This window comes from Symsagittifera roscoffensis, chromosome 4, assembly GCF_963678635.1.
Source record: "Symsagittifera roscoffensis chromosome 4, txSymRosc1.1, whole genome shotgun sequence".
NCBI lineage: Eukaryota > Metazoa > Xenacoelomorpha > Acoela > Convolutidae > Symsagittifera > Symsagittifera roscoffensis.
The window spans coordinates 71,322,438-71,390,476 of NC_087065.1; the positions used below are offsets into that span (position 1 = coordinate 71,322,438).

Here is a 68,039-nt window from a genome sequence, read left to right on the forward strand (position 1 = left end):
GTTGGGCGTTACGACACAGCTATCAGTTCAAGCTCATCTACGGCGTTGTCCACTACAGTGCCCTCATCATCAGAGGTATACCTGTCTCTGTGTGGGTCCTGATGCATTTCGCGGTCCAGCCCGCGCTGTTTGCATTTCACCAGAAAGGAATGAATCGCAATCTCTGAAACGTCAGAATTGGAAATAGTCTCCGATGTGTTCTCCCAGGACTGGGGCCTCGAGTCATCACTCGAGCCGATGGATTCCACATCATTATGTTCCGATCTGTCTGTGATGTTTCTCGACTCCCCGGACAAAACTTTGTCCCTTGATCGCCTTGAATCCGGCTCCCCGGACAACATTCTGTCCTTTGGCTTTCCCAACGTTGTCTCCCCGGACAATTCGTCCATTACGGGCTCAAAAGCGCCTGACTCCCCGGACATTGTCTCGTCCCCGGATGAACCATTCAAACTCGGTTCGTACTCTTCCTTTGCTTCCGTAAATTCTACTTTCCTCGTGAACCTGGATTTCGACTTCACCCTGACTTCTTCCGTGGATTGGACCTGGGTCGATGTCCCACGTTCTGTGAACGAAGTCCTCAACAAGACATCCTTCGGAATTGAGGTCACCAGCTGGTTCACTATCGACCGGCAATCCCGTTCCACATCGCTACTGCGAATGGTCACTTGTCTCTTCACTGTTCTTTCAGTGACAGTCAACCGCTGAACGGTCTCCATCCATTCACGATCATCTCTGTCGACTTCTTTACCCAGCAAGTCACGAAGCTTCCCCATGACGTCCCGCGCCACGTTCACTGTCCTATTTAGCAGGGCTATGCTGTTTTTATCCAGCCTGGTAAGCTCTTGCTGCACCACATTGGATCGGACTAGCAGATCCAATGGGACGGGATCACCTCTGGCCAACACCTTTATTTGAGCTGCCGTCTCCACCGGAAGTTCAGGATGTCCTGGTATGGGGTGCCCTGACTTGTCCAACCACCTGGTGAGTGGTAGTATATCGTAGGTTTCCTTATCTAGAAATGAAAATCCGTCTTTAATTTCTGCGTGATTGCACTGCTTCTCTTCTAAGCGCTCATAGAATTCCGTCTTTTTACTGAGGCTATCAGCATTCTGGTGCTTCTCACGGGTACGGTGCTCTATGATCATGTGGTATCCATCCAGGCGCCCGATTCAACGACCAATATTAATTTGGTCCATCGAGCAGGTTTTCAGCCAGGCAAGGGCATGATTATCCACACGCAACTTGAAGGGAGCATTCCCCAAGTAGGCCCTGTATTTTTCCACGAAAGTGATCACCGCGAACATTTCCGCCTTTGGTGCGCTATACTTCATCTCAGTATCGCTCAAGACCTTACTTCCATAGGCTATTGGACGGACAACCGTTATCCCATTCCACTCTTGCCCCTGGTGAAGTATGCCTGATATCGCAACTACTGATGCATCCGTGTCTAACACGAACATCCCCTTCTCCGTTGGCATGCCGAGGACCGGTGTCTCGCAAAGTTCACATTTAATGATTTCGAATGAAACTTGTGCTTCATCAGTCCAAATGAATTGTTTATCTTTATTTCTCATCAACTGTTGCATGGGGCATATCTTATGCCACGGGGACTTCGACGGCTCGATCATGTCGTTCTCCGTTAACATCTCGATCTCTTTCCTGCACGCTTCCGACTTGTGTGGGGTCATTCTCCTCGCCCCTTTCCTATGAGATACCTAGCCCTCTTCTATCTCAATCTCGTGTTCTTCAAAATTGCAGCAACCTATGTCGGTCTTATGCTTTGAAAAAACGTCTGCGTTCCGAGTTAGCACCGCCCTAAGAGAATCTAGTTCTCGGTCTAATATTTTACCCTTCAGATGTTCTATCTCGGGCAGGACAGGTTTATTTGCTGCTAACTCTGTTTCTGTCGGTCTCTCAGGAAAATTCGAACAACTAGACAACCCATCATCTGTCTCCGACTTCATTGAAAACAATTTCATAGAAGGTTTCAATTCATTTATTTTTTTCAGTATGCATTCCTGGTTCGCGTGCAAGGGACATTTAGTTACATCAAACTTTTTCAAGTTCTCCACACTCTGAATTTCTGCAAGTCTGTGTTTAGAGGCAATGCGTAGCCAAGTTTCTTTCCTCTCTGTATTGTCACTGTGGTTGCTTCTGTGTTCAACAACACACTCACACACGGTCCGCTCTGAGTGTGTGAGAAACTTCTTCCGAAAACAGCCGAGCTCTTACTGTTTGGATTTGGTACCAGACACACCTGCCTGTCATTACTGAGTTCATTTAGATTCCTCATCCGAAACTTCGCTTCCACGGCTGGGTTTGGTTTCAAGCTAACTTTTCGATCCAGAAAAATCGGCACCTTAGCCTGGTTAATTAAGATCTTATTAAGAGGTTTCTTTTCATCCTTCCTCTCAGGATCTTTGATCCTAATCAACCCGTCGTTGAGGTCGATCGTGACATCAAAGTTGCATACGAAGTCCCTTTACAGGATGAATTGATCGGATTTGTCCAAATTTTCTGTCCTGATTGGCAGCTGCCAGTCTGATTCTTGTCGGTATCAGATCCGACCTGTCAAAGCCCACATCAGTCCAGGTGCTGACTGGGATGACGGTGACCACTGCACCCGTGTCTAAGAGTCCTTTTACTGAAAGTTGTCTGCTCTGTACATCTAGCACATGTGCTGCCAGATCGGCTTTGCAACCTATGTGGACAGCATCCTGTTCAAGCATGGCATTGTGTCCGATTCGTCGCACCTTCAGCTCTTCTTGGCCAATATATATCCGGCCTACCTGATCACTCGCATCAGTCACGTAAGCCTTCGTGTAGATGCCAATGCCATCCACATTCATCAGAATTGGATATGGGCCCTGGACTTTGATGTAATGTCCATACACTCTCGTTAGCCTCGGACCTCCTGTCGTGAGCAGCGCTCGCACTGCCCTGGAGTCCAACTTGGGATCTTTCTCCCTCAGGTAGTCCGCTGTGTACCAGCGTAATCTCGGACGGTTCACTCAAGTTCTTGACCACCTGGTGTCCTGCGACCGAGATAATTGACATGATCTTTGTTCCTTCTTTCGTCATGCCAAAGGTTCTACCCGATATAACATTTAGCTTCAGTCCAGGTTTTCTGGGTCCCTACTTATCTTCTTCTTCGTTGTTTTCCCCAGGATGTCAAACTTTTCCGGAAGATCTCTGCTTTCCAGTTCCGACCTCACCCATTGCTCAACTTCTTTCGTGGATAGCTCCTGTTGAACATTCTTTAAGCTGTCCTCGCCGCTAAGCCATAATCCACCCTGAGCGGTCCGGCCGACTTTGCCTCCAGGCTCGAGGCTACCACCCCATTAGGCAAGGTTTCCACCTTCTTAAACTTAAATGTGCTTGGTGTCGTTTCTTTTCTCCGAGACTCAGCCTCGTTCATCAGACGTGCTCGACTGGCTTTGACGCCTGAAAGCGCCTCCTCATGACGGGGATGTTTCGCATCCGCCACTGCATCCTAAAATTAAGTGCAGTCCTACTTGAAATGTCCCTCTAAATTGCAGAAGAAGCACCTAGGTCCATACTTCATTATGATTCCTCTGACGTACTATTCGTGGTCCTCGTCGGTCGCATCAACGCCATCGAGAAAGTAGCCTATCGCTTTGATATTCTGTTTGTAAGCAGAACAGGCGGAAACATGGTGGTCCATCGAGCCAAAATTCGCACATGACCTCCTCTTATCATGTCGTCACGAGGTCTGTACCAACTGGAGTTCGCGCCAGTGTATGTTCCGCTGTAGTTCCCATAATTGCTGTAACGGTTTTGCGCCCTCGGCTTTATGAGCAAGTACTTACGAGACTTCATACGCAAATCATCGGGCGTGGGTACTTGGTCTAGCGAAAGGGTGAAGATTGTGGCTAGCATGGTTTTCAGCTCGTCACTCTTTACTCCATCCATGAACTTCGAGGCAATCGCTAAGTTCCGCTCCGATATTCTCTCATCGGATTGCTTCTCCTTCGGAGTAATTCAAGGTCGTCTAAAAACTTGTCTATGGATTCGTCATCTCTTTGACGCCTCTTCTCGAACTTCACCATAGCCTGGTGCCCTTGTACTCCAGAGCCAAAACGGTTCAGCAAGATATCGAATATCTTGCGAGCGCTGTCTCGTTCATTGGCACTTTTCGTCATCACACAATTTAGGGCGGTACTCTCCAGGTTATTTGTCAGCGCGCTGCATTCCTGTTTCTTTGAGAGATTCTCTTCTTCAAAGTGCAACGTCATCACCTCTATCTAAGTATTGATGCAACCGTCTGACTCGTCTTTGTATGATTTTGGCTTTTTGAGTGTCCTTCTTGACCTCTCTCCTCTCTCGGTTGACTTCGAGAGCTTGGTGATGAATGTTTCGAGCGATCTATTCAGAGGCGCAAATATCGAAGCATACTTCGTTGTGTGCTGTGAGACCGTAGTCAGGACTGGCACTGATCTGACTTGAGGCACAGTGGGCAATCTTATCTCCGGGGTAGCATCTGCCTCCGGCGGGACCGGGTTTGTCCAACCTGGCCTCGAGGGGGCTGCCTTGGGCCGCTCCTTGTGCTTAGATTTGTAATTTGTTCTCGAACTTTGCTGGGCCCAGGCATAGCTGCGTGCTCCATCTCCATCATTTGCCTGGCGTGAACGCTCTCTTGGGGCGGAACGCTCCTCCCGATTGCTCCCGTTTCAGATTTTGTCAAGCTTCCGCATCATCAGGTCAGATTTGGCATCTAACTTTGTTTCCAGGCTAGTCATCGTGTGAGCAAAGGTATTGTCGTGATCGTTCAAAAAATGCTCGATCTCCCATTGTCATTGTAACTTCTCTTTCTCCTGACTCCTTGTTCGCCTGAGCCAAGCTCTCCGCCAGGCATTGATCGGTGTTGCGAATCAATTGAGCCTGATTGACTCTCGCAAGCGACTTTGTGTGTCAGTTCATCTCGCAATTTCTCTTGACCCTGGTGAGCTCCCTCCTCGACTCTATCTATTCTCTTAGTTATGTCCCGTCGCAGTTCTTCCAGACCTGTCATTACGCCAGCAAACATGTCACTTATATCGCCAGCCGACCCCAAAGCCGGGGTTAGGTCCAGAGAAGATGAGGTCAACTTCCTGCTCATGTCGTTCCTTGGGCACGGCGTGAAATCCACATCCGGATGGGTTATCTCCGGAGGGTCATAACAGGAAGATAGACTTTCAGTTCGTAATGAAGCCATGCGCTCATCGTACAAGGACTTCCAGCTTTTCTTGGCTTTCGATTCCGTTCGTTCTTCACTCGGACTTATACTCGACATCATCGCATTTTTGCTCTTCTTGACCAGAGATGATTGTTCTTTTCTCCGCTTATGAGTCTTAGTCTCCGATTTGGACATTCCTCTGAACAACACTTCTACTCGCGGTTCGACCTCAGAACGCTCCGAGGCCTCTTCCGTCCTTTCCATTTCTTCCCGTTCGAGGTCCTCACCTGGCTCAAAGTCGGGTCGGATGAGCGTTTGTTCCCCTTCGTCCAAGGGGTTGTCCACAAGCGTCTCGCTCACCGGTCCGACCTCGGCACTTCGCCCTTGATTGCCATCGAGGTTCTTCTCGCTGTTTAGTTTCATTCCGTTCACTGAAAGATCAGCTTAACCTTTAGTTGATTCGTTGTCAGCAAAAAAGTCGGAAGCGCTGCTAAACGAAGATTGGCTACGCCTAGATTTAAATTTTTACGTGCTCCCCTGGCTCAGCCTGGGAATCTTGGAAGTCGATCCTAACGAGTCTCTACGCTGCATTTTGTAATAAATAGTAATATTCGTACCAATTAATGGCAATGCACACGTACCGCGAATAAGTTTTAAATAATTTACTTAACGCTGCCTACTCGACTCCTTCAATATCAAGAATGTTCCCTAGAATTCTTGGTGATGATAATAATGACTCAGCTAAGGTAACATAAAGGGCTTGCTTAAGATTAAGATAATGCTAACTCCATCCAGTTGCCTAGTATAACAGTATCACAAAATTTTCACAAGATATATTAAATACACAAAACACAACTGATAATCAGATAAGAATATCCTACAGGTGACAGCCACCTTTCGTCAGTACCAATTTTACCGCCACACTGGTATCAAATCACTGCTTTGTTAAAATCAAACAATCTTTTGTAAAAAAGCAGTGATGATTCAGGAATAGATAAATAAAACTTAGTCTTAAAGAAAAAGACTTCCCTCGATCGGAACACTCCAAAAGAACGAAGCCCAGGACACTGTCTTCTAAAGTGAGTGTGTATTTGCCTAATACACTCACCGAGGTCTGCTTTTAGGTGCCCTGCGATTGCCCGAGCTTTCCTACTAAGTAGCTCAAGGCAACCTCTGATCGAAAATCTCCAAAGTCTAAGAAAAAGCTCCCCCACACCCGGGAAGCCCAAGTGCACGAGAGCAGGGAACAACTTTTCTTCTCAAATGAGTGTGTATTTGTCTAATACACTCACCGAGGTCTTCTTTTATGTGTTCCCGGATTGCCCGAGCTTTCCTATTGAATAGCTCAAGGCAACCACACAACCAAAATAACAATCAAAAAAGAATTTGGTTCGGGAACTTGCGTCAGACCCGCTCTAGAATCCAAAGTTGATCACAAATATCCGGGTCAAATGGGCTCCTGTGATCCTAATATGCACGCCCGTTGGTTGCTGACCTTTTATTCTGACTCTAAATGGATATTTTAGTTGCTCAAATTGTCCCAGAAGGTACCATTAAAGTTTCAATAAGGAGGCTTGTTAAGAGGCTTAAGTCACTCCGGAGGGTTACTTCGGAGGGTTGTTAAGACTCTTAGCTTACCTCGGAGGGTTACTTCGGAGGGTCCCCTTAAACTCACTAAGGCGGGTCAATAAGATGCTTAATACGCTCCGGAGGGTTACTTCGGAGGGTTCCTTCAAAATTTCAAATTTTTTCGAATCTCACTTGGAAGGATCTCCAAGTAGTCTCAGAAGGGGTCAAAACAAGCTTAATTCTCAGTGGGGGAGGGTTGTTTCAACTTCTTCGGTGGGTCTCGTGGAAAATTTCCGTTAAGGAGTGTTGCTAAGGAGCTTAGCTGACTCCGGAGGGTTACTTCGGAGGGTTCCCCAAAAATCAAGAAAAAAGGTTACTCTACTTCGGTGAAGCCCCCAAATGCGGTGTACATCACTTAAAATAGGTTGGTTGACACGGTCAACCCTCCCAGTAGGATAAAAAGGTGATCTTATAAAATTTTCTGCCGCTCAGAGGGTTCCCTAAAATTTGGACCCTCCGAACCAACAAGTTCCAAAAAAATTTTCCTTTCCGAGATTATCAACCCAAAAACGGTTGCGGTCCGGGAAATTGGTCAAAAACGTCGACTTATGGTACCAAAATTATCCCAATCGGTTGGCTAGTCTTTGAGAAATCACCAAAAACGCGTTCGTCAAAATGGCCTTTCTTCTCCACCTATATAGGTTCTGAAAGACTTCTTCCGCAATTCTTAGTGAAAGTGCCTAAAAATAATTGAAACGAACGTAGTAGCCCCGTACGGCACTGGAACAATGCAAAAAACCGGAACAAAATTGGTTTGGAAACAAAAATTTGGCCAATAACTATCAAATTTGGACCCTCCGATTCCTTCCTTTTCCAATCTTTAAGTCGTTAGCTCTATCCACGGAGCTTATCGGAGGGCTACTCAAAAAATTCTCTAGCAACCGAGCACATTATGCTGATACACTCCTAACGCAAGATTTTTTATTGCTCTAACTCTAAAAACTCAAAAACTCGATCCCCAAAACAAATTGACAAAATTCGGAAAATTATCAAAATTTTGATCGAAAAATTCTGTTTTCGCTAACTTCTACTAAGTCTTTTTCCGTGCGGTTTCTTTAGTTAGAGGGATCGAACTACGTAGTAACTCCCTGTGTAAAAGCTTTTTGCTTTTCGGAAAAACTCGGATATCCAAAATTTTGGGGGTCAACGGTTAGGTCGAAAATCGGTAATTTTCGACGAAATTGGGGTGTTTCTCGGGTCTAAATAGGAGATAAGTAACATATAGTAAGGACAACAATCTATCAGTAGTCGTTAATGAATTTTACTATATCCTCCTTTTCACCAAAATACCCGAATTAGACCCTTAACTCGGAAATTCGCGATCGAGGGAGGGTACAATCGGACCGCGCCAATCGTGCTCCCCACCTCTTAAGTTTTAATGAAATAGTACCCGAACGATGATAAAAAAATTTTTCAACGATACCCAACAGTCGTTATGGATGTTGTCCTTGATGCCCCTGTTGAGTTTGGATCACGTCGGTCAGCTTGCCACTCTACCCTCAGTTCACCGGCGAAATCACCATTAACGTGCTTGAATACTCAAATTACACTCAAGGGAGGGTACCCAACCCGTCACCAAAACACACAACCTTTCCATCAGAAATGATATAAATCAATCTGATACAACAACAAATAGGAAGGTCAGATCAAATCTCGTCCGGAAATAAGATATAAACTGTCACTTTATGTTTTTTATTGTTTTTGGTCTTTTTTGTATTTTTTACTGTTTTTTTGTACCTTTTTGTTATCAAATAAATTTGTTTTTGGCTGTTTTTTTGTTATTCTAGTGGCTGTTTTTGGCCGAGCCTCCGCTTCCGTGGTTTTCCTCTAATAACGTCGTTATTACTCCCAATTCGTGGCACGGGAGGGTACTGCTCTCCACTACTTTCCCACTGAAGCCTCCCTTCTCGCTAATTCCTTCCGCTAAGTGTCTTATCGTGCGTGATCGTCACGATAAGAGGCTTCGGTTTTATTTCGTTATCATCCGACTGTCTCTCACTATTTTCGCTGTTGTTCTGATTTTATCACTTTTTCTCGTCAAAATGGCCGTTTTTCGTATTTCTGAGAAATATCCATTCGTCAATCGAAATTTCGAATATTTAAAATTCTCGAATATTCCGACCCTCATTCGCAGTAGTTTTCAACCACTAAGGCCTCTACTTCTTTTTTTTCCGTTGCGTCGGAAGGTTGCGCTGTGCCAGTCTGGCTGAATGGCACAATCATAAAGAATTCTTTCAGCGACCAATAATAGCTTAAAAAGGATACTAACCGGACGATAGCACTCAATACCAGAGTGTTTGCTTGATTTGAAAATGGGAGTGATATAAGATTGTTTCCATCTTAAATTGTGAGTGATATGAGATTGTTTCCATATTAAATTGTTTCACAACCAAATTAAATTTTAATGTCTTATTTTTAATTTCGCTTTTAATCGCCAACATGTTTGACCTCGAAACTTTCCGAAATTTGAACGACGAATTGAATTACGAGCTGTATAAAGACTTGATCGAAAATGTTACTTATTTTAAACGAATTATCGAAAACTTAACTGTATCAACGAAAGATGAAGAAAAAGGAAACAAATTTTTTGATCTAGAAAATTTTAAAAACACGGGCAATTCGAAAATTGGAGAAAACAAATTTGAAAATGAATGGAGCAAGATTGAAACTCGGAGCAGAATACAGAACAAACGAAGCGAAAATAACCAAGAAAGCAAAAATTATCAGAAATATGAATTTTGCAATACACTCTCCGCTCTTCCTTGGTATCTCTTATATCAATGTACAGACGCAAAAAACATGTTCTCAACAATGATTTATTTAATTTCTAGGGCTCTTCAGCAACATGCTCCTATCGAAAAAAAATTTGTTCGTAATTTTAAACCAAAAAACGTGTTGAAAACGGAATGGTTCGATTCAGAATGTCAGCAATTGTTGATTAAGAAACAGAATTCACTCAGATCATATCGCAGTCAAAGCACAAGCGATAATTGGTCAAAGTACCAATTTTTACGTAATCAAATGAGCCGATTGATTAGAAGTAAGCAACTCGATCATTCAAAAAATTGTTTTTCACTTCTAAGCACTATCCAACAAAAATGGAAATATATTAACCAAGTTAGAGGTACATGTTCTGGCAACAATCGAATTACAGTTCTACGAAATTCCTTCAGTGAAATGATAACCCAAGACAAAAAAATTGCCAATCATTTAAATTATATTTTTTCAAACTTAGGCGAATTTTTCGGCGCTAAAAAGTCTCCGAATTACAACAAATCAGCCTCTGAATCTGGGCCTTTCCATTTTCAACACATTACAGTGAAGCAATGCTTTGATATAGTTCAAAAAATCAATGTCAGAAAACCACTCGGAGCTTGTACCGTACGGGTACAGGACTTTATCCTCCACGGTAATTATCCTCCAGGCGATATCCTCCATGGCGGATAAAGTCCTCCGAGTATAAAAGCGCCTTTTTCATTTATTGAGAAGAATGAAACGGAAAAAAAAAACAAAGCAGATAGGAGAAATTAACTGACAATTAAAACTGTGATGAAATTGAAGAACAAAAATTAATAATTTCAATTAAATCGTAATTGAAGTTTTCGATTTCGTTGGTTTTTGTTGAGCATGGCAAATTTCATGGTTTCTCAAGGGAAACGGACTTTATCCTCCAGATGTTCCGAAGTCAACTTGTTCCATATAATTGGGCTGCCCGTACGCGGAATGATCAGGAAGTTCCATTTATTGTCTGAAATGATCATATATTGGATATAATCTAATAATTTGACTGAATTTACTAATTGGAGGAAAACATCCAAATTCATAAAATTGGGGGATAAAAATGGAGGAAAAAGTCCCTGTTTGAGAAATGGAGGATAATGGTGGAGGATATCGCCTGGAGGATAATGACCGTGGAGGATAAAGTCCGTTTCCCGTACCGTACCTGCTTGGGCAATCATTGACGGTCAATCAGTTATAGTTCCACATTTAACTTTTGGCATAAATACTTGCTGAGATGAGAACATTTTCCCGATCGAACTGAAAAAAGCACACGTAACCCCTTTGTTTAAAAAAGATGACCCAAAGGATGCAAAAAATTATCGGCCAATATCAATAACTTGTGCTTTTTCTAAAATTTTTGAAAAAAATTTGCATGCCCAAATAACAGAACATCTTGACAAATTTCAAATAACGACACCATTTCAATTCGGATTTCTCAAAAACATTTCAACACAAGATGCTCTTGTGTATGTGACAGAAATTATTCGAAATCAGATAGATTCAAACAAAATCGTACATGCAGCTTTATTAGATCTGTCCAAGGCTTTTGATTCTATTTCGCATGAAATTTTAATTGAAAAACGGCTTTCTCGGTTTTTCAAATGGAGCAAATGCTTTAATTGCTAGCTTCCTAAACAAACGTATTCAAAGAGTAAACGTCAATGGAATCTTTTCAGACTGGATTGAAATCAAACGAGATGTCCCACAAGGAACGGTACTTGGTCCGTTGTTGTTCAATATATATGTTAATGACATACAAGAGCGATTATATGAAGGTTGTACTTTAGTTCAATATGCTGACGACTGTATGGTTTTTTCCTCTTCTATAATTTCTGAGGATGCTTTGAATCGATTGCTAAAACCACTCAATAATCTAGCGGAATTTTTTTACAGAGAACCAATTGAATCTGAATGCATCTAAATCGGAATTTATAACATTTTGTCAAAAAAATGATAGCAAAAATGTAGATACTGATACAATAGTAATTAATGGGCGTTATGTAGCCAAAAAATCAGAATGCAAATATTTAGGCCTTATTGTTGATTCAAGTTTATCTTTTCATGCTCAAATCAAAACAATTCTCCAAAAAATGGCACAAGGAATTGAAACTATAGATATAATTGGACAACAACTGCCGACATTATTAATAGTTGCCTTGCTTCATTGACTTGTTTTATCACATTTAGATTATTCAGCAAAATTTTTAATACAAATTAATGCTACTTTGATGCTATCTCTAGAGAAACAGTTGAACTGGGTGTTAAAAAGAACATATTTTACATCGAAATTTAAATCTTCTTCCCTTCTTCGCATTAGCAAATCGTTCATTGGAATCGAGAAAAGAATTAGTTAAAGTGTATAATATACCAATATCTTACAAACAAAAAGAAGGCTTTTCAAAATACATTGAGACTACCGACTGCCAATTATAGGCTTAACAAAAGAACGAAACAAATTATTTTTGACAAACATTGTTCAACCGCTTCTCTACAAAAATCATTTTTTCATTTGATTTCTAAAAAATGGAATTCACTGCACATAATTTTGCTCAATTTAGAAAAATCGATAACAGGATTCAAGAAAAAATTGAAAAAATTTTACGTGAGTGAATTGAGAAACAATCCAATATGTACAAATACAAATACGTGGCGTGATTTCCGTTTTTGCTAGTTCTATATGTTTTAATTTAGTTTGATTTTTCATTCATTGTTCGAAAGAGAATCTGTTTACACTCTGTAAATACGCTGTATGTTTGGACTATCTGTAAAATTGTTTGTAAAGTTTTAATACCAGCTCGTTCTTAATTCTTAAAACTGATGTTTTCTTAGTATCCGTAACTTCACATATTTTAATCAACCAATTTCTGAACTGTAACTGAACTTGTTTTGTTTTGTTTTGTTTATTGATTGTTTTCTGATGTTGTGTTTTTGTTTGATGTAACCAATGAATTTTAACCAACTTTAATATTTACACTTTGCTATACTGATGCCTCGGCTTTTATTGTATAGTAATTCAGGTGTTCTTTCTTCTTCTTCTTCTCTGGATAATTAGCACTGCCACGAATGCCTTCAAACAGTTTTTGAACGTGGAAAACAAGATGATCGGCGGGAAAACGCTGAAACGCTCCTGGAATGAGATCGATGCTTGTACCTAGAGAAGCAACACTTAGAGCGTTCTTAACATCGGATAATGTGAAAATAATACTATTCTGGATATTGTCGGAGAAATCGGTGAAATCACCAGTGGTTCTGTTACAGAAGCCCGCGAAATAGTTGTTGAATGCTATCGCGATGCTGAAGCTGCATTTGGAAACAAATGTGTCTTGTTTCATGATTCTTGGAATGATGTCTGATTGGTTTATTGTTTTTAACAGTCTTTAGCACTAGTGTTAAGGGAATCAAACCGCTTCGTAAACAAAACTGTATCAAGTTTTGTTTACAAGTTTTGTTCAATAGAGTCAGAAGACTGTTTTCTTAGGCGATAGACTTTGCCTTGGTTGAACTTCGTCCCATCTTTTTCTAACCGCCGCTCAACAGTGCGCAGTTTGTTGAGCAAATGAATAGTATGTGAAGAATTAAAAAAGAGGAAATTTGACCTCTTTTTTCGAGCAAGCGTGCAATTCGAGTCAAGGACGTGATAAAACTAGTTCAGCCAGTGCTCAACGTAATTGGGGCCAGTGTGCTCAACAGTAACAGAAAAAAGAGAAGTAGAGAAGCTCGATGCCACTTCTGCAAATGAACCAAACTGAAGACGCTTGCAGGGACGACTATGACTGTCGTGTCTCATATCCCAGCTGATTGCGTTAAAGCCTAGCAGAACTCCCATAGGATCAGAAAAATCAACAGAATGATAGTAAAGCTTGAAATCTGTCATGTTAGTAAAAACAATATCGAGGATCATTCCACGGGCATGCGTGGATGAACGAACAAGTTGTTGTAGATCAAGATCCACAATATAATCAACCAGATCCTTTGAGTCAGGGGTTTGAGCTACAAATCAACCCCAATCGATGTGGGGCGTATTGATATCCCTGCAAATGAGAATCTTCATGCCACGATAAGCCTCGAGGAAACCCGCAATGGCTGGGATGAGAAGATTTGAACTTATTCTGGAGGCTGGAGGATTTTATAAACAAAAAACCACATTTTTGAAATTGACAATAAACACACCGGAGATAAAGTCCTTGTCGGTGGAAATACTGATGTAGGAGCAGGTGTCGTTACAAAGGATAAGCGTGCCTCCGTGTTTGAAGATGCCGCAATGTTGTAATTGCTTTTGAGAAAGATATTACTAGTAGGAGTTGCATAGAACAATATTTCAGTGATGCAAACAATGTCGGGCTTCAAAATATCAACTCGCTTGATGAAAAACAAGCAATTTTTGAGAGATAGAAGGCTTTGTCCGTTTTCCTAGTAAAGTTTGATAGAGTGTAATCATTCAGCATCATGAATGACTTCCGTTCCATCTACATAAAGTTTCAAATTTCTAATTTTCAACCTCGATTTATCAACGCCCGACTGATTTTTAGCGCGATCTGTCGGTGATAACTCGCTGAAATGAGAATAGAGTCAGTGTTATAGAAAATCTCGACTGCTTTTGATCTAATGAGCCCTGCATCCCAGATAGAGTTGGAAGTCGCTATATTTGGCCTGTTGCGGTTTTTGCATACTTTCCCGCGCGAAAACAGCACTATTTTATTCTAGTTATTAATTAATCTCTAAATTACCATAACTGGTTATTTAGCTTTGACCTTGATATGCTCATTCTCTCCGGCGGAGAGAATGCTCTGCTCATTTTTTAATGTTTTAACTTTGAGATTATTTCACTTTCAAACACGTTTTTATCTGTACATAAGTAGAATTAGCTATAACAAAGGAACATTTTATCATGGCGCAGTCAAACAGTAACGAATCAAACGTGAGAGGTATACCCTCATTCTGGCAAAACCACACGGTGGACCCACCAATTCCTTCGGGAGGAGTGGAGCGACTTATTCCAACTAGCAATAATTGCAAAGGAAAAGTTTGATATAGATAATCTGCTAAACCCGACAGAACGATATCACCCACACACCCCACTACTGGAAAATCAACCGGAGAGCGAAACAGAACCACAAAAAACATCCTGTTTGGAAAGGAATATTCGCGCACAAAAGAGATACGATGACGAAGAAAAGGCCTGAATAAAGTCAGAAACAAAAAGATTCAACGGCATGAGATTAGAAGAGGTCGACAAAAACTCAAATTTATACTTAATTTAGCCCTTGGAAACGAAGGAGAGATAATTTTCGACCAAAATTTCACGAGAGTTAAAATCCTCTATATCTGTTTTAAAGAGATCTGGGAAAATCTGTCGATAGCATTCGTGAGGAAAACAAATGTAACACTCGAAAGACACAAGTTACTGAATAGAAAACAAAAAGAGAGAGAGACAGAATCGTTGGAATGTTTTTGGGGAGCCCTCGCAGAAATGGCAAAAATATGTAACAAATCCGCAGGAGAAGATGAATGAATCCGCGACATTTTTATAAATTACATGAAGAACACGGACATTCAACGCAAACTCCCCAACGACACCTTGCCACCTCAGGAGACATTAAACGTGGCCCTGATTGACGAAAAAGGTATAACAAACCACATGAAATTGACGAATAATTTTAATTCCAACGGATATTTTTCCAACAAACCTTTTAATCATTTTGATATAAAAGAGAACCCACTTTGAGAATCGAAAGGAGCAACACTTGCATGAAATGCGGCGGAACGTTTTCTAAAGGACATCTGGCAGTGTGCCCCGCGAAGGACACAACTTGTATATAGTGTATATATTGCGGACATTTCACCAGACTTTGTAAATCACGCCGTAAAAGTTTATTAACATCTATTCCAATTTGCAGTCAAAAACACTACAGAACTGAACTTTGTAATTCCAAATGTATTCTTTCGGATTTTTCAAACATTTGCACAACAAAAACTACTTTATCAAGTTCAGCTTCTATATATTTCTTAATTCTTAATTGTAGCTAAAATTAATTCGCAGGATCTTAAAATTGAATATGGAGTAAATGTCGAATAACCAATTTGTAATTAATCCTTGTACTTCCGGTGTACAGGTCACAATGGATTTCCAAATTTCTTCAGAACACAAAAAATTATTGTCTAAGTACCGAGAAAAATTGAAACTGCCGGAACAACACTTGGATTTAAACTCGCTATTGAATGCCAAGTTAGTTACCCTCCTAACGGAGGAAGACCCAATGCTAGGTCCGATCGTTTCAGCTCTTCAAAACAAAGTAGAAAAGGTTAATGCGAACTCACATTAACTCAACCATTTTACAACAGATCTACATGAATCCGACGGATTGCTCTACATGGACGGAAAACTAGTAATCCCATTTACCCTTCGGAATGCAGTAATGAAGACCTTACACGAATCCCACCCTGGACAATTCGGTATGAAATATCTGGCACAATACATATGGTGGCCACACATAAATCGTCAGATCTATTTCCGCGGAATAAATTGTTTACAATGCACACAAACCGGTAAGAACATAAAAAGTATTATAATATTACTCAAACCAGCGAACTACCACTTCTTTCCGAACCTAACGAAGAATTAAATCTTGATTTTGCCAGCCCGTTAGACACCACTTGGGGAAAGAATAAACATATTCTATTATGCATCGACCGATTTTCAAAGTTTCCATCGGCTAAAATAACATCATCAACCTCATCGAATTTCTCCAAGATTATTTTTACTTTCATGGAATTCCAAATTCTGTTGGCGTCGACCACGCGTCCTGTTTTACTGGTCAGGATTTTAAATTATTTTGCAATTCTTACAATATTAAATTAATATTTTGTACAGTCGGTGATCATCGCTCTAACGGTCTTGTAGAAAAACTTGTACATACTGTAAAAATTAAATTATTAGCAATGTCACTCGAACAACAAAAACCTTCTTTACCACTCACTATCTCAAAAATCATTTGGAACCTACGTTCTTCCTTTCAATCAAAAATAAAATTATAACAATTCGAAATCCACTTTAATAGAAAACCGAAGACGATCTGGAAGCAATTGGCAACTAGTAAATTATCCGGTGGAGTTTTAGACAAAGGGAAGTCAATCTTAAGCAAGGAATGAGCTCTCAACTGAAAGGCAGACGACCGGGCTGAAGACGGCTACAAGGACAGCCTAATCCCAAAGTAGAACCAATCTCCAGTAGAGAAAGAGTACGAATCGGACTACCCACCTGCCTCTAAACCTTCTTCCTCCCGCATACCTCTACAAAGCCCTTTCAAAGGTAAAATACTTCAAAAGACCAATGGAAGTATAAACGGAAAATTATAAATGCATCAAAATCTACGGTAGAATTATCCGATGGAAAAATCATAAGAAAATCTGACATTGCTATTCCAAAATGTAACTCAACTGCTATCCGTTCTTTTAGAGGAAATATCTCTTTTCCACCATTTCCTATCTCTGATTTGCAAGTAGGTTCAAGAAAGACTTCAAAACCGAAATCCTCGCAGACAAAAAAAAATAGGCCCAAAGACTAGACAACAGACAGAATCAGCCACGTCGGACAACAATACTAGGACAAGAGTTTCGAATCAATCCAACAAAGCGACTAAGAACAGACCAACTCGAAACAAGGCCTCGACTTCTGACGCGGGATATTTAGCAGGTGTCGAATCTATGTTCATTCCGTCGGATACATCCGACCTTAGCGACTGGGAATGGATCGCGGGCGGTTTTCCCTGCAGGGATATGATTAGAGAACGCCTTGTCTCGGATAATTTTTACTTCTCATGAACCTAATATTCCTCTAGATTCTCAAACATCTCAAGCTAACATAAAATCTGAGATTTTAGATGACCAGCCTCAAACGTCAGATCCGTTGGATTGCCCAATCAGCATAATTCCCGCAGGACAAAGTACTACTACCTCCCAACAAAACAACCATCTCACTCCAGACTCGATGACAAAACCTTCGGATACTCCAACGGAGACAAGGAAGAAAGTTGAGGGAGACAAATCGGTCGACTTTTTGATTTTCGAATCGTCGATTCCTCAAACGACAACGCTACTTTTCAGGAAACCCAGCCAGAGGAGACCACTAACACTGGTAACGATTTTAAATTAAGTTGCTCGAGTCGAAACGTTGGACCTCCCCAAATCTATGGTAAAAGGTTTTACATAGATATTGTAGACGAAACCGACTACAAACCTGGCTCCGCACGAAATCCGATCTCCCTTGACGACAACGACCGATCTGGCTTCCCCTCTGGCAACATCAATGAAAATCCTTCGGACAAACCAACCCCAATTTTCAGCATTCAATCGGCAGAAAATACAGTTTTCTCACCAAATTGCTCTTCAACTGACGCACTATCTCTGTCCTCTACTGATCAGTCACTAAGAGATGCCGTGATCAGTTTCGATGATTTCATAGTTTTTGATAGTGAAATCTTCAATGCAGAGCTGCAAAAATTTATGGAAGGCAACAAACCAAAAAACTGAAACTCAAACTTTTTTCTTATATATTATTCGCAGGGATATTTTCAGTGCTTTTTGAATTTCAAATAAGTCTTCTAGCGCTATTAGATTTTAAGTCAAAATTTAACTGCCGGTTATACTAAACAGTCACTCCATCGGAGTATCAATTTACTGTGGTATCGGTCGGTGCTTACTATTCAAATTCGCTAGCTTCCTTCAGGAGGAGAAAAGGGCCAGTTACCTTATTTACTAACTGATGTCAACCTAATGCAGTTTAATTTTTTTCCCATCAAGGGGAATGTCCTGAATCGCAATATTTTATTTTAGTTATTAATCAATCTGTAAATTACCATAGCTGGTTACTTAGCTTTGACCTTGATATGCTCATTCTCTCCGGCGGAGAGAATGCTCTGCTCACTTTTTAATGTTTTAACTTTGAGATTATTTCACTTTTAAACACGTTTTTTTCTCTACATAAGAAGAATTAGCTATAACAAAGGAACATTTTATCACAATCAAAGAAAGTAAACTTGGTTTTTCTGTGAAGCAAGATTTGATATTGCAACTCTTTGTAACATTCGCCCGGAAGCACATATCGACGGAAAATAAAGCTAGGTTCTAAAACGACTGGCTAGCGTCTAAACACAGCTTTACATTCATTTCACCATCTCTGCCAAAGCCAGTTCTTTTGGTGGTCTTTTTAACATCGGGTCGACAAAAAAATCGTTACTGTTTCCGGCTTCGATCAGAACGCTCTGATTAACTTAATTATATGCAAAAATAGTGAGCTCATGGCTGGGTCTCAGTATCCCAAGACCACGAGGTCACTCCTAAAAACAGGGCTACTACTTTTAAATTATATTACTAGTGTTTTTGTTCAGTAGATAATAAACATCATCTCCATCGAAGATGGATCAACCCTTTTCCCCAAATCCTAGTTTCTCATTATCTGAAAACGAATTTGGTATTAATTAAATTCGACTCAAGACGTTCCGGTAAGCTAAAAGTTTGTATGAAACAATTCAAGTTCCAATCCCGAGACCCTTCCGGATTCTGGAATCCGGAGAAATAACACTCTTATTTCTTCTCGGAAGGCTGGAAACGTCGTCCCAACAACCTCCGTTGTTCTCTTGAACTGCTCATTAACGATTGTAGCGGCACAATCGTTAAAACTCGGAGTGGTTTCTGACAATTTCTAACCACAATCTCAATCTTCTGCCGTTTTTTCGTAGTTGTTGTCACTGAGACTAATGTTGTTCTGTTTTCGCAGTTTCAATGTGTGCGAAATAATAAAAGGTTACGTGTCGTTCACGTCCAAATCGAAATTTTAAAAATTGGCATGTCAGTCGAAACTAACCCTTCCCGATTTGTCTGATCGTTCAATTAACGTCACTAATTCATCAAAACCATCAATCTTCCCAGTTAGATGTTCCAATAAAAATTCGAATGCGAAATTGCATTTTGACCATTCTGGTCGAATGTCACACTTTCCTGCGATAGTTTTTTCCATTGTTATTTCTTTCCTGCAGGGGATTGGTGGTTTGAAAGTTTTTCAGTAGTTAAATTGAAAAATGGTCTTTGCATTGTTTAGAAGAAGAAGAAGAAGAAGAAAGAACACTTGAATTACTATACAATAAAAGCCGAGGCATCAGTATAGCAAAGTGTAAATAATAAAGTTGGTTAAAATTCATTGGTTACATCAAACAAAAACACAACATCAGAAAACAAGCAATAAACAAAACAAAAAAAGTTCGGTTGCAGTTCAGAAATTGGTTGATTAAAATATATGAAGTTACGGATACTAAAAAAACATCAGTTTTAAGAATTAAGAACGAGCTGGTATTAAAACTTTACAAACAATTTTACAGATAGTCCAAACATACAGCGTATATACAGAGTATATACAGATTCTCTTTCAAACAATGTGTGAAAAATTAAACTAAATTAAAACATATAGAACTAGCAAAAACGGAAATCACGCCATGTATTTGTATTTGTACATATTGGATTGTTTCTCAATTCACTCACGTAAAATTCTTTCAATTTTTTATTGTGCATTTTTATTTTTTCTCAGAAGGTCTGAAATTATCGAGGTAATCAAAGTTAATTCAGTAGTCCTTCATCATAAATAAGGGGAAATATAGTAAAACATGAATAAAAGTAAAGAGGCAGATGGTTGGGAATCAAGCCAATCATATTAAGAAAACTGACACCTGAACAGAATAAACCGGAGTTGATCTCGTAAAGATTCAGCTGATATGACGTTACTGGTCCATCAGAAATTTATACTAAGCTACGCCCACGTTCCCTTGGCTTTATAATGAAAGATTTTTTCGAAACTAGTTTTATCATTAATGGTGCCCAGTATGCAGGCAGCGTTCGCAGCCCGTATTGCGAGTAGATCCTCTGTTTAAGAAAATTACATGCCCTGGCTTATTTACACAGCTTACTTAGAATTTTACTGCTAGGGCCATCGGCACTCTGAACTTAAAAAGCTATTGATGAAAAATAGATCCATCATTAATTAAATCTATTTTTGTCAGTTTTGCGATCTTCCACCTCGGCCGCAGCCGTTTCGGGGTTACAAACCGAGCTGTGCTTATTCTACTAGCGGCTAGGGAGCCCGCTACCGTTACATCACACAGAGACTTTCTATAATCTCTACTTTTTAGCACAAAGTTTGATTTACTATTTTCTTCTGCGTGTATAATTACAAGACAGTTTATCTGCAATGTTTTTAATTATATAATGACCGTACTCGGTCATTCATTTGTAATCGCAATTGCTGCGAAGATCCGCTTTGCCTTTGTGTCCGTCTTTTCCTCTAAAGTAAATATTTTTTCAGTTTTCATGAAAACAACATCAAATCGTGTTAAGCTGTGCAGGGGTGCTGAATGCTTGAAGAATAGATTTTTCATCTGTTATTTCCCTGTTATATTCACCTATGTGTGGTGGGTATCGCATGTTTATCTCTTTTATGCCGTATTTTTCACTCCAAGGCTAGCAAATGGAACCATCAATTACAGTGATTGGATAACCCTTGTCTGCTATCCATCTTACGGCATAGTTTCAATGCTATGTCTAGTCTCTTTAACTCGATGTGTTTTCACTCCGCCAGGTGTTGTTGATTACGGATTCGATGAAATGATAACTGAAACGGTTAGTGGAGTTTGAAGCTTTAAGTGATCTGTATAGTTTTTCAACTAATATATTTTTTATTACACTAGCTATTTGCCAGCGGCATTTCAGTGGATTATCGATTTAAATGGATTATTGATGGCTATATTCAAAATGAAAACAAATTCCAGCTATTGGTTTTGCACGTTTGGATCTAAATTTGTTCACGCTCAAATGTGATTTTCGAGGTTTGACTTCAGTTTGATCAAGTTCAATTCAACTTTGGATGCTAAAAACAGGGCAGCTTACGCTCAAATAAAATTACGCAAATGGGACGAAAAAACGCGGATGAGTTTTAGCTTCAAAAACTGACTTTAATTTTCAAATTCCAAAAAACTTACATGTGAGATCAAGTTTTCTCAAGTAAGGCTGCGGTTTATCGAAAATATTTTGAAATTAAGGGAGCTGTAAGGTGACATAAATATATGTTTTTTAGACAGAATATTTTCTGAAAAAATCATGATTTATACGTTTTTTTTTCAAGGTTAACTGGCATTTTTTTCAATTGTATGTTGACTATGTTCAGTTTTATTGGCCTTAGTCTCAATTACTTGCTCGTAGAGATACTGATTTCATAAAGTTGTATTTCAAAAATATGGTTCAGGCTGAATCATTCTGTGAGTTTTTTGCCGGTCTAAATGTCTGTTGTAAATTTTCAGCTGCCCAAGTCTGCTGGGTTAAAAAATTCTGGATTTTTAAATTTATTTTTTAAATGAGCTGTTGTGAAATATAAAGTTGATAAAAATGAGTTGCGGTTATTCCTGATTTTTTTGAAACATGGAATATGTCGATGTTTTTTCACATAGTCAGTATTTCTATGAATGGAGGCTGGCATTTTTGTATCGGTCGTCTGTGTATAAAATACAATTTTATATCAAATACACTTCTGAATTAATTACACATTTTCGTATCCCTTCTTTTAAATCGTGTTGAAAGTGGTCCTAAATTATTTCAGAATGTCTTCTGTAAGTGTGGTCTTTACTTTCTCACCTTAGTTGATCTTATCAACAATCCTTCATATATTTATCCTCTACGTAAATTCATTGCATCCTGGTTAATCTATCAAGCAATCAAACCCCAGTCACAAGCCCACATAGGGATGGGCAGATACTCGCTTTACTTTATGTTCACTTATTTTTTGTTCAATCATTTTTAAGCAGTAATATCACAGTTCAGTTAGACAAAAATTCCCTTATATTCTGAGAAATTAACATGGGTTTGTAACGGCAAAGTGCCCAGTTCCGTGTCCCTACTGCATTAACCATCTACTCGAATGGAATAATATCTGTGGTTGTATTTATCTTTTTTTTTACGTTGATGGCGTAGCTGAATTTGCCTTGGAGGAGGGGCTTAATTGATCGAACAATCTTAATATTTCTATAATCAGTGAACGTTTGGTAGTAATTTAAATTTTCGTGCTGTGTTCAAGTGGTTTGACATAAGACGGAAAAACAATTGCACCAGTTGAAGAATAAGGACACGTATCTGAATTTGACGTCTCGAATGTTCTATCTTAAATTTCAAAAATGTTCAATAGATTAGTTAGATGACTCAGAGAACAGATGATCAAATCATTTCAAAACCAAAATAATCCGACATTGGGTCAAAGTCCGTTTCTAAATCAGATTTTCAAAAATGTCCTGTTTTTAGGGACACAAGACGTTTTGTGACTACTGTGAATTGGCGAGACCAAGAAGAGCTCATCATTGCAAATATTGTGGAGTCTGTAAGTCAAGCATCTTCTTGCAATTGGACTGTGATGCAAATGGGCTTCCGTCCCCCTATTTGCGTTTTGCCTGGCTCACATTTTCTGATCATGATTACCCTTGGGAGCATTAGACTTTTTCATTTTAACTGTTTGCCCAACAGAATCGCTGAATCATTTTGCAAATTTTGTGAATTTGTCAATGAAAGACATATGTTGAGCATGGTTGCATTTTAAATACACACACTATTTGAAGTTAGAATGTTTTTGCGTTGGTTGTAAAGTTACTGACTCCGATTTGTATACTTGTTTTTTCAAGAGTAATGAACGTAGTGAAGACTCTTATATAGGTCTTGCTGACTTATGTTTTTTATTCTGGAAAAAGTCTTAAAATATTGCTGCACTTAGGTATAATGCCTTTTTTGAGTTCAATTGAAATTCATCTGCTGAAAGTGATGTAAATAGCACTGTCCAAATACGAACGTGGAACTGGCGCGAAAAAACGTGTACAATATCTAGTTTCGAAAGTGGAATTTAATTTTTTTTATTTCCAGCGGAATAAAACTTTATCTGTTGATCCATTTTTCTCTAGGTGGGTCAAAAAAGTGCCCGTCGTGAATTGATCGAAAAGTTCAAAGAGGTTAAAGGAAATGCAAAGTCAGTGTGTTTTTTTTAATGTTTACTTGCGTTCATTACTCTTTTCCAATCTTCGATTGGCTATGTTTTTTCGCCTAGTTCGCCTCTACACAAGCAAAGCTTGTGTTATAGTATGAACTCTCTTTTTTCCAACCTAAGTCGCAAATGTTGTTTAACAAAGGTTTCATGGATCTGTAGCGTAGAGGTAGGAAAAAGACCAGCTACAAAATAAGAGGGTTCGAACCTGGGCAGGGTTGGATGTTTTAAAGGAACTTTTTTGTATACTAGCTAAAATGCATCCGCTCTATGTGGCATGTTGCTTGGTAAATTTCTGTTTTTTTTTTCAAAGTGACGCGTACTGCTAATGCGTCAGAATTGGCTTGCGTCACTTAACAATTATGTAGACTCATAATTGGCGTGCGTCACTCAAGAAATTCTGTAGGCTCAAAGTTTTTTCATTCAGTTTTTCCCAGTAGCGTTGTCGGTCATATTTTTTGCTTGTGTATGCGAAGTGCAACTTCGCCTCTGTGTCAAATTATGTATTTTTAATTAGCATTCGAAAAATTTTAGTCAAATTGCATTTTTAAGAATTTTTTGACATGGTTCTCGTTTCATGTGCTCGGGTGGGTTTTTTTTTCTTCTGACAATTTTCGACTTTTTAACTAGCTTATTTTTGACGGAATTTTTTTTACATCATTCAAAAGGTATCTCATAACTCATAGGACTCATAATTGGCGTGCGTCACTTAAGAAATTTTGTAGATTGAAAGTTTTACACCTTCAGTTTTTCCCAGTAGCGTTATCCGTCATATTTTTGCTTGTGTATGCGAAGTGCAACTTCTCCTCTGAGTAAAAAGTTACTTTTCATGCTTTGTCGTCTTATTCGCCTCAAATTGGAACGACTTTTGACGGGCGAAAATTCTTATACATTTATGTTTCACGGAGGGATAGCTTTTATCGCTTATTTTTTCAGGTTGCTAGTGCTTTCGAAAAGACCAGATTTGAATGAATGGAATGCAGTTTTGATATCAACGCCAGAAATTTGATAGGCGTTGCTCGATTTAAGAAAAGATTGGTAGCGCGAATTAGGAAAGAGCTTGTGTCACGGCGCGTCAAAAATATTTAGGTGAAATTCTTAAGAAAAGACTAAGGCAGCGCAAACTACGTTAATAGCGTTTGAAACGATTGATACAGTAACTATTGCTAAGGTTGCGATTAGAAGGCGTTATCTAATCGGATTATAGAGTTTTTTCGGGTTAACAACTTGTTGAACAGAATCACTTGATAGCTTGATTTATTAAAACAAATTCAAGATTCCTGACTTCTCTGGCCCAGTGGGTCAAGAGATAACGTCTAGGTTCGAATCTGGCCTGTTTATTTTCCAAACGGCGAGAGTTTACCCAAGATTTTCCGGCTTATTTGCCGCTCGATAAATTTTTCTGAATACTTGTTTCTCGCCGGCGAGTTCTATTGCTGAACGTGTGTTCCTCAACTAAAATATCATTCGAGTTTTTTTGTAATTGTGTTTTTTTCTGGACTCTGGTGTTCGTTTCGATTTTTGTTGCATTATGTGTTATCGCTAGTGGTGCGAAGCTTCGCCTCGGTGTTTACACTAGCCATCAGCTTAGTGTATTTTTATGAACCCCTTTTTAATGTAACTCGCAAATAAAAGTGTGCTTTAAAATTGTTCTTTGGTTTGGAAAAATCACTGTAGCATTGGAAATTGATAGCATCTGTTCTCTGCTTTTCTGTGGCTAATGTGTGGTACCTATTAAGCGTCTGTGGCTGAGTGGTTAAAGTGTGAGACTCGTAATCTCTATATCGCAGGTTCCAATCGCAGACGTAGCCAAATTTTTTCTAATTCAAGGCTTCTTTCTAATTTTTCATTGCATTTTATAGAGCGGCTTTTTGTCGTGTTCTCATCAGTGTTTGCAAAGGGAAGCTTCGCCTCGGTGTTAATATGCAATTGAAAGCAAGCACTCGTTACATCAAAATTATGATGATTATGTTATATGGGGTCTGTTTAGTAAAAAAAAAAAGAGCCTTCAATTGTTTGACAGGGAAATGAAAATCTAACTAAGAGATTTTGTTGACTTCAAGGTGTAAGAAAATACGACCACCACTGTCCGTGGATAAACAACTGCGTCGGTGAAGACAACATGTGGCTGTTTGTTCTACTCAGTTTCTATGCTTCCTGGCAGACTGCAATTACACTGTGCATTAATCTGTACTACTTTTACTACAAATTGTATGCAGTTGAAGTGGACGCTACAGCTGATAGAGGTGATAGTGCAATGGACCCGTTCTTTATACGACATGAGTTCTGGGTGTTTGTAATTGACTTGCCTTTGACTGGTAAGAATCTATCTTATCTGGTTTACAAGACAGATCTATGTTTTTCTCGAAAGAAGAGTGCGGGTTTTCTAAAAAAGAATTCGGAAAAGCTTTAGAAAAACCTGATCGTAAATGCCATTTTTGGAAATTTTTGCAAGTCTACAGAAGAGTGTTTTTTGGCGCTTTTCCCTCGAAATTAGTTTATAGTCGCGCTAATGGCTCTTTAAAGTTTTTTAAGGTTGGTCGGCCGAAACTCGGATGTCACAACATAGTAACACAGGGGACCCGTTTGGCGATGAGAGGATCTAATCAATGAGGGGGAAAGGGTGAACCCCTAAATCGGCCCCTGTTCTAGACAAATTTCTCTTTGAATGTTAATCTAAGAAATGATGGGTCTTTCAAACAAATGAGCATAAGATTTACTAAACAATTGAAACTATTTAAGTGTTAGGCTGTCACCGAATTTTATCTGTTTTTTAAAAAGTTGCTTCAATGGCAACGTAGTGGCTTTTTGGATGTCGTTTTTCAAGGTTTTGACGGCTCTTTTTGAGGTTTTGGCTTAAGAAAATAAGTTTCTCCAACAACCATCGCCCTGAAAGTAAGTGTTTAAAAATTGCACAAGTAGTTGAATGAGTACTTGCGCAAATAATTGCTTTCAATCAAATAAAAGTGAATTGTTTTGCATTCTTGATTAAATAACATTCTTAGTATTCTGTTTTGATTACCCTTACGATAAGCAAGGGTATTGCAATCGGGTACTGGGTTTTTTCCACTAAATATCTTTGTTCACAGAATTATCAATTTAGTAGAAATAGTAAATTTCAAGACATGCTCAATTTCTGGAAAGTTCAAGTAAATCTACCTTGATTTGAGTAGTAAATAGGTGTTTACCATAACCGGGGTTAATTTTTTAAAATGTTAATTTTTTTCACGTTCGTGATTTTCGGCCTTGTATCCATCGGTTCAATTTGTTTTTTTTTTTAAATTTGAGATTTTATTGTCTGGTAATGTTTCTTTTCGGCTTTTTTTGTACAGCATGGATTTTAATTGTTCCGATCATTGAAACTGGGGAGGAAATTTGTATTCGGGTGTTTAGTTTTTTTTGCTTTTTGTTTTCCACGCAAAATCAGGTACCACAAATAATAATCGCGCTGGGTTGAGTGATAGATCATATTAAAGCCCTTTCAGTCGTGATTCGAACCACGTTAAACAAGTTCCACAAAGTTTTCTCAGCGTCGAGAAAAAACGGTTTGAAATTTTTGATTTAATAATTCGAGCAAATAAAGCAAGCGAGCAGGCTTTCAAGCTAAAGTATGCCTAATTTAAGACCTTGAAGTTTAATTTTAAGCTAGTGAAACTAGTTTTTGGAGTTTTTTTAGCTTCATTTTCTGCCAAAGTTTTTGAAAAACATTTTTAAATTTTTTTTAGTCATTTTTCTTAAAATTTTTCTGTGCCATTTGCCTATTTTGCTATGACTGTCTAATATGCCTAAATTATATTTTTACGTCAGATCCTTTTATCACACCAGGTAGAAAAAACTACGCTAATTTGGAAAAAAACTTTCTAAACCGTAGTTCTCTTAAGACTATGGTCGGAACATTCTGTGCTACTTGCACAATAACCGGCTATCCTTGTTTTTTTGGAATTTTTTTAAATAAAATTGAAAGTTCTGTAATTTGTCGGTTTTCCAAGTCTGATTTTAAATATATTTTTCTCGATTAAATGGTTTTGGATTATGTTTTATTGCATAATCATCTTTCTTTACGTAGTTTTGAGGGTAAAAATCTTGGTTGTTAAAATCACGTATAATGAAATCGTATTTTTTGAAAACTTTTTATTTTTTGAGACGCTTCGGCAAATTTTTTCACTTATCACTGAAATTTTAGTTTTTCTCCACGATTTCTTTTATTTAAAAAATAAAATGGCACAAATGAAAGTCCGGCCAACTGTAAAATTGTAAGTCTGCCTGCTTCCGAAGTTTCTTCCAACTTCAATCTACCTTCAAAGGCCTTCGAAAATTTACACGTGGGGAACGTTTGACCAATTTTTTGGATTTTTTTTCAGACACTATCGTGCCAAATCTGAGATTAAGATTTCAATGGCAAGAACAGATAGTGGGGATCTACTCTACGTCAACCGCCACGTCCTAATTAAGAGTTATGAACGTAGTGAAAATTCTTATATAGGTCTTGCTGATTTTTTTTCAGGAAGAAGTCTTAAAATATTCATGCACTTAACTATATATGCTCTTTTTGAGTTCAGTCAAATTCATCTGCAGAAAGTGACGTACATAGGACTCCAAATACGAACGTGCAAATGGCGTGAAAATTCGTGAACAATTTCTAGTTTTGAAAGTCGAATTTAATTTTCAGATTTTCACCGGAGTAAGATTTCCACCGGTTTCAGATTTCCATCTTTACCTGTTGATCCAGTTTTCTCAAGTTGGGTTAATTTTTTCAAAAAAGCGCCAATCATAAATCGTTCTAGAAATTCAAAGAGCTTGAAGGGCATCTATTTTTTTCTTAGAAATCTGAAATTTGATATTGTTTTAACAAAGCCAGTGTTTTTTTATGTTACTTGCGTTCATTACTCTTTTCCAATTTTCGATTGGCTATGTTTTTAATATAAAAAGTTGTGTCATCAAAAAAAGATCAAAAACTACCCTCTCATATCTTGAACTAAGGGTTCAATAGAAATTACAGGTTGTGGGAATCCTACCGGCGTAAGCGGCTACGCTCCAATTTTCGTAGAAAGTTAGCTTAGTTCTCGGGGAAGTCAATTTTATTTAAGTGTTCGATTGTTTTTTTTGGAAACTTTGTTACTTTTATCGACAACAACCTGTCAAATCTGATATCAAAAGTTTAAGCGAAGTTAAGGGTTTTGACAATACTCCCTGCATTAACGAATTTGCCTTATTTGTTGTAAGAAAAAAATCTAATCGCCTAGGGAAAAGTCAAATTATTGAAACTTCGGACTATTTTTTCGGACATTTTTGACCACTTAATTTCAATATTAGTTGTTCATTTCCAATAACAGATTTCGAAATTCTTAGCTGGATAAGCTGGTACGACCTTATATCAGTAGAAAAAAATTATAGCCTTCGAAAAATTCAAATTTGTTTATTTCTGGGACCGTCTTTCGGAGTTTTTTTTTGTATTTTTTCAAAATCTACCCTGCCAAATCTGAGATTGAGAGTTCAGTCGAAGAAACATGTGGCGATAATTTTCGTGCACAATCAATTTTGTTTTTCGACGTGGTGGCTTTCTGTTTTTGTATCGCAAGTGGTGCGAAGCTCAGCTTCGCCTCTGTGTTAAGAGCTAATCAACAGGTCCTTGATTTCAAAGATATCAAAATTATTTTATAATATAGCAATTGTGGTAAATGCAAAATTATTTTATAATATTGAGCAATTGTGGTAAATTTTGTTTTAAAAATTGTTCAAAATGGAGCCCCGATAATGTCCAAAAGGTTTGTTTTGATTAAAATTTTTCTTTGAATTTGTTTCCTTGAATTAGTGAGGTCAGTTTCAAATGCATCTTAAAAATTGCTCAAAATGGATCCCAAAGATAGTTCAAAAGATTTTTATTTACGATTTTGTTTGGTTTTGTAATTTTCCCAAATTTGTTTTTCTTTGCAACCGGCTATCTTTGGCTCAATTTGAAATGGTTTAATGAAAAAGTTATTAATCATATAAGATTTTGAAAATTGAGGGAATATAAGGGTGATACCGTTAAAATGTCTGTTGGTTATGTTTTTACTGTATGTTACTTTTGACCGTTATTTCAATTTGAGCTTTCTCGATTGAATTCGTGGCTGTTATTTCAGGTGTCTTTTTCGTACTGATGACCAGCAGTTTCCTCATGAATGTCATTTTCGTCAGGTCAGACACCACCAAGTTTCAGTCAGTTGTCGACCCATTATACGCCGACAACTTTAAAACAATCAAGCTCACCCCTTGTGTTCCGGCTATGACACATCTATTTGGAACTCGAAGGGTGTTGAAGTGGCTTCTGATGCCTCTGGGCAGACATAGAGTGGTACCTAAACTAATCTACGAGTACCCAAAAGGCAGAGAACCGAATGTACTCTGAATACTAACAATCTTTCTAAATTAAAGCCAAGCTAATGCCAAAATTGCCGGCTCATTTCCAGTGTCCCACCGCTTTGTAAAACTACATCATTGAGTTGTATCAAAATGACGGAACTGCACTTTGAATGCAATAAAGGGTTCACTTTTGGTCAATGACATGTTTTATTGTAAATGTAATGACATGTTTCAATGACGTGTTTTATTATGTCTGTAATTGTTTTTAATTACATTTCAGAAATTGTGTTTTTGCAAAAATGAATCTAATGCGGGTGGGGACTGTAAGCGAGCCTAATTGCCAAAAGCCTCTGGGTCCAAGCCTCTGTGAGACAAAATTATCTTAGAGTAAAAATCGTCCCAATTTCAGCACAGGTACAAAAAGCAGCACTATGGAAAAGCAATAAGTCTGCATTGAGGAAACAGTGCTTATATGAAGTGTTTTACAGACGTGCTAAGCGGGAGAAATAATTTGTATGGGCTTGTTATGCCGACTTTACCTTAAGTGTGGTAATTTATTCTGGGATGATTTTGTCTTGGATGAATTTGACCTTTTACAGCTAAGTTTTTTAATTCGACGAATGTATCAAAAATTTTCTGCACATAAATACATTTTTGCTGCATCATTCGCTTTTAGCGCATCCATGTGCAGTTCTCCCATCTACGTTTTAAAAAGCGTTAGGAGCAATAACTATGCTTTAGTATCAGTAATTCATCTTCCAATATTTTGAAATACTTTGAATAAAAAACTATTTTGTTTTCTTGTTCCAATTTGTCCTTTCTAATATGTAAATAAATGATTTCTCTCCCAATTGTACATAAAAACTTCTTTATGTAAAAATCTAATATCCAATGTTCTAGTGATTCAAAATGCTGCTGATTGATTCACACAAACTTAGAGTTTGCGTAACATTTGAATTAATACCAAATCCAGGAGACCGTTTTCTATGCCTCATAATTGTGCCTAACACCTAACACTTTTAGTGTCTTCAAATTAAATAACCAAATTTTATAAAATGATTATTATAGAGATAAATAAATTGAAAATCGACTTTGTTAAATTGCAATAATTTTGAACATGTTTTCCACAAGCAGCTAGAAATCGGAATTTTAGAAATTCCGAACGTGTAACTGAAACTTAATTTTGTAAGGATGCGTTGTATAGTCAATGCCAAATTATTGGCAAATTACTGTTCTATCAACAAATCTGAACGAAGTTAATAAAACTAAAACTGCTCTTGTTGAGGTCGGAAACCAATTTTCCACTCAAATGGTTAAATCAAAACGTGTCAAATAATCTAAACATAAAAAGGAACCCTTTTTGACCGATTAAGCTGCTCAAGGTCAAAGATTTGGATATTGCCATCAATTTGGAATTATTAAGAGTCGGTGAACGTATTTTAGACTGTTGATTAGGTCGCGATGATTTTTTGTTTCGGGCTCAAACATACTTTTTCGCAGTTTCACCTTTGATTTCTTTTCAAGTTCACATCATTTTTTGTTAAAAAATGGAACTACGGAACAGCACAAGTGTAAAGGTTACGAAAAGCGTGATTGATTTCTAGTTCCGAAAATATTTGAGATTTCTCAGCGAAATACACATTTTCCTTATTGATGATTCAGGTTTCAAATTGAGTTATTTTTGTTAAAAATGTGCTAATCATAATTTGTTCTATAAAATCAAAGAGCCATAAGGCCATCAATTTGTTTCTTTGAAAATTGAACAAACAAGTCAGTATTTTTTAAGCAGTTTTTTTTAAACAAGTCAGTAAAGTCATTATTCGATAATGATTTTACTAGAAAAATCATTATTCGATAAATTGCTCACGTTCCGTCAGCATTCAAGTTTGCAAATTATTATAATAATGATTTTTCTAGGGACTATTATTGGCGGCAATTCAAGTTACTGGGTTTTTCCTGTAAACAAAATAAAACCATTTTCAAAATCAGTTCATCAAGTCAGTTTTTGTCTTCTTGATCTGTGTTGTTCAAAATAAGGATTAACATGTTTTATGGGATTTTTTTTCAGTTCTCGGTTTAAAATGGCAACGGTTTTGGTTGCTGCATGTTTTTTTGAAGCGCAAATTTAGATGCCCTATCGTATTTATACAGCTTTTTTGAGTGTTTATATCGCATGAATTTTTTCAGCGTCGTGGCAAACGTTTGAATTTTTTGTGCTTAGTTTCACATTTTTTATAGAAGTATTTTCGAGAAAATATAATTCTCAATCTTGTTAGAACGTAATGAACGTAGTGAAGACTCTTTTATGGGTCTTGCTAATTTTCTTTTCAGGAAAAAGTCTTAAAATATTGATGCATTTAACTACATGTGCACTTTTTGAGTAAGTTTTTAATTTTAATTTTTGAAAACTCAAATTTCTGAGAAAAATTTAGTTTTTTGTTTTAGCTTTTTGCCGATGGTATGTATTAGGCTCTTGATGTTTAAGCGTTTTTGTACTAATTCATGGCCTAGTTTTCAATCTTGTCGGGGCCGTTCTTCAAATATCTGCCTGCGGCTCAAAGTTTGTTGGCAAAGCAGCGTCTATTTAAGGTACAACGTTCGGAAAATCAAATTTGTCGGCTAAAAATGTCGACAATGTTTTTTTAAGCAGCACCCCTGAGAAAAATATCTGCGCATGCCACTCTTATAGTCCGCAGTTTTTCTTGTACAAGTCGCAAATTGCGTAGCACTGATTTTTTGCTTCCAATTTATGACGTCAAAATAAAGCATTCGAAAGTTTAAGCTCAATAGTACGACTTGCTTCTTAAACAAATTTAAGGAAAGAGAAGTACGGAATATTTCTTGTCATTTTTAAATCAGCCTAATTTTGAAGTTGAAGTTGAATATTTAAAAGGCCTCGAAAGAATGAACAATTTTTGGATCAGTTGTAATTTAGTTTTAAAAAAAATAGTTAACTTATTTTTGTTATAGTTTTGTTAACACCTGAGAATTACAGGCTTTGATCGACTTGTATCGCTTGGCCAAAGCTGAGAATGATAAATACACATTGTTTCGAAACAGACATTTTAACCACTTGCCATTCAAATTTTTTTACCAATGGTTTTAGAAAAATATGATATCGACAATGTTTTTTTTTAAACAGCACCCCTGAGAAAAACCAACCCTTGTACAAGTCGCAAATTGCATTTCACAGAGTTTTTGCTTCCAATTCATGGCGTCAAAATCTAGCATTAGAAAATTTTAGCTCAAATTTCTAGTGATTCTTATTTCGTTAAGTAAATTTTTGACGCGAGAACTTACTTAATTGTAAAGGTAGGAAACTATCGTTTGAAGAAAAAATCAAAATGATGGCTAATTCTTTTATGCACTTCGCGCTAGGAGTAGGAATAGTTTGTGCTCACAAAATAAATAAAACAAGCTTCTTTTCCAAGATTTGTAATCAAAACAATCATAGTAGAGGACAATTGCGGTGATAAAACGCTCTGTACGACTTGAAAAAATTGAAAAATAGCAGGTTTTTCTTTTTTTTTGAACTTCCTTCGAAACTTTTTTGAAGAATTGTTTAGGAAAAATTTACATAAATCAATAGTTGGATACTTCCAATAAAAGCTGATCTTAGATAGAACGACTAAATTAAATATAATTTGCACAAAAACAATTCTGGCGAGGCGTTGCTTAGGGAAAACACAGAAAACAATTGCATAACTTTTCAACAGTTTGAAGAGCTACTTTTTACGACTTATAAAAAAGTGAGGAAGTTATTTGTTTTGAATATAATCAGAACAACAAGAGTAGAAGTTTCTAAAAAGTCGTTGATGTGGTAACTACGCATACAAACTTAGGCAGACACTAAGCAATCCACGAAAAAACTTTCTTAGTGGTTAAGAAAAAACAATTCTTGGCGGGTCCTGAAAAGCGGACCCATGTTGCCTTAATTATGGTCTATAATACTTCACCGAACACGCAAAGTAAAAAGTTGGATTTTAAGTCGGTAATATGTTAGGTAATGTTTTTGTTAGCAATAGGCAAAATAGGCATCTTTTCAAAATTTTGTAAATCAAATAGAAGGCAACTGAATTGAAAAGGTGCTTTCACACAAAAATTTATGAACCTCGAAAAAGTCAGAAACGGAATTTTTTTTTACCGTTTTTTGAAATTTTTCGACATATCGAAAACCAACCCCAAAGCTGCCTTTTGATTTGAATCATAAAAAGGGATTTTGAAAACCTCCCCTGCATAAGCTGTACACTCAGTTTCTTTACACGAAAAGCTATGACCGTAGAAAAAAAGAAAAACCGTGAATTTTTGACCGTTTTCGGAAAGTTTTTGACTTTTCTCAAAAACTAACCTTATCCAAGCTTTTAATTTGAATCAAAGGACGATTTTTGAGAACCTCTCCCGCAAAAACTGCTACGCCCAAATTTTGCTTCACAAAAAGTTATGACCCTCATTGTGATTTTTTTACCATTCTTTCAAACTTAATGGCCTTTTTGAAAAACTACTCTCACAAATCTGAAAATTTAGGTTCAATGTAGAGTATAAGAAGTTGGAAAGTTTTTTGAATAAGCGGCTACGCCCAATTTGTTTACACGAAAATTTATGGTCTTTGTAAAAAGCAAATTTTTGTTGTTTTTTTAACCGTTTTTAGAACTTTTTAATCGAAAGCTTAATCGAAAGTTTTTATCGAAAGCTACGCTTCCAAATCTGAGATTTCTGTTTCAAAAAGACGAGTTGTAAGATGCTCCCCTGCATAATCGATGCCCAATTTTTTTACAAAAAAAATTGTAACCCTGGATTTTTTTTTATTTGTTGAGAGTTTTTCGAAAATTTTTAACTTTCCCAGAAAACTACTCTTTTGAGTCTGAGATTTTGTGTTCAATTAAAAACAAAAACAGGCTGTGAAATACTCCAAAATTGTTTGCACAAAAAATTATGGCCTTCTGAAAAGTCAAGTTTTAGATTTTGAAAATTTTTGTCATTTTTCGAAAACCACACTCAAATCTGAGATTTCGGGTTTAAAAAAATGGGTGGATGGAAACTCACCTGTAAAAGCGAAGCAGCTAAGCCCATTTTTCTACACAGAAAGTTACGGTCTTCAAAAAAATTTTTGAAATTTTTCATCGTTTTTTCAACGAAAAGTACCCTTCTCTCTAAATCTAAAACGTTTTTATCGAAAAAAACACTGCCAAAACCTAAATTAGGGATCAATGGAAGAAAAAGGTTGAGAAAAAAGCTCCCCTGTAGAAGCAAGCGGCTACGTTCAAAGTTTCCAAAAAAATATTGAAACCTCAGAATGATTATTTGATTTCCAGTCCGATGTTTTGAAACTTTTTTCCATTTTCCGAAAACTGTCGAGCCGAGTCTAGTATTAGGGGTTTAATGGAGGCAACAGATTTTATCAAGAGTCTAATATCAAGTGTTTAATGGAGGCTACGCCTTAAAGTTACCATGAAAATTGTTAAGTTTGGGGAAATTTTCAAACTCTCAAAAACATTAATTTTCATTTTATTAGAGAAACAACTAAGGCTTTGGATGAAACCCACTTCTTGAAATTGCATGCATCATCCTGCATCATAACAACAAAAATCAAAAGTTATCCAACAAGTACCCCTTAGCTGGCCCTTAGTTTTTTTTTTGAATGGCCGCTGTTTGAAAATTCTAGTGCAGTTGTTGGAAACACACATTTTTAGACCCGGACTAAAGTCTATGCATGGTTTCATAGACTTTATTCCGGGTCTAAAAACGTCTGTTTTCAATAAATTCACTAGAACTTTCAAACAGCGGCCATTCAAAAAAAATAACTAAGGGCCAGCTAAGGGGTACTTGAATGAAAACTTCATAGAGGGCAAATTTGATCAGAAAAATTACGGAGATCTCTGACTGTAAAACTTGTTTAAATTTCGAAGTAAACGCCGAAAAAAAAATAGTTCGAAATCATCCTTGGAAACAAACTTGCTAGGATTAAAAATGCGAATTCACGTTCAATTTTGTTTACTAGTGTCTGAACACATTTGTTCTTCACATTTTAGTCCAAAATGTCTGAAATTTACCGATAGAACAAATCAAAATCAAACTGAAAATTAAAAATTTGTAAGGTGAGGAGAGAAGGTAGGAAAAAACTGAGCGATTGAAGGCGTATGCGTGGGGCGCAAAAGCCCGTGAGGCGACAATTCATCGCAAGCGACGACTGGTTGCAAGCTACTATTCGCAGCTATTTAAAAAGGGAACAATTGGCACAAACCGTCAATTTGTAGCAAGAAACAATAAGCAGCACGATTAATCGCTAATTGGGGGAATTAGAAAACAGTGCGATTTAATTAAATACACATTTGTGTAAATACACAAATTTGTGTAAGTTTTGTGTACAAATTTATGTAAATACACATTGTTTCGAAACAGACATTTTAACCACTTGCCATTCAAATTTTTTTACCAATGATTTTAGAAAAATATGATATCGACAATGTTTTTTGTAAACAGCACCCCTGAGAAAAACCACCCCTTGTACAAGTCGCAAATTACATTTCACAGTTTTTTGCTTCCAATTTATGGCGTCAAAATATAGCATTAGACAATTTTAGCTCAAATTTCTAGTGATTCTTATTTCGTTAAGTAAATTTTTGATGCGAGAACTTACTTAATTGTAAGGGTAGGAAACTATCGTTTGAAGAAAAAATCAAAATGATGGCTAATTCTATTATGCACTTCGCGCTAGGAGTAGGAATAGTTTCTGCTCACAAAATAAATAAAACAAGCTTCTTTTCAAAGATTTGTAATCAAAACAAATATAGTAGAGGACACTTGCGGTGATAAAACGCTCTGTACGACTTGAAAAAATTTAAAAAGTGCAGGTTTTTTTTTTTGAACTTCCTTTGGACCTTTTTTGAAGAATTGTTTAAGAAAAATTTACATAAATCAATATTTGGGTACTTCCAATAAAAGCTGATCTTAGATAGAACGACTAAACTAAATACAATTTGCACAAAAACAATTCTGGCCAGGCGTTGTTTATGGAAAACACAGAAAACAAAAGCATAACTTTTCAACAGTTTGAAGTCATATGGTCATAAATGAGGACAGCATAACATACGGGCGCTAAGAGCTACTTTTTACGACTTATAAATAAGTTAGGAGGTTATTTGTTTTAAATATAATCAGAACAACAAGAGTAAAAGTTTCTAAAAAGTTTTCTGTGGTAACTACGCATACAAACTTAGGCAGACACTAAGCAATCCAAAAAAAAATTACTCAACAGCGAAAAAACTTTGTTAGTGGTTAAGAAAAAACAATTCTTGGCGGGTCCTGAAAAGCGGACCCATGTTGCCTTAATTATGGTCTATAATACTTCACCGAACACGCAAAGTAAAAAGTTGGATTTTAAGTCAGTAATAAGTTAGGTAATGTTTTTGTTAGCAATAGGCAAAATAGGCATCTTTTGAAAATTTTATAAATCAAAATAGAAGGCAACTGAATTGAAAAGGTGCTTTCACACAAAAACTGATGAACCTCGAAAAAGTCAAAAACGGATTTTTTTTTACCGTTTTTTGAAATTTTTTGACATATCGAAAACCAACCCCAAAGCTGCCTTTTGATTTCAATCAAAAAAAGGGATTTTGAAAACCTCCCATGCATAAGCTGTACGCTCAGTTTTCTCAAAAACTAACCTTATCCAAGTTTTTAATTTCAATCAAAGGTCGATTTTTGAGATCCTCTCCCGCAAAAACTGCTACGCCCAAATTTTGCTTCACAAAAAGTTATGACCCTCAGAAAAGTCAAAGCTGTGATTTTTTGACCATTCTTTCAAACTTAATGGCCTTTTTGAAAAACTACTCTCACAAATCTGAGAATTTAGGTTCAATGTAGAGTATAAGAAGTTGGAAAGTATTTTGAATAAGCGGCTACGCTCAATTTTTTTACACGAAAATTTATGGTCTTTGTAAAAAAAACAAATTTTTGTTGTTTTTTTAACCGTTTTTAGAACTTTTTAATCGAAAGCTTAATTGAAAGATTCTATCGAAAGCTACGCTTCCAAATCTGAGATTTTTGTTTCAAAAAGACGAGTTGTAAGATGCTCCCCTGCACAATCGATGCCCAATTTTTTTACAAAAAAAATTGTAACCTTGGAAAATATCATTTTTTTTATTTGTTGAGTTTTTCGAAAATTTTTGACTTTCCCAGAAAACTACTCTTTCGAGTCTTAAATTTTGTGTTCAATCAAAAACAAAAACAGGCTGTGAAATACTCTCAAAATTGTTTGCACAAAAAATTATGGCCTTCTGAAAAATCAAGTTTTAGATTTTGAAATTTTTTGTTATTTTTCGAAAACCACACTCAAATCTCAGATTTCGGGTTTAATAAAAAATGGGTGGATGGAAACTCACCTGTAAAAGTGAAGCGGCTAAGCCAATTTTTCTACAGAGAAAGTTACGGTCTTCAAAAAAATCTTTTGAATTTTTTCATCGTTTTTTCAACGAAAAGTACCCTTCTCTCTAAATCTAAAACGTTTTATCGAAAAATACACTGCCAAAACCTAAATTAGGGATCAATGGAAGAAAAAGGTTAAGAAAAAGCTCCCCTGTAGAAGCAAGCGGCTACGTTCAAAGTTTCCAAAAAAATATTGAAACCTCAGAATGATTTTTTCCATTTTCCGCAAACTGTCGAGCCGAGTCTAGTATTAGGGGTTTAATGGAGGCAACAGATTTTATCAAGAGTCTAATATCAAGTGTTTAATGGAGGCTACGCCTTAAAGTTACCATGAAAATTGTTAAGTTTGGGGAAATTTTCAAACTCTCAAAAAACATTAATTTTCATTTTATTAGAGAAACAACTAAGGCTTTGGATGAAACCCACTTCTTGAAATTGCATGCATCATCCTGCATCATAACAACAAAAATCAAAAGTTATCCAACAAGTACCCCTTAGCTGGCCCTTAGTTATTTTTTTTTGAATGGCCGCTGTTTGAAAATTCTAGTGCAGTTGTTGAAAACACACATTTTTAGACCCGGACTAAAGTCTATGCATGGTTTCATAGACTTTATTCCGGGTCTAAAAACGTCTGTTTTCAATAAATTCACTAGAACTTTCAAACCGCGGCCATTCAAAAAAAATAACTAAGGGCCAGCTAAGGGGTACTTGAATGAAAACTTCATAGAGGGCAGATTTGATCAGAAAAATTACGGAGATCTCTGACTGTAAAACTTGTTTAAATTTCGAAGTAAACGCCGAAAAAAAAATAGTTCGAAATCATCCTTGGAAACAAACTTGCTAGGATTAAAAATGCGAATTCACGTTCAATTTTGTTTACTAGTGTCTGAACACATTTGTTCTTCACATTTTAGTCCAAAATGTCTGAAATTTACCGATAGAACAAATCAAAATCAAACTGAAAATTAAAAATTTGTAAGGTGAGGAGAGAAGGTTGGAAAAAACCGAGCGATTGAAGGCGTATGCGTGGGGCGCAAAAAGCCCGTGAGGCGACAATTCATCGCAAGCGACGACTGGTTGCAAGCTACTATTCGCAGCTATTTAAAAAGGGAACAATTGGCACAAACCGTCAATTTGTAGCAAGAAACAATAAGCAGCACGATTAATCGCTAATTGGGGGAATTAGAAAACAGTGCGATTTAATTAAATACACATTTGTGTAAATACACAAATTTGTGTAAGTTTTGTGTACAAATTTATGTAAATACACATTGTTTCGAAACAGACATTTTAACCACTTGCCATTCAAATTTTTTTACCAATGATTTTAGAAAAATATGATATCGACAATGTTTTTTGTAAACAGCAACCCTGAGAAAAACCACCCCTTGTACAAGTCGCAAATTGCATTTCACAGTTTTTTGCTTCCAATTTATGGCGTCAAAATATAGCATTAGACAATTTCAAAGTTTCCAAAAAAATATTGAAACCTCAGAATGATTTTTTCCATTTTCCGCAAACTGTCGAGCCGAGTCTAGTATTAGGGGTTTAATGGAGGCAACAGATTTTATCAAGAGTCTAATATCAAGTGTTTAATGGAGGCTACGCCTTAAAGTTACCATGAAAATTGTTAAGTTTGGGGAAATTTTCAAACTCTCAAAAACATTAATTTTCATTTTATTAGAGAAACAACTAAGGCTTTGGATGAAACCCACTTCTTGAAATTGCATGCATCATCCTGCATCATAACAACAAAAATCAAAAGTTATCCAGCAAGTACCCCTTAGCTGGCCCTTAGTTTTTTTTTTGAATGGCCGCTGTTTGAAAATTCTAGTGCAGTTGTTGGAAACACACATTTTTAGACCCGGACTAAAGTCTATGCATGGTTTCATAGACTTTATTCCGGGTCTAAAAACGTCTGTTTTCAATAAATTCACTAGAATTTTCAAACAGCGGCCATTCAAAAAAAATAACTAAGGTCCAGCTAAGGGGTACTTGAATGAAAACTTCATAGAGGGCAAATTTGATCAGAAAAATTACGGAGATCTCTGACTGTAAAACTTGTTTAAATTTCGAAGTAAACGCCGAAAAAAAAATAGTTCGAAATCATCCTTGGAAACAAACTTGCTAGGATTAAAAATGCAAATTCACGTTCAATTTTGTTTACTAGTGTCTGAACACATTTGTTCTTCACATTTTAGTCCAAAATGTCTGAAATTTACCGATAGAACAAATCAAAATCAAACTGAAAATTAAAAATTTGTAAGGTGAGGAGAGAAGGTAGGAAAAAACTGAGCGATTGAAGGCGTATGCGTGGGGCGCAAAAGCCCGTGAGGCGACAATTCGTCGCAAGCGACGACTGGTTGCAAGCTACTATTCGCAGCTATTTAAAAAGGGAACAATTGGCACAAACCGTCAATTTGTAGCAAGAAACAATAAGCAGCACGATTAATCGCTAATTGGGGGAATTAGAAAACAGTGCGATTTAATTAAATACACATTTGTGTAAATACACAAATTTGTGTAAGTTTTGTGTACAAATTTATGTAAATACACATTGTTTCGAAACAGACATTTTAACCACTTGCCATTCAAATTTTTTTACCAATGATTTTAGAAAAATATGATATCGACAATGTTTTTTGTAAACAGCACCCCTGAGAAAAACCACCCCTTGTACAAGTCGCAAATTACATTTCACAGTTTTTTGCTTCCAATTTATGGCGTCAAAATATAGCATTAGACAATGTTAGCTCAAATTTCTAGTGATTCTTATTTCGTTAAGTAAATTTTTGATGCGAGAACTTACTTAATTGTAAGGGTAGGAAACTATCGTTTGAAGAAAAAATCAAAATGATGGCTAATTCTATTATGCACTTCGCGCTAGGAGTAGGAATAGTTTCTGCTCACAAAATAAATAAAACAAGCTTCTTTTCAAAGATTTGTAATCAAAACAAATATAGTAGAGGACACTTGCGGTGATAAAACGCTCTGTACGACTTGAAAAAATTTAAAAAGTGCAGGTTTTTTTTTGAACTTCCTTTGGACCTTTTTTGAAGAATTGTTTAAGAAAAATTTACATAAATCAATATTTGGGTACTTCCAATAAAAGCTGATCTTAGATAGAACGACTAAACTAAATACAATTTGCACAAAAACAATTCTGGCCAGGCGTTGTTTATGGAAAACACAGAAAACAAAAGCATAACTTTTCAACAGTTTGAAGTCATATGGTCATAAATGAGGACAGCATAACATACGGGCGCTAAGAGCTACTTTTTACGACTTATAAATAAGTTAGGAGGTTATTTGTTTTAAATATAATCAGAACAACAAGAGTAAAAGTTTCTAAAAAGTTTTCTGATGTGGTAACTACGCATACAAACTTAGGCAGACACTAAGCAATCCAAAAAAAAATTACTCAACAGCGAAAAAACTTTGTTAGTGGTTAAGAAAAAACAATTCTTGGCGGGTCCTGAAAAGCGGACCCATGTTGCCTTAATTATGGTCTATAATACTTCACCGAACACGCAAAGTAAAAAGTTGGATTTTAAGTCAGTAATAAGTTAGGTAATGTTTTTGTTAGCAATAGGCAAGATAGGCATCTTTTGAAAATTTTATAAATCAAAATAGAAGGCAACTGAATTGAAAAGGTGCTTTCACACAAAAACTGATGAACCTCGAAAAAGTCAAAAACGGAATTTTTTTTACCGTTTTTTGAAATTTTTTGACATATCGAAAACCAACCCCAAAGCTGCCTTTTGATTTCAATCAAAAAAAGGGATTTTGAAAACCTCCCATGCATAAGCTGTACGCTCAGTTTTCTCAAAAACTAACCTTATCCAAGTTTTTAATTTCAATCAAAGGTCGATTTTTGAGATCCTCTCCCGCAAAAACTGCTACGCCCAAATTTTGCTTCACAAAAAGTTATGACCCTCAGAAAAGTCAAAGCTGTGATTTTTTGACCATTCTTTCAAACTTAATGGCCTTTTTGAAAAACTACCCTCACAAATCTGAGAATTTAGGTTCAATGTAGAGTATAAGAAATTGGAAAGTATTTTGAATAAGCGGCTACGCTCAATTTTTTTACACGAAAACTTATGGTCTTTGTAAAAAACAAATTTTTGTTGTTTTTTTAACCGTTTTTAGAACTTTTTAATCGAAAGCTTAATTGAAAGATTCTATCGAAAGCTACGCTTCCAAATCTGAGATTTCTGTTTCAAAAAGACGAGTTGTACTGCACAATCGATGCCCAATTTTTTTACAAAAAAAATTGTAACCTTGGAAAATATCATTTTTTTTATTTGTTGAGTTTTTCGAAAATTTTTGACTTTCCCAGAAAACTACTCTTTCGAGTCTTAAATTTTGTGTTCAATCAAAAACAAAAACAGGCTGTGAAATACTCTCAAAATTGTTTGCACAAAAAATTATGGCCTTCTGAAAAATCAAATTTTAGATTTTGAAATTTTTTGTTATTTTTCGAAAACCACACTCAAATCTCAGATTTCGGGTTTAATAAAAAATGGGTGGATGGAAACTCACCTGTAAAAGTGAAGCGGCTAAGCCAATTTTTCTACAGAGAAAGTTACGGTCTTCAAAAAAATCTTTTGAATTTTTTCATCGTTTTTTCAACGAAAAGTACCCTTCTCTCTAAATCTAAAACGTTTTATCGAAAAATACACTGCCAAAACCTAAATTAGGGATCAATGGAAGAAAAAGGTTAAGAAAAAGCTCCCCTGTAGAAGCAAGCGGCTACGTTCAAAGTTTCCAAAAAAATATTGAAACCTCAGAATGATTTTTTCCATTTTCCGCAAACTGTCGAGCCGAGTCTAGTATTAGGGGTTTAATGGAGGCAACAGATTTTATCAAGAGTCTAATATCAAGTGTTTAATGGAGGCTACGCCTTAAAGTTACCATGAAAATTGTTAAGTTTGGGGAAATTTTCAAACTCTCAAAAACATTAATTTTCATTTTATTAGAGAAACAACTAAGGCTTTGGATGAAACCCACTTCTTGAAATTGCATGCATCATCCTGCATCATAACAACAAAAATCAAAAGTTATCCAACAAGTACCCCTTAGCTGGCCCTTAGTTATTTTTTTTTGAATGGCCGCTGTTTGAAAATTCTAGTGCAGTTGTTGAAAACACACATTTTTAGACCCGGACTAAAGTCTATGCATGGTTTCATAGACTTTATTCCGGGTCTAAAAACGTCTGTTTTCATTAAATTCACTAGAACTTTCAAACAGCGGCCATTCAAAAAAAATAACTAAGGGCCAGCTAAGGGGTACTTGAATGAAAACTTCATAGAGGGCAGATTTGATCAGAAAAATTACGGAGATCTCTGACTGTAAAACATGTTTAAATTTCGAAGTAAACGCCGAAAAAAAAATAGTTCGAAATCATCCTTGGAAACAAACTTGCTAGGATTAAAAATGCGAATTCACGTTCAATTTTGTTTACTAGTGTCTGAACACATTTGTTCTTCACATTTTAGTCCAAAATGTCTGAAATTTACCGATAGAACAAATCAAAATCAAACTGAAAATTAAAAATTTGTAAGGTGAGGAGAGAAGGTTGGAAAAAACCGAGCGATTGAAGGCGTATGCGTGGGGCGCAAAAAGCCCGTGAGGCGACAATTCATCGCAAGCGACGACTGGTTGCAAGCTACTATTCGCAGCTATTTAAAAAGGGAACAATTGGCACAAACCGTCAATTTGTAGCAAGAAACAATAAGCAGCACGATTAATCGCTAATTGGGGGAATTAGAAAACAGTGCGATTTAATTAAATACACATTTGTGTAAATACACAAATTTGTGTAAGTTTTGTGTACAAATTTATGTAAATACACATTGTTTCGAAACAGACATTTTAACCACTTGCCATTCAAATTTTTTTACCAATGATTTTAGAAAAATATGATATCGACAATGTTTTTTGTAAACAGCAACCCTGAGAAAAACCACCCCTTGTACAAGTCGCAAATTGCATTTCACAGTTTTTTGCTTCCAATTTATGGCGTCAAAATATAGCATTAGACAATTTCAAAGTTTCCAAAAAAATATTGAAACCTCAGAATGATTTTTTCCATTTTCCGCAAACTGTCGAGCCGAGTCTAGTATTAGGGGTTTAATGGAGGCAACAGATTTTATCAAGAGTCTAATATCAAGTGTTTAATGGAGGCTACGCCTTAAAGTTACCATGAAAATTGTTAAGTTTGGGGAATATTTCAAACTCTCATAAACATTAATTTTCTTTTTATTAGAGAAACAACTAAGGCTTTGGATGAAACCCACTTCTTGAAATTGCATGCATCATCCTGCATCATAACAAAAAAAACCAAAAGTTATCCAACAAGTACCCCTTAGCTGGCCCTTAGTTATTTTTTTTTGAATGGCCGCTGTTTGAAAATTCTAGTGCAGTTGTTGAAAACAGACATTTTTAGACCCGGATTAAAATCTATGCATGGTTTCATAGACTTTATTCCGGGTCTAAAAATGTCTGTTTTCAATAACTTCACTAGAACTTTCAAACAGCGGCCATTCAAAAAAAATAACTAAGGGCCAGCTAAGGGGTACTTGAATGAAAACTTCATAGAGGGCAGATTTGATCAGAAAAATTACGGAGATCTCTGATTGTAAAACTTGTTTAAATTTTGAAGTAAACGCCGAAATAAAGTAGTTCAAAATCATCCTTGGAAACAAACTTGCTAGGAGTAAAAATGCGAATTCACGTTCAATTTTGTTTACTAGTGTCTGAACACATTTGTTCTTCACATTTTAGTCCAAAATGTCTGAAATTTACCGATAGAACAAACCAAAATCAAACTGAAAATAAAAAATTTGTAAGGTGAGGAGAGAAGGTTGGAAAAAACCGAGCGTTTGAAGGCGTATGCATGGGGCGCAAAAGCCCGTGAGGCGACAATTCGTCGCAAGCGACGACTGGTTGCAAGCGACTATTCGCAGCTATTTAAACAAGGAACAATTGGCACAAAGCGTCAATTTGTAGCAAGAAACAATAAGCAGCTCGATTGATCGCTAATTGGGGGAATTAGAAAACAGTGCGATTTGAGCAAAAAGTTTTGCAGAAGTTGCGGGGTGATTTAAAATCAAACGAGCCATCAAAAAGTTTAATTTAGCATCAGTTTTGAAAAAAACACCAAAGTGAACTGAAATTAAAGTAAAGATAAGAGTATTTAAACGTTAGTAGCATCTAAGAAAAACTAATTTACCTTAAATTTTGTCATGAGCAAGCAAGGAAAACAGCAACGTGTCCACGTTGGAGAAATTTTCAATCTAAACCGCCACAAAAACTTTCGATAAAACCAGCTGGCGAAGTGTGAGGAAACCGTGTAAAGCTTCTGTTGCCACCATCGCAGATGAAATAGTCAGCACATCTGGAGAACATGGTCACGAAAAAATTCCATGCGAGGAAGAAGTAAAAAAAAAGGAGTAAATTTTGGCACGTGCGCGAACTTCAACTTTCAAAATTAAGAATTTTCTTATTTTAATTATTTCAAAACGTTAAGTTAGCATGACTGCAAATCTGGAGAAGATGGTTACAAAAAAATTCCATGCGAGGAAGAAGTAAAAAAAGGAGTAAATTGTGGCACGTGCGCGAACTTAAACTTTCAAAATTAAGAATTTTCTAATTTTAATTATTTCAAAACGTTAAATTAGCATGACTGCAAAATTGGAGAACATGGTCACGAAAATATTTCATGCGAGGAAGAAGTAAAAAAAAGTAAGTAAATTTTGGCACGTGCGCGAACTTAAATTTCAAAATTAAGAATTTTCTATTTTTAATTATTTCAAAACGTTAAATTAGCATGACTGCAAAGCGTGCGTTTCTGTGGGGGGAAATTGACCACATCCAGTGGACAAAATCCTCTCAAACAGGCTAATTTTTTTTATAGACTGGAGGTATTTTTCGGGAGGTCAACTCAGTATTTCATCAAATGAGACATTTAAAGCATGTAACGCGTTAATTTATCAAATTTTTACAATTCATGCTGTAATTAACAATCAAACTGTTCCATTAGTTTTCTTTCTTCTTCAAATCAAAAGTGAAGAGCAATACATTCGGGCCTTCAGACAATTGAAAGAAATGATTCCAGTACTTGAGCCCTCGCAGATTGAGGTAGATGTTGAGAAGGCTTCAATTAACGCTTTTGAGGAGGTATTCATTGGAGTAACTATAAAAGGATGCTTTTTTCGTTTCGCTCAGGCCAATTGGCGCAAAATTCAAGAGATTCGGTTAGCACCAGTGTATCGAGAAGATATGAAACAAGCATACTTATAAAGTCATTCGTTGCTTTCGCACTGATATCTGAGCTCGACTTTGAAATCGGCATGACTGCTTTGTGCCCTGCAATTTCCGACGAAAGTGACGATTCGACCTTATTTGATTACGTCGATTATTTTGAATCCACTTTGGTTGGAACTATCCTCCAAGGACGCAGAGAGGTTGAGCAATTCCGTATTTCACTCTGGAACCAGTTCGAAAACGCAAAAATGGAAAACAGAAAACCAAAAATGCGCCTGAGAGATGGCATAGGGCCTTCCAGATGGTGATGGGGTGTGCTCACCCCGCCATTCAAAAATTTATCCAATTCTTGAGAATAAAAAACAAAGTGTGCTGGAGAAGAAATTAGCAAGAAAAATTGCCGGAGAGCGGGCCGTCAAGGTATATTTCTAAGTGAATTTATTCTTTAGATTTACCCTGTCATTCAATTTCTTTTGATCTAATCAAACTTTTTACCGCTACCAATTGTCGTTTGCTGCGAGTCGTCGCGTGCGGCGAATAGTCACTTTTTTTTTACAAATTCTACGAATGGTCACTTTCGACAAGTTTTCGCCATGCCGCAAACGTCAAGCCAACGTTTCGAAAAAAAATTGAAAGCCTGTTGTTTTAGGTCGACCAATTTGACTTTCCGAGCTCTCCTTTAGAAGGTCTATAAGGATCTTCTCTATAAAGACCTTCTTTTGTCAAAAATTTTCTGCGCTGTTTGCAAACATTTGAAAAATTGCGTTTTGCGGTTTTTTGGGCGCACGCTCTACCCTTAAGTTTAGTTATTTTGGCATGGCCAGCCAAAAATGGATCTCGATAAATTATACCATAAGTTATACCAAATTAAACCAATTATACCAAAAATTTGGCAACCAGAATTGAGGAAAGGCAGTCGCTCCCCTCATGGAGGAAAGACAGTTTTTCGACCAGAATTGAGGAAAGGCAGTTTTTCGACCTTAAAAAAATGTCATCAAAAATTTAAAAAAAAAACCTTTCCCTCGAAAAAAACCTAGATCCGCCCCTGTTTCAAATGATAATTTTGAAGGTTAGTTGATTTCACTTGATTTTTAAGTAATAAATGTAATGTAAAAAAATGTAATGTAATAAATGTAATAAATGCAAAAACTCATAGCTCTAAAATTTCATCATATTAATTTTAATTGTCATAATCACTTTTAAACTATAAACTAAAATTCGAATTTTCTTCGAAATAGAAAAATATGCATGACAGCACCATATTTTTCCACCGTTGTATCAGAATGTAATCAATTTGCTCTTGAGCTGAGTTGCAAAATTTGAAACGATGATCTGCTATATCTCTTTTGGGCTCTTTTTCCTTTTCCCCCCCACCTGCAAACTTTTCAATTTGAAATTACTGTTCACTTTGTCCGATTGTCATGAAAATTGACATGCAGACTGATTAGGCTATAACAAACATATTTGGTCTTCATAATTAACCTTGTAAAACCACTCGTTAGACTATAAAATTCATGTTTGTGTGAGGTGGGGGGAAAAGGAAAAAGAGCCCTCTTTTGAAAGTGGCGGTTTATTTTCAAAATTAACTTTCAACTCTACTGTAGAATTGGATCAGCATATGCACAGCTGGTCTCCACGTTCAAGTTGTAGTCACCTCCATTTTTGTCGGGGTCATTTGGGAATGCTTGACTGGTGGGCAGCCGGAACCACCCCTCCTCCCCCCAATATAACCCCCAACTGTTCCTCACAATCCAGTACTCCCCCACGTCCGGGTCGACCCCCCAGCCCACTACCGAGACCACGTGATTAGTAGCTGTGGTACTGTTCACGTTTTGCTGGTAAACGCAACCACCTGCAATTAAGATTGTCATAATGAAACGTATTGTGAACAAATTGAAATTGAATTTATATGAAATTGATATTGGCTAAGTTATCCTGTCTTTTTAATTTTGAGATTGTGGGGGGGGGGGGGGATTTTAAGGGGGACGGGGGGCTTGAGAAAGGATTTCCAAAGAAAAATATATTGTTGCTGAAAATATATTGTCCAAAGACTTTATTATTGCTGGAAATATATTAAAAACCTATTTTAAATTTTGAAAATTCCAATGAGTCATTAACTTAAGTAAGGAAAACCCTGTTTCCTCTAATTAGAAAGCACTTTGATACCAGTGCTCAGTAATATTTTTGCTTTCAAAAATAGTTGATTTCAAACAAAATTGAATTAAATTTAAGAAGATCGAATCATCTTAAATTTATCAGCTTGTTCATTCTCACAGAACGTAAAAAAACTTCTTGTCAGACAATCAAAACACAGTTGATTCGGTTGTAATAATGAAAACGAATAGCTCCAATAGTTCAACTTATGATGCTTCTGATCGAGTCGATTATGCGGGTTGTGTGATATTTTGCACCACTTTTTTGGCAGTTGTTATCTTAGTATTCGCAATATCAGGCTGTGCAATTTTTATCAAGAAAAAACAGGAACAGCAGCGGCAACAACAACAACAACAACAGCAGCAACGCCACCAACGGCGGGATTGGGACGTCGCTTCAGTGAAGGACAGTCGATTTGCTTCTGGAGAAATGAGCGCTCAGATTCAGCGTGAAATGATTATGTCACCACTAGTGCGACATAAAGACTCTTTACCTGAAACCCCAATTTAAAACTGGACTTGGGGGGTTAATCTCATGCGCGAAAGACCAAATAGGCGAGAAATTTCACCCAATCAACGCCCATTAAACTTCCCAAGAATGACTCAGTTTATCGCTTTTTTCAGTCGATCTTTTGAATACTGAGCTCTGATTGGTTAAAAACGTTTTTGGCGCGTTCGGTCCTTCGCCCATGAGGGATTCCCCCACTGGAATTGAATTTGGTTAGAATATTAGAGATAATTTTAAGCCCATCAAAATCAAAATAAATAAATTAAACTGTTATTTGAATAACATCAACTCAAAAAAACGTTTGCCACAAACTGTTTTTATTATTTGAAGTGAAAGTATAAAAGTCCCACGAAGGGATTTGAGCTACCCAAAAATCCCTTTTAGCAATAATTTTATACATCCAATTTTGGTTTACACCTTCGACGCCAATATATACTAGTTTTAAGGAGGGAACGTGCGCTAAAAACACTGTTCCCAGAACTGCTCAAAAATGTGTTAAGTACTTTTTCTCGAAAAAGTTTTCTGGCAATATAAGGTATTTTTAGTGCTTCCGAAAAAGTTGAAAAAGTCAACCTGATCGAGCTCTAAAAACCCAACGAAATTTTTGAAAATCCCGCTCCCTAGAGAAAACCCTAGATCCGCCCATGATAGAGCGTATCATGGGCGGATCTAGAGCTTTCTCTAGGGAGGGGGATTTTCAAAAATTTCGTTGGGTTTTTAGAGGTCCATCAGGTTGACTTTTTCAACTTTCTCTGAAGCACTAAAAACACCTTATATTGCCTGAAAACACTTGCAAGAAAAAGTACTAAACAAATTTTTGAGCAGTTCTGTGAACATGTTTTTAGCGCACGTTCCCTCCTTAAAATTACTATACATTGGGGTCGAAGGCGTGAACCAAAACTGCGCCATATGTCCATTGTAAGGTTTATAGAGCTGTATCAAAAATGCGTAGTATTTTGGGTAAAAAACGTTAAATTTTTCCAAAAAACTTTTTTATACAAGCCATTTTTTCGACGTTTTTCCACGTTTTACTAACTTTTTTCAAGCTCGATAATTTTGACGATGGGGAAATGGGCATCGTTACCAGTTGACTCGTTTACTCAGCAGTTTGATTTATTTGAAAAAATTTCCAATTTCTGCGAGCCCAAAATTATTTAATTTTTATGAAAAAGTAATCTATAGAAAATTCGATTACAACTGGTCTTAAAGTATTTAAGCTTTTAAATTTGTTTTTCAAAAATAACTTAATTTTCTCCCCCTTTCTTCAAGTAAAAAAAATTTTTTCTTCTCATACTAATTCACAGAGGTATTCAAAGGTTGAAATTTAGGTCCTGCATTGCATGCTCAGCAACCGCCAGCTAGCCTTTCTTCGAATAGTCGTTCCAAAGTTTTTTGCGGAGTGATATAAAAAAATCTAATTTTTTAGGTCTGCTAAAAGTGGGCATTTATATATCGGTTGAAAACAAAAATGAGGTTCGAACAGTTACATCTGACAACTTCTGTTTTCAAAAAGTTCAACAAAACAATATACACAAAGAAAATTTTTACAAAAATGGGCTCTGATTGTTTCAAGACGTTAATAGCTAAAAAGTATCAAAAGTTCACTAAAATTTATAGAAAAGTAATCCCTAAAAGGTATTTTTCAAACCAAGCTAATCAAGCAAAAAAAATTTAGCATAATCTTAATTGCTTAAAGTAAACTACCATAAAAAGGTCAAATTTATTTTTCCAATGTTTTGTGCGTTGTTGCTTAGCATATTCTGGCTTTAGTTGATTGTGGGATGCATTTTGCAACCACAAAAACGGTTAAAGAATAAACACAGAGGCAAAGCGGAGCTTTGCACCATTTGCAATACAACACATACATGAAAACATAATTAGTTGGAAAAAAAAAGTGTTTAACGGCTCGATAAAACAGAACTAAAGACTAACCTTCGATATTTTTGGAATTTGTTATACAAACGTGTGATGAAAAGGTTCTATCTAAATTTGCAAAAATTGAATTTTTCGTGAGCCTCAAAGTTTTGTGGATAAAAATAATCTGGTGTGGTCGATTAAGCATAGGATCTTCCCACCATCTCAAATTTGGGATGAAAATTTTTCAGAAATGCCGAAAAGTTGCAAAGAAACGATAAAATCTTTAACTTTTCCGAGAGCCAAAAAAAGTTTTTTCTTAAAACAAAATTGTTATAGCAGCATATGCAGGGTGGTTTCCTACAAAACGTTCGTTTCATCAAATACAAATTCTCAGATTAGTGAATGTCGTTTTCGAAAAAATCAATAAGATTCAAAACACGGTCAAAAAATCAAACATTTTACAATTCCGCGGAATATTACATTTTGCAATGAACTAGCCGCTTAAGTAGAAGCATGGCAGCGTCCAACAACTCGTTCTATCCATTGAACCCAAAACCTCAGATTTGCGAGGGTACTTTTTGAGAAACGAAGAAAAAAATTATGGAACTTCCTCTCCACAAACTTTTTCGAAGGCTGCAGACAGTTGCGTAAAATAAAAAAAAGAAGACTAGAAGATCATGCAGGCGAACTGGGGGTACGCATTTTTTCCATTGATACCCATTTTTTGCTAATCGAAAGCAAGAATTTTGAAGTTAGCCGTCAATGTTTGAGCAGACACCAGTTAAGACGAAAAAAACAATCGATTTTATAAAAATTTTGAAGAGTTTCGAGTCCTCCTGCAACTATCATGATCAAACCTTGCAACTACCTGGATGCTTGCTTTTGTACAAAAAAAATCCCTGGTGTGGCACCTAAGCCGACAAAATTTGAGCTGACAAACTAAAGTCCGAAAAATCCAATGTTAACGGAATTTTTTTTTTCATTTCCATACATTGAAAAAAAGGGCCTGTGGGGACGGACTCAAATCTAAGACTCTAGGATGCAAAAGCAACCGCGTTATCTCAACACAAGTTCAGTTTTTTGTAAGAAAAGTTTTTCAGGGGGAGAATGTCTAGTTCCCGATAACAAGACACTTGCTCTCGCAAGTGTAATTAACCCGCAAAAAACTAAACCTGCCTTTTGGCACCTAAGCCGACAAAATTTGAGCAGACAAATTAAAGTCTGAAAAAACCATTGTTAACGGAATTTTTTTTTTCATTTCAATACATGCTGAAAAAAACAAGGGTTTGTGGGGACGGACTCAAATCTAAGAAACTAGGATGCAAAAGCAACCGCGTTATCTCAACACAATTTCAAATTTTTTAAGAAAAGTTTTACAGGGGGAGAAAGTCTAGTTTCCGATAACAAGACACTTGCTCTCGCAAGTGTAATTAACCCGCAAAAAACTAAACCTGCCTTTTGGCACCTAAGCCGACAAAATTTGAGCAGACAAATTAAAGTCCGAAAAATCCAATGTTAACGGAATTTTTTTTTCATTTTCATACATGCTGAAAAAAACAAGGGCTTGTGGGACGGACTCAAATCTAAGACTCTAGGATGCAAAAGCAACCGCGTTATCACAACACAATTTCAATTTTTTGTGAGAAAAGTTATTCAGGGGGAGAAAGTCTAGTTTCCGATAACAAGACACTTGCTCTCGCAAGTGTAATTAACCCGCAAAAAACTAAACCTGCCTTTTGGCACCTAAGCCGACAAAATTTGAGCAGACAAAATAAAGTCCGAAAAATCCAATGTTAACGGAATTTTTTTTCTTTCATTTCCATACATGCTGAAAAAAACAAGGGCTTGTGGGACGGACTCAAATCTAAAACTCTAGGATGCAAATGCAACCGCGTTATCTCAACACAATTTCAATTTTTTGTAAGAAAAGTTATTCAGGGGGAGAAAGTCTAGTTTCCGATAACAAGACCCTTGCTCTCGCAAGTGTAATAAACCCGCAAAAAACTAAACCTGCCTTTTGGCACCTAAGCCGACAAAATTTGAGCAGACAAATTAAAGTCCGAAAAATCCAATGTTAACGGAATTTTTTTTTTCATTTCAATACACGCTGAAAAAAACAAGGGCATGTGGGGACGGACTCAAATCTAAGACTCTAGGATGCAAAAGCAACCGCGTTATCTCAACACAATTTCAATTTTTTGTAAGAAAATTTTTCAGGGGGAGAAAGTCTAGCTCCCGATAACAAAACACTTGCTCTCGCAAGTGTAATTAACCCGCAAAAAACTAAACCTGCCTTCTGGCACCTAAGCCGACAAAATTTGAGCAGACAAATTAAAGTCCGAAAAATCCAATGTTAACGGAATTTTTTTTTCATTTCAATACACGCTGAAAAAAACAAGGGCATGTGGGGACGGACTCAAATCTAAGTCTCTAGGATGCAAAAGCAACCGCGTTATCTCAACACAATTTCAAATTTTTGTAAGAAAAGTTTTTTTAGGGGGAGAAAGTCTAGTTTCCGATAACAAGACACTTGCTCTCGCAAGTGTAATTAACCCGCAAAAAACTAAACCTGCCTTTTGGCACCTAAGCCGACAAAATTTGAGCAGACAAATTAAAGTCCGAAAAATCCAATGTTAACGGAATTTTTTTTTTCATTTCCATACATGCTGAAAAAAACAAGGGCTTGTGGGACGGACTCAAATCTAAAACTCTAGGATGCAAATGCAACCGCGTTATCTCAACACAATTTCAATTTTTTGTAAGAAAAGTAATTCAGGGGGAGAAAGTCTAGTTTCCGATAACAAGACCCTTGCTCTCGCAAGTGTAATAAACCCGCAAAAAACTAAACCTGCCTTTTGGCACCTAAGCCGACAAAATTTGAGCAGACAAATTAAAGTCCGAAAAATCCAATGTTAATGGAATTTTTTTTTTCATTTCAATACACGCTGAAAAAAACAAGGGCATGTGGGGACGGACTCAAATCTAAGTCTCTAGGATGCAAAAGCAACCGCGTTATCTCAACACAATTTCAAATTTTTGTAAGAAAAGTTTTTTTAGGGGGAGAAAGTCTAGTTTCCGATAACAAGACACTTGCTCTCGCAAGTGTAATTAACCCGCAAAAAACTAAACCTGCCTTTTGGCACCTAAGCCGACAAAATTTGAGCAGACAAATTAAAGTCCGAAAAATCCAATGTTAACGGAATTTTTTTTTTTCATTTCCATACATGCTAAAAAAAACAAGGGCTTGTGGGACGGACTCAAATCTAAAACTCTAGGATGCAAAAGCAACCGGGTTATCTCAACACAATTTCAATTTTTTGTAAGAAAAGTTATTCAGGGGGAGAAAGTCTAGTTCCCGATAACAAGACCCTTGCTCTCGCAAGTGTAATTAACCCGCAAAAAACTAAACCTGCCTTTTGGCACCTAAGCCGACAAAATTTGAGCAGACAAATTAAAGTCCGAAAAATCCAATGTTAACGGAATTTTTTTTTCATTTCAATACATGCTGAAAAAAACAAGGGCTTGTGGGAACGGACTCACATCTAAGACTCTAGGATGCAAAAGCAACCGCGTTATCTCAACACAATTTCAAATTTTTGTAAGAAAAGTTTTTTTAGGGGGAGAAAGTCTAGTTTCCGATAACAAGACACTTGCTCTCGCAAGTGTAATTAACCCGCAAAAAACTAAACCTGCCTTTTGGCACCTAAGCCGACAAAATTTGAGCAGACAAATTAAAGTCCGAAAAATCCAATGTTAACGGAATTTTTTTTTTCATTTCCATTATGCTGAAAAAAACAAAGGCTTGTGGGACGGACTCATATCTAAGACTCTAGGATGCAAAAGCAACCGCGTTATCTCAACACAAGTTCAGTTTTTTGTAAGAAAAGTTTTTCAGGGGGAGAATGTCTAGTTCCCGATAACAAGACACTTGCTCTCGCAAGTGTAATTAACCCGCAAAAAACTAAACCTGCCTTTTGGCACCTAAGCCGACAAAATTTGAGCAGACAAATTAAAGTCTGAAAAAACCATTGTTAACGGAATTTTTTTTTTCATTTCAATACATGCTGAAAAAAACAAGGGTTTGTGGGGACGGACTCAAATCTAAGAAACTAGGATGCAAAAGCAACCGCGTTATCTCAACACAATTTCAAATTTTTTAAGAAAAGTTTTACAGGGGGAGAAAGTCTAGTTTCCGATAACAAGACACTTGCTCTCGCAAGTGTAATTAACCCGCAAAAAACTAAACCTGCCTTTTGGCACCTAAGCCGACAAAATTTGAGCAGACAAATTAAAGTCCGAAAAATCCAATGTTAACGGAATTTTTTTTTTCATTTCCATTATGCTGAAAAAAACAAGGGCTTGTGGGACGGACTCAAATCTAAAACTCTAGGATGCAAATGCAACCGCGTTATCTCAACACAATTTCAATTTTTTGTAAGAAAAGTTATTCAGGGGGAGAAAGTCTAGTTTCCGATAACAAGACCCTTGCTCTCGCAAGTGTAATAAACCCGCAAAAAACTAAACCTGCCTTTTGGCACCTAAGCCGACAAAATTTGAGCAGACAAATTAAAGTCCGAAAAATCCAATGTTAACGGAATTTTTTTTTTCATTTCAATACACGCTGAAAAAAACAAGGGCATGTGGGGACGGACTCAAATCTAAGACTCTAGGATGCAAAAGCAACCGCGTTATCTCAACACAATTTCAATTTTTTGTAAGAAAATTTTTCAGGGGGAGAAAGTCTAGCTCCCGATAACAAAACACTTGCTCTCGCAAGTGTAATTAACCCGCAAAAAACTAAACCTGCCTTCTGGCACCTAAGCCGACAAAATTTGAGCAGACAAATTAAAGTCCGAAAAATCCAATGTTAACGGAATTTTTTTTCATTTCAATACACGCTGAAAAAAACAAGGGCATGTGGGGACGGACTCAAATCTAAGTCTCTAGGATGCAAAAGCAACCGCGTTATCTCAACACAATTTCAAATTTTTGTAAGAAAAGTTTTTTTAGGGGGAGAAAGTCTAGTTTCCGATAACAAGACACTTGCTCTCGCAAGTGTAATTAACCCGCAAAAAACTAAACCTGCCTTTTGGCACCTAAGCCGACAAAATTTGAGCAGACAAATTAAAGTCCGAAAAATCCAATGTTAACGGAATTTTTTTTTTCATTTCCATACATGCTGAAAAAAACAAGGGCTTGTGGGACGGACTCAAATCTAAAACTCTAGGATGCAAATGCAACCGCGTTATCTCAACACAATTTCAATTTTTTGTAAGAAAAGTAATTCAGGGGGAGAAAGTCTAGTTTCCGATAACAAGACCCTTGCTCTCGCAAGTGTAATAAACCCGCAAAAAACTAAACCTGCCTTTTGGCACCTAAGCCGACAAAATTTGAGCAGACAAATTAAAGTCCGAAAAATCCAATGTTAATGGAATTTTTTTTTTCATTTCAATACACGCTGAAAAAAACAAGGGCATGTGGGGACGGACTCAAATCTAAGTCTCTAGGATGCAAAAGCAACCGCGTTATCTCAACACAATTTCAAATTTTTGTAAGAAAAGTTTTTTTAGGGGGAGAAAGTCTAGTTTCCGATAACAAGACACTTGCTCTCGCAAGTGTAATTAACCCGCAAAAAACTAAACCTGCCTTTTGGCACCTAAGCCGACAAAATTTGAGCAGACAAATTAAAGTCCGAAAAATCCAATGTTAACGGAATTTTTTTTTTCATTTCCATACATGCTAAAAAAAACAAGGGCTTGTGGGACGGACTCAAATCTAAAACTCTAGGATGCAAAAGCAACCGGGTTATCTCAACACAATTTCAATTTTTTGTAAGAAAAGTTATTCAGGGGGAGAAAGTCTAGTTCCCGATAACAAGACCCTTGCTCTCGCAAGTGTAATTAACCCGCAAAAAACTAAACCTGCCTTTTGGCACCTAAGCCGACAAAATTTGAGCAGACAAATTAAAGTCCGAAAAATCCAATGTTAACGGAATTTTTTTTTCATTTCAATACATGCTGAAAAAAACAAGGGCTTGTGGGAACGGACTCACATCTAAGACTCTAGGATGCAAAAGCAACCGCGTTATCTCAACACAATTTCAAATTTTTGTAAGAAAAGTTTTTTTAGGGGGAGAAAGTCTAGTTTCCGATAACAAGACACTTGCTCTCGCAAGTGTAATTAACCCGCAAAAAACTAAACCTGCCTTTTGGCACCTAAGCCGACAAAATTTGAGCAGACAAATTAAAGTCCGAAAAATCCAATGTTAACGGAATTTTTTTTTTCATTTCCATTATGCTGAAAAAAACAAAGGCTTGTGGGACGGACTCATATCTAAGACTCTAGGATGCAAAAGCAACCGCGTTATCTCAACACAATTTCAATTTTTTGTAAGAAAAGTTATTCAGGGGGAGAAAGTCTAGTTCCCGATAACAAGACACTTGCTCTCGCAAGTGTAATTAACCCGCAAAAAACTAAACCTGCCTTTTGGCACCTGAGCCGACAAAATTTGAACAGACAAATTAAAGTCCGAAAAATCCAATGTTAACGTATTTTTTTTTTTCATTTCCATACATGCTGAAAAAAACAAGGGCTTGTGGGTACGGACTCAAATCTAAGACTCTAGGATGCAAAAGCAACCGCGTTATCTCAACACAATTTCAATTTTTTGTAAGAAAAATTTTTCAGGGGAGAAAGTCTAGTTCCCGATAACAAGACACTTGCTCTCGCAAGTGTAATTAACCCGCAAAAAACTAAACCTGCTTTTTGGCACCTAAGCCGACAAAATTTGAGCAGACAAATTAAGGTCCGAAAAATCCAATGTTAACGGAATTTTTTTTTTGATTTCAATACATTTTGAAAAAAACAAGGGCTTGAGGGGACGGACTCAAATCTAAGACTCTAGGATGCAAAAGCAACCGCGTTATCTCAACACAATTTCAATTTTTCGTAAGAAAAGTTTTTCAGGGGGAGAAAGTCTAGTTCCCGATAACAAGACACTTGCTCTCGCAAGTGTAATAAACCCGCAAAAAACTAAACCTGCCTTTTGGCACCTAAGCCGACAAAATTTGAGCAGACAAATTAAAGTCCGAAAAATCCAATGTTAACGGAATTTTTTTTTTCATTTCCATACATGCTGAAAAAAACAAGGGCTTGTGGGACGGACTCAAATCTAAGACTCTAGGATGCAAAAGCAACCGCGTTATCACAACACAATTTCAATTTTTTGTGAGAAAAGTTATTCAGGGGGAGAAAGTCTAATTTCCGATAACAAGACACTTGCTCTCGCAAGTGTAATTAACCCGCAAAAAACTAAACCTGCCTTTTGGCACCTAAGCCGACAAAATTTGAGCAGACAAAATAAAGTCCGAAAAATCCAATGTTAACGGAATTTTTTTTTTCATTTCAATACATGCTGAAAAAAACAAGGGCTTGTGGGACGGACTCAAATCTAAAACTCTAGGATGCAAATGCAACCGCGTTATCTCAACACAATTTCAATTTTTTGTAAGAAAAGTTATTCAGGGGGAGAAAGTCTAGTTTCCGATAACAAGACCCTTGCTCTCGCAAGTGTAATAAACCCGCAAAAAACTAAACCTGCCTTTTGGCACCTAAGCCGACAAAATTTGAGCAGACAAATTAAAGTCCGAAAAATCCAATGTTAACGGAATTTTTTTTTTCATTTCAATACACGCTGAAAAAAACAAGGGCATGTGGGGACGGACTCAAATCTAAGACTCTAGGATGCAAAAGCAACCGCGTTATCTCAACACAATTTCAATTTTTTGTAAGAAAATTTTTCAGGGGGAGAAAGTCTAGCTCCCGATAACAAAACACTTGCTCTCGCAAGTGTAATTAACCCGCAAAAAACTAAACCTGCTTTTTGGCACCTAAGCCGACAAAATTTGAGCAGACAAATTAAGGTCCGAAAAATCCAATGTTAACGGAATTTTTTTTTTGATTTCAATACATTTTGAAAAAAACAAGGGCTTGAGGGGACGGACTCAAATCTAAGACTCTAGGATGCAAAAGCAACCGCGTTATCTCAACACAATTTCAATTTTTCGTAAGAAAAGTTTTTCAGGGGGAGAAAGTCTAGTTCCCGATAACAAGACACTTGCTCTCGCAAGTGTAATTAACCCGCAAAAAACTAAACCTGCCTTTGTGCACCTAAACCGACAAAATTTGAGCAGACAAACGAAAGTTCGAAAAATCCAGCGTTTACGAAAAAATTTACTGGAAAGAAACAATTTGAAAAAACCAATGTTTTACGGCTCGATAAAACAGAGCTAAAGGCTAAAACTCAATATTTTTGGAATTGGTTATCTGAACGTGTGATGAAATAGGTTATATCTAAATTTAAATAGCGACTTTTCCTTCTGACTCAAAGTTTTTTTGGATAAAAAAATCTGGTGTGGTCGATTATGCATTACGATTATGCACCACTGACACTGGAAATTGTATAAATTGTATTTAAATTGTATTTCAATTAAATGAATATAATTCGTATTTTTAACGTATTATGACAGGTTTTGTTTTACAGAAAACTGAGCAATTAAATGCAAGATTTATTTAGGGATAAATGGACGTGTATTATTACAAAAATACCTTTATATCAGGGCAAAGCCCCGAATGTTCCTACTGTCCTTTAAATGGTCTCAAATATAATTTGCTGAAAAACATTTTGACAAGTTATGAATTTTGTCCAGATAATAGCCCCTGAATTTTTCGACTGCCTTTGAAAGTCTATAGAGCAATAATAACTAAAATTAAATGGAAGAAAAAATAAATATATTTTTTTAATTTTGAGATTTTTGCGAAAATCATCCCCCCACACGACATATAAAGTACAAAGTGATAGATTTCGCTCCTAATAACAAATTAATTATGGCAAAAATAAGCTTCCTTCAACCAATTTGAAATGACTTTTCAAGTTTAAGCTCAAGACAACAATACCGAGCACTAATGTTCCGTTACTTTCGTTACAAAATTCATAACAAAAAATGAGTATTTATGGAATTGATACTATCAAATAGCTTGCCAAAATTGTTCCAAATTGTTCAATTTGGAACATTTTTGTAAAGCAGGATAATTCGCCACGCACAAATTGTTCGCGGTACATTGCGTTCAGCATCAAAGTTTTAAACGAGCAGTTTTTAAATTCAGAGCGCCTGTCAAGCCAAGTTGATATAATGATGTGCGTGAACTCGCCGGTAATATTCTTTTGGAAATAAGTCTGAAAACTACTCCAAGCATATATGTTCCTCACTTTCTTTAAAATCCGGAACGGACAATACATTTTGTGCTAAACAAATTATGTTAACAGTTTTTTTGTTTGGTGCTGTTTTTATAAATCTGGGCTCACACAAATCTAACGAAAAATATTCATAACAAAAGTATCTGCTTAAAATTTCTTTATAAAATTATTCAATTGAATGCAATAGTATTGGCCCCGATATACTTGTAGTGTCGTTTTAGTATCAGAATGCGAGGAATATCTTTTTTGTTCCGACTTTCGATACGAAAATAACGGAATATTTGTGCTCGGGTGGGTTGTTTTTTCTTCAGACAAATTTCGACTTTTCAGCTAGCTATTTTTGACGGGATTTTTAAAATATCATTCAAAAGGTATTGTTGTCCTGAGCTTAAATTTGAAAAAATAATTCACCTGTGATTTTTTTCGTAATGTTATGTGGGTTTAAAGATTGCCATTTTGGCCAATTTAGGACAATTAACGCGCGATATATTTCGCGCTATTAACGCGTGATATATTTCGCGCTATTAACGCGTAAGCGGAGATTTAATCCGTCTTAGAAAGCGTTCCAATTTGGTTGAAAGAAGCTTACTTGGCACAATTGATTTGTTACAATGAGCGAAATCTTTTCTTTTGTACTTTATATGGCGCGTGGGGGTATGATTTCATTAAAAAAACTTCAAATTTTTTTCATTTTTTTTCATTTAATTTTATTACATTTATTGGTTTATGTTACTTCAGCTGCATAAACCTTAAAAGGCAGTCGGAACATTCAGGGCTTTGCCCTGATGCGAGCAGTCTTTTTTTTGAAATTATAGCTGTTCTACACTTCTCCTAGATGGTAACTTTTTAACAATTAGTAACTTCACATTGCTTGATTGTAATCCCGCATCCAGCTTCAAGCGTTAATAATCGATTATATTACAATTTTAAGATCAGTCTTACTAAAATTGAGAAACAATCGATTTTAATTAAATAATAATCGATTATAATCTCTTTTTTAAAATCAAATTATAATTAATTATAATCCATTGTAATCGATTATAATCGATTTTTTATTCTTCTATTTTTCGATACAATTATAATCGATTATAATTGATTATAATCCATTAATTTTATTCAAATTTTTACTTAATTAGTTTTGCACAAAAACCCATTATAATCGATTTGTCCTCGATTTTTGTCTTCGAAGTTGCATCTAAATTGCTTATATTTTATGCTGTTTGTGGACATTGATTCCTATGAAAATGAGAAAAATATTTTTAAAGTTTTCCAATTAATTCAAATTTATAAGTTTTTTTTTTCATTTCTTCCCCATTAGAGTTGTTTTGTGATGCATATTTTAAGCTTTTTTACACACCAAAACATCAGCAAATTGATTTAGTTTCATGATTGATTCGGAAAATTTATTTTTCATCATCTACCGCGGGAACCTTTCCACTAAAATGAAAGGATCTCTATGAAACTTTTGTTTCGCGGTAAAATTTTGTGTTCAGATGAACCAAAGTGTTCAAGAGATTTCTCTTTTAGAAATTTTCTTATTGACACAAAAATGAAAACCCATAAGATATAATTCGAGTAAAGAAAAATTTCGGCAAAATAAGAGATTATAATCGATTATAATCAATTATAATCAATTACAATTGATTTTAAGGGTTTTTAGTAAGAACTATAATCAACTATAATCGATTATAAGAGATTATAATCTCTTGGAAAATATCACGATTATAATCAATTATAAATCCTGTAAAGACCTAATTTTGGTAATTATAATCAATTATAATTGTCAAAAAATCATCATAATAATCCGTTATAATCGATTACTTACGCCTAAACTTGGATGCGGGATGAATTTCCGTACATAATGGGATTGACACAGTTTCTTTTTCTGTCTTGGTATTCGATTTAATAAAATGAGAATAAGTTTTTGTGGAGCTTCCTTGACAATTCTAACGACAACATTTTCATTCCTAGTTTATTTTTCTCGTGATGTCTAGTTGGCTAAAAATTTCCGCGCAGTATGTGAAAGCTTCTTAGACAACGTGTCGCAAATACCTTTGTGTGCGCTTTTGGAATGTTTTCATTTATAAAAATGTATTTTGTGCTTTCCTCAAATGCTTAGCCAAAATGCCTCTATAACTCAAAGGCGCCTTCAAAAAAATAGTAATGGCCGTGAAATAGTTCACAAATAATGGGATAATTTGAGTGGCGACAGGATCAAGGGTCGAAATCCCCTTCCCTACGCACACCCACACTTAAATTCCCTAACCCTAGCCCTAACCCGAATACCCATTTGCTGATAAACAAGAAATTTGCATCTTTTTGTTGCCCTATTTTTGAAACGTCGATTCGACAAAATTTTATTTTTTTATTCATTTTTTAACCAAAATTTTGATTTTCATTCTTTATATTGTAATCAAAATTTCGATTTTTTTCTCTTTTTTCCAACTAATTTTTTTCAACCCATCTACAGGACACCATTTCTATTGTAAACTTTTCGAACGAGAGATTTACCCTCAAACTGGTCCAATTGGTGAGTTGACTCGATGCTGCACGTGATAGGTCCATTGTTGTATATTTCACTCATCATTTGGTCCCGCCCCTTAATCTCCCCGTAGTCGCCCACTTTATAAAGAGTGTAGTTAGTCTCCGCGAAGCAGTTGCCGACACCAAAGCAGTTTCCACACTGGAAAAAAAAGAAAAAAAAACTGCTGACACATTCAGATTGATTCCAAGAAAGGGCCAAGATATCGTTCTGTTCGCAAAACGAACTCAGGGGAAATATTACGCTTGGTTTCCAATTTGAATTTTTTGTCAATCGGAGTCAAGTAACCAATTTACACAGCGCTAAAATTTTTCAATTCAAGTTTATTTGAAGGGAGGGGGCAAGAATTGATGTAGCTCGGTCTGATAATAATAAGGACACCTAGGCGAAGCTGAGCTTTGCACCCTTTGCGATACCAAATAAAATGTCAAATCATAGATATTGTCTCAAACGAAAAATGAAAACATTGAATGAATTCTGTTGAAAAAATGTTAGCAAAAAATCTGGCAGAAACTTTTTTACAAATGTTACAGAGAAAAACAACCTAAGACATATGAAAGATTCTGACCAAAAAAAACGTCGTTCATTTTTTCTTATAACCAATAGATGAAAACGAAATTTAATAAAAAACGGAGGTTCAAAAATTTCTAAATTTACTCAAAAATGTTCCTTAAAACTTTGCAACCAGACAAACTGCATATCCTAAGAAATAAATTGGGGACAAGAAAAAGCCTTATCCGTTATTTGCTATGATATGAAATCAAAATGAAAGTAAAAAAATTCAAAAAGAATAAATGCAAAAACTTGCAGAAAATATGGAAAAAAATTGTGAAAACTATTTTTTTTCAAAATCTTCAGCCAGAAATCTCGTGCCACGCTCGTCATTATTTTTCGTTGACAAAACAGTCAAATGCAAAAAAAACATATTGGAAAAACAAATTTTTTTTTTTGAAATAAAATGACCTATGAAAACAAAAAGCTATGCCTTCAACTTAAATCGATTTCAAGTAAAAACTTACAACACACGAAACCAATTAAAACTACAACTAAATTCACGTTTTGGTAGAACAAAAAAATATATCAGATAACTTGCATCCGAAAAAAAAGTGAATATTTAACGCAACAAAAAATTTCTAGCAGAAAATTTCAAAAAAAAAAATTCTCTAGTAACATAAGGTTTTGGCGTGTAACAAAAACCAGGAGACCATAAACTACGTTTAAACCCTTGACAAGGAAGAAAAAATAATGTCCAAAAATAAATCCACCAAAAAAGTTATAGAATTACACACCCGGCAACTAAGCCGACAAAAATTGAGTCGAAATCATTGAAGCCGACGAAAAAACCATTTTCTGTTTTGATTTTTTTCAACTGTAATTTCTGTATCCGTCCACTAGCTCTAGAACAGCTGCTAAACTCTGGAACACCTTCCACGTGCTAAAAAGGGAGATCCTAAAATTGCAGATCCTGGAAAAAAATCTAGTAACCGATTGCAATCCTTCCGATTGCGAAAATCAAGAAAAAAAAACAAGTTACGTGACACATTTCATAGATATTAAGTATTTATTCGATTATAAAATATTTTTCACTTTACGTGACACATTGCATAGAGAATGAGCATTTTTTCGGTTATGAGATGTTTTTTATTGTTTCGTTTTTGAACTAAAGCTCATGGTAAGTTTGCTCTCAGTTTGCTAACTCGGTTCCTGAGCTACCAGCATAATGTACTAATTAAAACTGCTTATATTATACAACCAAGATTGATCTATGTCCAGACTTTTTATCAAAACTTCGTAATAAGAGGCGTTTGCAGCTAAAGAAAAACAAGACTGCTCGCTCGTATCAGGGCGAAGCCCTGAATGTTCCGACTGCCTTTAAGGTTTACGGAGCAGTAATAACATAAACAACATAAAAATTAAATGAAATAAAATAAAATGAACATTTTTATTTTCTAAAATTTGAAATTTTTTCTATAAAAATCATCCCCCCACACGCCATATAAAGTACAAAACAAAAAATTTCGCTTCTAGTAACAAATCAATTAAGGCAAATAAGCTTCTTTTAACCAATTTGGAATGATTTCTAAGACGGATTAAATCTCCGCTTACGCGTTAATAGCGCCAGATATATCGCGCGTTAATTGTCCCAAATTGGTCAAAATGGCAATTTTTAAGCCCCCATAACTTTAAAAAAAATGATCACAAGTGAAATAGTTTTTCAAATTTAAGCTCAGGACAACAATACCTTTTGAATGAAATGAAAAAAAATCGTTAAAAATGGCTCGTTAAAAAGTCGAAATTTGTCTGAAGAAAAAAACCCACCCCGAGCACAAATATTCCGTTACTTTCGTTTCGAAAGTCGGAACAACAAATATTCCGCTACTTTCGTTTCGAAAGTCGGAACAATAACTTGACTATGGGGCAAACTGCTTGATCCAGAAATTTGTCTGAAGAAAAAAAAACCCACCCCGAGCACAAATATTCCGTTACTTTCGTTTCGAAAGTCGGAACAACAAATATTCCGCTACTTTCGTTTCGAAAGTCGGAACAATAACTTGACTATGGGGCAAACTGCTTGATCCAGAAATCGGCATGAACAGCACAACCAGTTTTTGTTATTTCTAGACATTCGCGAAATGAATTCGGTTATTCCAAGTTTTCGCGACTTTAAAAAATGAACACTTAAGTAGTTGAAAAAACGCACGGTGCTAATTTTGTTGATCTCTACAATTTTTCTCAAAGTACTAGCATCGTAATTTCTCGCTTTCTGCATTTTGAATCAATCCGCTAGTTTCTTGATTTCGCTTTTCTTATAATCGAAAACTGGTTAGTTTTATCTATTAAAAAAGTTTCAATAAGAGCCCAAAAAAATAAATTCCTCCAGGTAATCTTAACATTTTTTTGAAAATCCGCCCCTCTCGAAAAATTCTAGATCTACGCCAGAAAAGGAGCATCAAGTTCATTCTTATCTTTTTGAAATTAATGACGTCACAGTCACTCTTTTGGGATAAAGGTCAGTTTGCAAAAACTGTGCAATATTCTTTGCGCATTTAATGCAAGATGCGTCCATACTTAAATCTGACTAATCAAAATTTACTTACAAGAGGTTTCCAATTAAGACCGTCTCAGAGCTAAGTGGTCATTTTTTTTGCAGAGTGCTGTCACAATTGCCCTAAGAACTCTTAAGAAGACTCGGTTTAAACCAATTTTAAAAAATCAGAAGCAGAAAAAATGAACAGTTACATCAGCTATTATAATTTTGAAGTCATGCTGGAGAAAAAGAATGCCACACTACCACCGGAAGGATTCGTCACTCAGGAAAAACTCACTTTCTCGCTGGCAGAGTTTTTTGTTTTACTTTTGGTTACTTTCGTTGTGTTTATGGCTTTAATATTCTGTGCCACTATCATGACAAAAATGCAAGAAGACCGGAACTTGAATGACGCTCCGTTTCCATTTATCATGTTGCAAACACCGTCGCAAGAAAACTCTAACATCAATAGTGAGATCGTCGGCGACGAGCAATCATCTGCAGCTACAACACCCCAGGAAAAAGACGAAGAGAAAGGCTTATGAAAATTTTCACCCGAGAGCACCAATAAGCAACGAAACTGAAAAAACGTGTAATTTTGTAGTTCTTCAAATTGAGAAATATAGATTGTAATAATATTAATTAAATCTTGCAGTGCATTGTATTTAAAACCAAAAGCAAACATCAACTGTTACAAGTAGGTAGAGAAAAAGTTCTCAAAAGTGTCTGAGAAAATTTTTGATAGGACGAGCGCATAATTAAGAAGTGGCTTCTAAAGTTTGTGGGCTATTTCAGTATTCAAGATTTTTAGGGCAAAGAAATTGGGAAGTTTAACATAAGCTTTACTTCATCTATTCTTTCTGAAAACTCGAAGTGTGGAAAATCTTTGCATTCGGGTATTTTAGTTTATTTTTGTTTTTTTTTTGTTTTCAGGTACCACAAACAATCGTTGAAAGGGGTCGCGTGATGTTTCATATTGAAGCCCTTGCAGTTGTTATTCTAATCGTTTTCCTTAAAATTTGAGCAAATAAAGCAAGCGAGCTGGCTTAAAACAAAAATAAAACAAAAAATTTGTTGAAATCCAGCACTATTACTTATCGAAGCTTCTGTTAGCCCTTTTTTGACTACAAAAATGTCCTACGGAAACTTTCTGCAGAAAGTCTTCTAAAATTTGGAAAAAATACAAACTTGTGTTGAATTTTTGTATTTTTTTTCTGTTTTCCGAATAAAGTTTTGTTTAAGCGTGTTGTAAAATATGCGTGTTTTACTTTTTTCGACGAATATACCTATTTGCTAGACGTTCCCTCAGATCCGCTGGTGGCTGAACGAATAAAAAACGTCAAAAAATTCCAAAAAAAATTAAAAAGATTTTGCAAAAAATCTGTTTTTTTTTATTAACATTTGTGGTCGGAATTTTTTGTGCTACTTGCACTTCAACCAGCTATCTTTATTAACCTTCGCAATTAGCCTGGGTTTTGCAAAAGGGTAATGAAAATGTTCCCCGCTTATAGCTCTGCTCACAGAACTCATCAGTATAACTAATAATCAGGTCACGCTCCAGCGAGTAATTTTACCTGTTTAGAGTCGACTGCTCAGGTAGTGCTTATACTTGGAAGGATTGTTTATTTAGTGATCAGAAAAAAACTCGGTCAAACAATTTTGGGCAATGCAAAAACAGTCGGCAGAATTTTCGATTTTTGTTTTCGAGAATTGTTTGTCTCCTCTTGAATAATGAAAATGCAGGTCTTCAGAAGACTTGTGACAGAGAAAAAAAAATAGAAAGAACATAGCGACAAAGTAATATAAAACACCGCAAAGTTCAAAGAAGGCATGTTTGCCTTCCAACGAAATTAACAAGTTTCATTGCAAATATAAAATCCAGGTACACTAAAGAGTACACAGCCATCTGAAAAAAGTTCTCTTTAATTAAACAAATCAATAACCAGATAAGTTGATCAAAACGATCAAAATTCAAAACTGAGCAAAATAATAACATTTCCTTCCTCGTTGCAAGGG

The 68,039-nt window shown here is 36.3% G+C and overlaps 1 protein-coding gene across 1 annotated transcript; it reads left to right on the forward strand.

The window, feature by feature from the left end:
* Positions 1–20,776: 20,776 nt before the first annotated feature.
* LOC134843888 (palmitoyltransferase ZDHHC21-like) lies at positions 20,777–31,105 on the forward strand. Its single transcript, XM_063860213.1, has 4 exons — positions 20,777–21,250; positions 22,919–22,994; positions 25,709–25,963; positions 29,768–31,105. The coding sequence occupies exons 1-4, from the start codon at positions 20,840–20,842 to the stop codon at positions 30,031–30,033; spliced, it is 1,008 nt and encodes a 335-aa protein (XP_063716283.1). The 5' UTR covers positions 20,777–20,839; the 3' UTR covers positions 30,034–31,105.
* The last annotated feature ends 36,934 nt before the right edge of the window (positions 31,106–68,039 follow it).

What these genes read in the sequence shown, in the direction of transcription:
- LOC134843888 (XM_063860213.1), top strand. Translation starts at nt 20,840, where the DNA reads ATGACCGTACTCGGTCATTCATTTGTAATCGCAATTGCTGCGAAGATC. An exon ending in ATGAAATGATAACTGAAACG is followed by an intron (nt 21,251 to 22,918) that starts GTTAGTGGAGTT and finishes TCCTGTTTTTAG; the next exon opens with GGACACAAGACGTTTTGTGA. An exon ending in AATTGACTTGCCTTTGACTG is followed by an intron (nt 25,964 to 29,767) that starts GTAAGAATCTAT and finishes CTGTTATTTCAG; the next exon opens with GTGTCTTTTTCGTACTGATG.